The sequence below is a fragment of the Pelodiscus sinensis genome, unplaced genomic scaffold, assembly GCF_049634645.1.
Source record: "Pelodiscus sinensis isolate JC-2024 unplaced genomic scaffold, ASM4963464v1 ctg50, whole genome shotgun sequence".
NCBI classification, from domain to species: Eukaryota; Metazoa; Chordata; order Testudines; family Trionychidae; genus Pelodiscus; species Pelodiscus sinensis.
Window position 1 is genome coordinate 359,857 of NW_027465948.1, and position 70,251 is coordinate 430,107.

Here is a 70,251-nt window from a genome sequence, read left to right on the forward strand (position 1 = left end):
CTTTTTAAGCCCCAACGCCACAATGGGAGCTCCTGTTCTGCTGATTACCCACCATGACCTCTACATCTCTTTTCCCCGCCCTGCAAGTCTGGCCCACAGAACCATGGGAAGTGGCATAGGCTAGCCTGGGCCAGGGCAAAGGAACACGTGGGCCTTTCTCTTCTCCATCTCTCCCTCTGCATTGCACAGCAGGGCGCAGGAGTGCCAGGGGGCTCTGTGGACGCTGTTTGGCTTAATGCCAGCGAAAGCAGGGTCTACAGGAGTACTCACGGGCTCCTAGTGTTAAGAGCTGTGATGTGGTTGCCTCAGCAGCGTGGCTCAGTGCTTCTGTTCTTGGAGCTCTGGTGTTATCAGTGGTCAGTGCAGGTAACGCAGCCTGCTCCTGCTGCAGATCTCGCTGTTATGCACAAAGACCGACCACAGGCACCGTCTGATGACAGAGGCACTTGGCCAGGTTTATAGCCGTGTAGTCACAGATCTAGTGCCCTAGATTTGCGGTTACGCGTGCACCAACTCATGAGTGCCCCAGGACGAGGAGCAATTCAGTCAGTAAGTCTCTGTTGTCCCTTCGGCCATGCAAAGGGGGTAAGGCCAGGCACCCCAATATTTATAGCCTAAAATAAACTTGTCTGGTTTCGGACATTTGTTTGCTCCCTCCCCTTGTACCTAGTACCTTGAACCGAAAAATATTAGCGGAGACACTGTTGAGCATCCACTGAGGATGCGCTCGGTGAGGCTAATCTTCGTGTTTTACCTCATTCCTGTTGCAGGGTTCCAGACCAAGGAGGATATCTACTGCCTCGCTTTAGCGAAGGCCCTGTACACTGTGCCCACGCCAGTGACTGCTGGGTTTTATGCACCATGGGGACATTGCAAAAACCTGCTCTTACACAAAATCAAGGGTGAGTACTGCCCCGGGGAACGTAAGACGGGGAAGGAACCTTGTGGGGATGGGGATTAGTGGATGACAACTATCTCCAAAGAGCCAGAGCCACCCGTACTCATTTGCCGATTATGCAATCGCATAGGGGACCTGAAAATTTGGAGCAGCACTGGGTTTTCATGTCCACTCCACCCACCTGCCTCTTCCTATCCATGGTCTGTGGCTCTGCTTCCTCCAGCAGCAGAAGTTCTAGAAGATCTAGTTAATTTACAAGTGACAAAGTCTGCTCGAGCTACTAGCAGAACATCGACGACATGGTAATGAAGCCATTTAACAGGCATTTGCCAACCTCTGCTAAATGTTTGCTGAATTTACTGTGAGAGTCGACAGGACCTTAGTTTAAAATGTGTTTGTTTATTAGTGTGTGGATGAGGATTATAAAATCACATCGCTAAAAATTCAACATCCATCTGGGCTGCTGTTGGGCAGATGGGCACCAGTTTAATAGTACGGCGTAGGATCCCATCAATCCTAAGGATGGCTTTGCCAAGAGCTACCCATTCTTGATTGCTTCCCAGAAGGGAGGGATTGTGAAGCTGGAAGACCCTTCAGGAGGAGAGATTTAAGGCACTGCCAGGTACCTAACATATCTTCCTCTTTTATCTCAGAGAACATGGAAAACGAATCGAAGAAGAAAGACCAGGAGGAATTTCAGCGGACGCAGAAGATGCAGCGTGACAACACTGGCCGGGATCTACTCAAGCTCCTGTTACTCATGATCTTCTACCGGCCGGTCCTGACGGAGCAGCAGAAGTGGAGAAGGAACGTGAAACACGTCTTCATCCATTTCAGCGCCTGGGAGTACGCGGGCTGCGACCAGCTCTGGGCAGGCCTCATTACCACACTGTGCGACGGCATCGAAAGCCACTTTGGTCTCCTACCCATGAGCATTTACAGGACCATAGACAGGAAATGTAGCATCATCGAAAGACCAGGGGATCAGGAATGGGTTAGCAAGAAGTTCCTCTTCCTCCCGCTGTGGGTGGCTGTGATCCTTTTGATCATGGTAGCTATTGGGGTGGGTGGTCTCCTCCTAGTGTTTGGGATCCCCATCGGGGATGCCTCGGGAGACGCCATAGCTGTCGTGGAAGGCATTGGGGTGATGGCTGTCAGCGTCTCTGCAGCAGCTGCCATACGGCTCACTATCACAGTGGTACGAAACATTATCGTCACCCAGAAGAGCCAGCTGGAGAGACAGATGAACCAGACGGCTCTCAGCGCACAGCTGGGCTTCATGAGCTGCGTGAAAAGCGAAGTCAGGACAATCACTGGGTTCCTGCAGTACATGGAGATCTTCCAGCGGCGGAAGCTGCGGGTGGTGCTGGAGATCACCCACTTGGATACATGCAGCCCTGACAGGGTGGTGGGCGTCCTTGATGCCATGAACATTCTCCTCTCAGACGATGACGCCCCTTTCATCTCCATCCTGGCTGTTGACTCCAGCATCATTGTCGACTGCGTGGAAAGCTCCAAGTATATGAGAGGTATGGCCAACAACGGCTACGAGTTCTTAAACCGCATCGTCACCCTGCCCTTCTCTGTCCCTCGGATGGACTGCGACACCAAGTGGAGGCTGATCAGGAATATCATCGCGCGCAAGGAGCAGCTAGAGGCAGAGGTCGGCTTCCGGCAGGATGGCAAGATGGAAGCCAGCTCTGACTTCCTCAACATCTCTCGCTACCATTCGGCCAACCACGATGCCCAGAATCCAGTTGCAGAGGACAGCCAGATACCTCTCATGGTTGGAACCCCAGCGCTGGGAACCGGCAGCTGCGGGAAAGGTATCCGAGCCAAAGACCTCATTCCAGATGCTTTCGACTACCTCCTGGATGACGCCTTGAAGGAATTCATGACAGACAACGTGGTGCAGATGCGGCGCATCGTGAACACCGTCACCATCACCATCAGGCTGCTGGCGAGTAACATCCCCAAGGATGAAGTGTGTCCGAAGAAGGTGGTGGAATGGGTGCTCCTTGCCAACCAGTGGCCGTGCCGTCTGAGCTGGCTCTTGCAGTGCATGGAGGATAAGGAGCAGAGGAGCCGAATGGGCAGCTGCCATGGAAGCCCGCTCCGCCCCGACATGTCTCTGTGGGAGGTCTACGAGAAGTACATGGAAGAGCTGGATATGCTGAAAGGCCAGATGGAAAAGCTGCTGGAACTGGACCAGGATCCCGAGCTGTTCCACACTTTCCTGTGCGGCAGGTTTCGGGTGGAGGAGGCCCTCTTCTACCTCCCCTTCACGGTTAATTTGGACCCATCCCTGAAAAGACAGATGGAGCTGCAACGTGGCAGCCACAGACTGAAACGGACAAAGAAATTCGACAAGCTCAGCGCCTGCACTCTGCTGGGTATGACGGTGGAGGATGTCTGCCGAGAGGTGGGTCACCCTTGGGTTTCCTTCCTTCGAGCAGGGCCAGCTGTCGATAGAATGTCCATGCCTCTTCATCGCAAGAAGCATGTCATTCATGTGACAGCAGCTGCCCACAGATGACGGCTACAGGCAGAGCCATCTTTGCAAATCGTGGGGCCCTGAATAATTGAGGGCCCTTCTGCAGGATTGCCTGGGCCTTTTCCCCTCATGCAGCTTCTGCTGGAGGTCTGGTCGTTCCTACTACCTCCCTACCCCAAGCAGGGCTCAGGAACTAGAGCAGAGTTGCAGATCCTCTCTGCTTGCTAGCTTGCTGCTGCTGCTGATTTGAACCCCGTAGCAGATTTGAACCTAGGCCCTCTAGGAGTGTGTCTAAACTACATGGCTCCGTCGACAGAGCCATGAAGATGAAGCTGATCGGCAGAGGGAAATGAAGCTGCGATTTAAATAATCGTGGCTTCATTTAAATTTAAATGGCTGCCGCACTCTGCCGACCAGCTGATGATCAGCTGTTTGTCGGCAGATCGGGGCAGTCTGGACGCTTCCCCGTCGACGTGAAAGCCCTTTGTCGACCTCCCCGGTAAACCTCATCCCACGAGGCATCAGGGGGAGGTCGACAAAGGGCTTTCATGTCGACGGGAGCGTCCACACTGCCCCGATCTGCCGACAAACAGCTGATCATCAGCTGGTCGGCAGAGCGCGGCAGCCATTTAAATTTAAATGAAGCCGCGATTATTTAAATCGCGGCTTCATTTCCCTCTGCCGATCAGCCTCATCTACATGGCTCCATCGATGGAGCCATGTAGTTTAGACACACCCCTAGAGGCCTCGACAGCTGGAGCCATGAAGGCAGCTGGCTCCCAGCTTAGGATGTAGAGCTCCCTTGTTCTTATCTCTGGCTGTAAGAGGTCCAATTGCCACACGAAGGGACAGTGAACCACACACACTAGGTGTGTGGATTACACTGCCAGCTGAGAGGAGCACGTGGGGGAGGGCGAAGGGAAAAGCCCTGCAGCAGACAGGACAGAGCGTCCCCAGAGACGAACCGGCAGAGGCATATCCTCAGACATACAAGAACACATGGCTGCTGCATTGGGGAACTCAAAAATTTGGTGCCCAAATTTTCCGGTGCCCTATGCAGCTACATATTTCCCATGGGCCTAGGGACAGCCCTGACTATGGGCCCCAGAGCTGGGAGAAAACTGTCCCACATAACTGGTGCATAACTGGAGGGAGAGGAGCGAGAACTAGTGGGGGTAGGATGTTGAGGGGAACAGGCGGTGTGGGATGGGGGCTTTCGGGGAAGGCACAGTGTGGGTTTGAGGCCTCAGGAGTAGGGGGGGCACATGAGGGGGAATGGGCAGAGTGAGGATGAGGGGGAAAGGGTGATGTAGGGGGCCGGGCCACAGTCCGGGCTCTGCTAGTTCCCCCACTTTCTGCTGCTCCTGACTCTTGGTTTGCACAAAACATTTCTTCTTGGAACAACTCGGTTCCTTGGAGCTCTTTCCTCCAACCCCGAAGCCATTGGCTGGCTCTCCCCGGGTTCATCCTTTACGCTCTGAAGTGACTTGGGTCGGTTTTAAGACTGGGAGACCCGTAGCTGTCTGTTATGCACTCCAGAGAGAAGAGAGGCAAAAACATAAATACTCTTGCTGGAGGCCTGCAGCGTAATACCCCTTATCCAGAATAACACACAAGAACCCTGAGGCTATGTCTACACTGCTAGCTTTTGCCTGCAGAGAGCATGCTAATGAGTGCCAAGAAGTTGCTAACGAGTGCTTCATTAGCATACTCTCTGCCTGCAAAGGCCCGCAGTGTAGATATAGCCTTAGGTCGAGAGGCCCAACTCCACCCCCGTCAGGCTGACTGCATGCTTCCCTCCAGCCTACAAGCAGGGTCAGGAAACCTTCCCTCTTCATTTCAACACACCCCTCCAGTGGTCCCTGCATTGCTAGCTTTTGCCTGCAGAGAGCATGCTATTTCCCCTGCCGTGCCAACTTGCTCAGCGGTGCCCCTAGCAGAATCCAAGCACACGGCAGTGGGGTGTGCCGGGTACCATACCTGGCCCCACAGCCGGCCGGCCCGCCTTGTTTGCTAGAATCTGAGCAAGCCCAGACAGGTTCCTCTCGGGAGCTATAGCGGACCCTTCCTAAAAACGTGTTTGGCGACATGTTCAGTAGATGCACGGCACTAACGGGTGCTCCCACTTCTCTTCCAGATGGACACAATCGGCTTGAAGGAGGAAAACGTCCCGCTGTACAAACAGAGGCTCAGGGACCATAATCTCAACGGGCGCGCGCTGGTCTACAGTGACAACACTGAAATCAAAGAGGCCCTGCACATGAGTCTTGGCGAATGGACCCTCTTTAGCATCCATTTCCTTGGAGTGTTTCCCCCGGCGAATTTGGCCTCTTCTGTGGTGTCCCCCGTCCCGTTCCACGTCAGGCCAGAGGCTCTGAAGAACATGGTTGCCTTAAGAGAGACTGTGGCGAGAGGGAGCAAGCTCTCTCTGAACAGCTCCAGGGAAGATCTTTGGGAAAAGAGATAACTCTGAATCCTGAACACAGAGGTGAAAGTGCCCTGGTGCGCAGCTCCAGCAAGAACTGCAAAGACCTGGGCTGCAACAGGACAGTACCTGTGAGAAACTGTAAAGTTACTTTCACGGCCGCCTGTACAAAACCAGAAGCAAGATCGGGGCTTTCGCCCACAATGTACCTCCCTGCGTCTCCAGTGACATCGCACGGATGAATCATAGAATCCTAGAGTTGGAAAAGACCTCAGGAGTCATCAAGTCCAGCCCCCTGCCCAAGGCAGGACCAATCCCAACTCAATCATCCCAGCCAGGGCTTTGTCAAACGGAGACTTAAAAACCTCTAGGGATGGAGATTCCACCACCTCCCTAGGGAACCCAGCCCAGTGCTTCACCACCCTCCTAGGGAAATAGTTTTTCTTAATATCCAACCTAGACCTCCCCCGCTGTAACCTGAGACCACTGTTCCGTGTTCTGCCATCCCTCACTACTGAGATCAGCCTCTCTCCATCCTCTTTGGAACCTCCCTTCAGGAAGTTGAAGGCTGCTATCAAATCCCCCCTCACTCTTTGCTTCTGCAGGCTAAACAAACCCAAATCCCCCAGTTTCTCCTCATAGGTCATGTGCTCCATACCCCGAATCATTTTGGTCAAGCTCCCCTGGACCCCCTCCAATGCGTCCCCATCCTTCCTGTAGTTGGGGGCCCAGAACTGGACACAATACTCCAGATGTGGCCTCACCAGAGCCGAATAAAGGGGAATAATCACTTCTCTAGACCTGCTGGCAATGCTCCTCCTAATGCACCCTAATATGCCATTAACCTTCTTGGCTACAAGGCCACCCTGTTGACTCATCTCCGGCTTCTCATCCACTGTAATCCCCAGGTCCTTTTCTGCTGAACTGCTGCTTAGCCAGTCGGTCCCCAGCCTGTAACACTGCTTGAAGCAATCAGATGACAAGAGAAGAATTAAGGATCCGGGGGGGGAGGAGGGGGGGACTGTACTGGGTCTGAGGGATTTGGGGCACATTCATGTCAACGGGGCTGGTGACAGACGTTGTCGGGCCCTGGGTAATGTATGGGAGGGGGTCGGCTCTAGACCCCCTCAAAGGGGCAAAGCTAAAGGTAGGAGGGGCAAGGCGAGGGCCAATCAGGCCTTAGCGCCACCCACCCTGCACCAGACAGAGCTCTAGGATTGATTTCATTTGCCCGGGTCTCTGGCAGTGGCGGCTGCCATAATAGTCGATACAGTGACCCAGAGGCCTGGACCCTTTTAAATCATCAGCTCCCGAGACAACTGCCCCCTTTGCCTCTCCCCCTCCCCATCCGTGGCCCCTGTCTGTGGGGCTTCAGACCCTGGTGGTCAAAGTATTTTGGTCTGGTTAGTACAGCAGGGGACAGGGAGTTGGGACATCCGAGTCCTATTCCTAGCGCTGCCACTGGCTTGCTGTGTTTTTGAACAAGCTGCTCCTCCTTTTTGGGACTCAGTTGCCTCTGTAGTAAGTTGCGGGTTGGTAACATAAAATCAGCAGGCCCGAATAAAGGCCGGTAACATAAAAACAGCAACAGGCCTGAAATCTAGGAAGCAAGACTTTGGCTCAGTGGAACCGCAGGCAGGAAAGAGAAATAGTATAAGCCAGATCAAGCATAAAGGTCCAGGCACAGGTACCAAGCACATTTATAGAATCCTAGGGCTGGAAGAGACCTCAGGAGTCAACAAAAAATCCTCATTAAAAAAAAAAATTGTTTGGTGTTCCTCGGTCTTAAAAAGTTTAAGAAACACTCGTCTAGACAGTACTGGGTCCTGCCATGAGGGCAGGGGACTGGACTCGACCTCTCGAGGTCCCTTCCTGCCAGCTACATGTGGCAATGAAACGGTAACTCGAACTAAGTCCTTAGTTCGAATTAACTGTTACATCTCATTCTATAGCTGCGCGGCTAGTGGAATTTCAAAATGGCGACCGGACGGGAACATGCAAATAAAGCCTGGGCTATTTAAATCCCGGGCTTCATTTACAACTCCGGTTGCCTGCTTTGCCTACCTAGCTCAAATTAACGAGCTAATGTAGACATACCCTTATTGACTAATTGAGTAGTCGATGGAAATTCCACCAACTACTGGATTAGCTGATTAAGCGCAATTTAACATCCCTCGGTTGAGCTACCACATATGTTTTAGAAAGACATCCAATCTTTATGGCTTGTGTGTAGTTCAACGCATTAAATTCCAAGCAGGTTGCTGAAGTTTCTTTTTTTCATCATGATTGGCAATTTGACCAGCCTTATACAGTAATGGATCTTTACCATTCCTCTGATTTCTTTTGTTCCCGATATATTTAAACATTTCCTAATTATCCTTTATGTTACTGGTTATAGATTTTTTCCCCCAATTTTAGCTTCTCCTATCAACTGTTTGCTTTTTCATAACTCGCATCCTCCCTTTTTTCCCATTTGCTTTATATTTTTTTCTTGTGGTGTTTATGACAAAAACTAAAACATAGGACATAAATTTTGAGTCCTATTTATAGTACTTTAGGTTGGTTTAATGGAAAAATGGGTTGATACAGAGTAAATTGGAGTTCAAAATAACCCTTTCTCGGGCAATTTTTCTCTCGAAAGCCTCACCTTTTTCAGCCTCCTTCCACTAACTTCTGATTTTAAATGTCTGGATTGTTAGACATGTGCTCAGGAAACCTTACCTGTCACTAAACATAGATTTTGTTTGTGTTAATTATAGATATGAATGGAGCTAGTTAATCCCTGTTGTAAGATTCCAGTGGAGCCAAAGAAAGTAAACAAGTAACTAATTTGGGTCAATCTTTCTACTTGACAGTCCCTAGGAATCTACCGTTTCAACATTTCCCGGGAACAGAAACACAAGTTAGAACAGTGATAGAAATGTAGCCGTGTTAGTCTGGTGTAGCTGAAACGAAATACAGGACTATGTAGCACTTTAAAGACTAACAAGATGGTTTATTAGATGATGAGCTTTCGTGGGCCAGACCCACTTCCTCAGATCAAATAGTGGATCTGAGGAAGTGGGTCTGGCCCACGAAAGCTCATCATCTAATAAATCATCTTGTTAGTCTTTAAAGTGCTACACAGTCCTGTATTTTGTTACAAGTTAAAACACTCATTAATTTTGGCTTCATTCAGCTTTCCCTTCGAACAAATTAAAAACATAGTTGATAAGTGGCAAAGTTGGTGCATGGGAGTGAAGGACACGTTAGCTCATTATGCCTACACAGGGGGATGTCACACTGGTCTGACCAGTTCCAAGGACAGTTGGGCTGCCATAGAAAGGGATGCAGAGCTGCTCTTCAGGAGCTCCATGGATTAGACCTATACTGCTGTTGAAGGAATTGGGGCTCTCAAATAAAAGAAGTCCCTTGCCTTAGAATCATAGAATCCCAGGGCTGGAAGAGACCTCAGGAGTCATCGAGTGCAGCCCCCTGCCCAAAAGCAGGACCAATCCCAACTCAATCATCCCAACCAGGTCTGTGTCAAACCAGGACTTAAAAACCTCTAGGGATGGAGATTCCACCATCTCCCTAGTTAGCCCATTCCAGTGCTTCCCCATTCTCTTAGGGAAAGAGTTTTTCCTAATATCCAACCTACACCTCCCCCACTGCACCTTGAGACCATCACTCCTCGTTCTGCCATCGTCACCACTGTGAACAGCCTCTCTCCATCCTCTTTGGAACCTCCCTTCAGATAGTTAAAGGCTGCTATCAAATCCCCCGTCATTCTTCTGCAGACTAAACAAGCCCAACTCCCTCAGCCTCTCCTAAGTCATGTGCTCCAGCCTCCTAATAATTTTTGTTGCCCTCCACTGGACCCTCTCCAATGCGTCCACATCCTTCCTCTAGTGGGGGGCCCAGAACTGGACACAATACTCCAGACGTGGCCTCACCACATCCCAATAAAGGGGAATAATCACTTCCCTAGATCTGCTGGCAATGTTCCTCCTAATGCACCCTAATATGCCATTAGCCTTCTTGGCTACAAGGGCACACTGTTGACTCATATCCAGCTTCTCATCCACTGTAACCCCCAGGTCCTTTTCTGCAGAACTGCTACTTAGCCAGTCGGTCCCAGCCTATAACAATTCTTGGGATTCTTCCATTCAAGTGCAGGACTCTGCACTTGTCCTTGTTGAACCTCATCAGATTTCTTTTGGCCCAATCCTCCAATATGTCTTGGACACTCTGCACCATATACCCTACCGTCCAATGTATCTACCTTTCCCCCTAGCTTAGTGACATAGGCAAACTTGCTGAGGGTGCAATCCATCCCCTCATCCAGTCATTAATAAAGATGTTGAACAAAACCGACCGTAGAACCGGTCTTTGAGGTACTCTGCTTGAAACTGACCGCCAGTCCGACATCGAGCTGTTGATCACTACCCATTGAGCCCAACAGTCTAGCCCGATTTCTATCCATCTTACAGTCCATTAATCCAATCCATACTTCCTTAACTTGCTGGCAAGAATAAGTCCAGGTATATCACATCCACTGAATTCCCCATGTCCACAGAGCCAGTTACCTCGTCATAGAAAGCAATCAGGTTCGTCAAGCATGACTTGCCCTTGGTGAATCCATGCTGACTGCTCCTGATCCCTTTCCTTATTCTAAGTGCTTCAAAATGGATTCCTTGAGGATCCCCTCCATGATTTTTCCGGGGAGTGAGGTAAGGCTGACCGGTCTGTAGTTCTGTGGATTGTCCTAAGGAACATCTTGGTACCATTTACCTCCCACAAATAAAGTACATACCGACCTATGTTCAGGACCAGGTCAAAGTTGACAGCATAACAGATAGTAAGTTGACAGTATGAAGACTAGGAAGTAAGCCCCCTTCTGCAAGGTAAGGGACGGTAACCAGGTAACAGGGGGTAGCAACCTGATACATCAGGAATGTATAAAAGTTCACCTCAAATGGTGTTCACCAGCTGACTGTGTGGGGGCACTGGATGGTGCTCAGTGGGTGTTAGGACATTGCCACGGCTTCCATAAAGTGTAGCGGCGCAGCGCTGAGTCTGTTCGCTGGCAACTATTATTGCATGTTGTTACGCAAAAAATCTGCTTGGGCGATTTCGAATCTTATCTGGTTTGTGGTCTCTGGGGACTCTGGGCACGGAGACCACATCCAGCGATAGTGACTCGGCTCTGCAACTTTAGCGAAGAGCCAGGTGGCTTGTACCTCATGCAGTAGAGAAGGCTCCAGACTTACAAACCAGGTAACAGAACTTTTGCGTTCTCCTCCAGCAGCAGGCGCTCCGACACAGCTGGACTGAGTACAACACCTGCAAATAACCCAGTTAGTTAATGCAAGCATAAAGAGAGGCAGCCTGGCCAGATGCAACCATTCATTAACTTCCAGGCCAGAGAGGGCCATTGTGATCTTCAGTCTAGCCTGGCATCCTATGAGGTGCACACAGGCCCTTCTCTTCCACTTGTTTAAACAGAGGCACCCTGGGGCACCTTAAAGACTAACACGTGTATTTGGGCATCCGCTTCCAGGGGTAAAAAACACTTGGACCTGCTTTTCCTCCGCAACAGCTGATGCCCAAATAAATCTTCAAGGTGCCACAGGACTCCTTGTTAGTAATGACTGTTGGGGTTGCCCCTCTAAGGCTATGTCTACACTGCAGGCTTTTTGCACAAGAACAGCTGTTCTTGCGCAAAAACTTGCAGAGTGTCTACACTGCGTGCGTGTTTTTGCACAAGTATTACAGTACAGCATCAGCAAACAGGGCTTCTTCCGGAAGAGTTATTCCTCTCCCCACGAGGAATAAGCCCTCTTGCACAGGAGCTCTTCCAGAAGGCGGCAGTGTAGACAGGCAACATGAATTTCTTGCGCAAAAAACCCCTACGGCTAAAATGGCCATCAGAGCTTTCTTGTGCAAGAGAGTGTCGACACTGCCATGGATGCTCTTGCGCAAAAGCACATCTCTTCCGCAAAAGCACATGGCAGTGTGGACACGCTCGTATGGAAGACCTTTTGCACAAGAACTCTTCTGCAAAACAGTTCTTGTGCAAGAAGCCTGCAGTGTAGACAGAGCCCACGAGTTTCAGAGGGGTAGCTGAGGGTATGTCTACACTAGAAAGTTAGTTCGAACTAACGGACGTTAGTTCGAACTAACTTTCCTATGCGCTACACTAGCGCTCCGTTAGTTCGAACTTAATTCGAACTAACGGAGCGCTTAGTTCGAACTAGGTAAACCTCATTTTACGAGGACTAACGCCTAGTTCGAACTAGCTAGTTCGAACTAAGGGCTGTGTAGCCCTTTAGTTCGAACTAGTGGGAGGCTAAGGCTTCCCAGGTTTCCCTGGTGGCCACTCTGGCCAACACCAGGGAAACTCTATTGCCCCCCTCCCGGCCCCGGAGCCCTTAAAGGGCCACGGGCTGGCTACTCACTTTGTGCCAGTTGCAAGGCTGCAAGCACCCGTGCCTGCACAGCCTGCACCTGCCACAGGATGAGCCAGCCATCCGAGGGCTCCCAGCCCTCCACTGCTCCCCACGACCAGCCTGGCGGCTCCCGGGAGCCTGCCCGGGGGCGCAAAAGGCGGGCGCCCGCCTGGTCAAGTGCGGAGATCGTGGACCTCATCGAGGTTTGGGGGGAAGCCTCAAATGTCCACGATCTCCGCACTAGCCACCGGAACGCGGCCGTCTACGGACGCATGGCTGCCAGCCTGGCCGCCAGGGGCCACCAGCGCAGCCGGGAGCAGGTGCGCTGCAAGATTAAAGACTTGCGGCAGTCCTACTCCCGGGCCTGCCTGCCAGAGGCTGACCCGGAGGCCTGCCCCCACTTCCATGCCCTGGACCGCATCCTGGGGCCTCATGCCGTCCCTGCCCCCCGGGACGTGATTGACCCCGGGGCAGAGGGACCGCTCCTGGACACCGAGGAGGAGGAAGAGGGCTCTGAGAGCCAGGAGCCTGCCGCCAGCCTTCCCAGGACCCGGGACCCCCGAGGCACCCCACAGAGCCGCTCGCCTGCATCATCAGAGGCCGGGGAGGCGTCCACCTGTGAGTACCCTCGTGTTCCCCTTATGTGTACGTGGGGCTGGGGTGAGAGGGAGCCCCGGGACCGTGCGCCTGGGCCTTGCCCACTACGGAGCAGCAGCTGGGGATCCTGCAGGGGCCCTGGCCTTGCAGAGGGGAGCTGGGTTTCACACACCTGGGCCCCTGGGGTCATTGACCGCTGGTCTTCTTGCACCACAGCTGCAGCACCGGGGACTGCAGGGCGCACCACACCGCCTGCAGCAGCCGCCCGCGCCCGGGCAAGCAGGACAGCCAGGAACCAGGAGGACTACCAGAGGCGGCATCTCCGGTTCCTGGACCGACAGCTCCGTCTCCAGGACCACTGGGTCCAGGAGGACCTCAGGCTGCGCCAGAGGAGTCTGGAGGCCCTGGAGGAGCAGGGCCGTGCCCTGCGAGGCCACCTCCAGAGCCTGCTAGACCGCTTTCCATTTCCTCCTCCCCCTGCTCCCCCTCTTGCTCCCCCTCTTGCTCCCCCTACTCCCCCTCTTGCTCCCCCTCTTGCTCCCCCTGCTCCCCCTCTTGCTCCCCCTCTTGCTCCCCCTGCTCCCCCTGCTCCTCCTGCTCCTCCTGCTTCCGCTCCTGCTTCCGCTCCTGCTTCCTCCACACCCCCTGTCCTCTGTGCCCCCCCCTCCACAACCATTCCCCACCGACGCCCCCGGACCCGCAGTGTGGCGAGACGGGAGAGGCAGCCGGACTCCCACCCCTGAGCTTTCCTTTCCCTTCCTCCCTTCCCTCCCCTCCCCTTCCAGCTCCCTCGTCCCAGGTTTCCCCCTCCCTTCTCCCACCTTCATTCCTCCCTCCCCCACCCCAGTTCTCTGAAATAAACAGACGTTTTTGTTTGAAAAACAGGTGTCTTTATTGTACAGTAGATAGGGAGGGGAAAGGGGAAGGGGGCGGGTAGGGTGGAAGAAGGCCCCGGTGGGGCATGCAGGGAGAGGTCAGTCCTCCTCCTCCTCCACCTGGAAGCTCTCCCGCAGGGCTTCCCGGATCCGGATGGCCCCCCGCTGGGCTTCCCGGACGGCGGCGGTGCGGGGCTGACCGTAGTGTCCAGCCATGCGGTCAGCCTCAGCCATCCAGGCTGGCAGGAAAGCCTCCCCCTTCCGCTCACACAAATTGTGGAGCACACAACATGCCGCCACCACGGGAGGGATGTTGTGCTCGGCCAGGTCCAGACGGGTGAGGAGGCATCGAAAGCGGGCTTTCAGTCGCCCGAAGGCCCCCTCCACCACGATGCGGGCCCTGCTCAGCCTGTTATTGAAGGCCTGGCGGGAGGGATTGAGGTGCCCCGTGTAGGGCTTCATGAGCCACGGCTGCAGTGGGTAGGCGACATCCCCCACCAGGCAGACGGGCATGTCCACGTCCCCGACCCTGATGTGGCGGTCGGGGAAGAAGGTCCCGTCCTGCAGCCGCTGGCACACGGAGGAGTTCCGGTACACCCGGGCGTCGTGTGCTTTGCCGGACCAGCCCACATTTATGTCCGTGAACTGTCCCCGGTGGTCACACACGGCCTGCAGGATGACGGAGAAGTACCCCTTGCGGTTCACGTACCGGGACGCCTGGTGTTCCGGGGCACGGATGGGGATGTGCGTCCCGTCGATGGCCCCCCCGCAGTTGGGGAAGCCGAGGGCGCCGAATCCCCGGATGACGGCATCCGGGTCGGCGAGGCGGACCACCCTGCGGAGCAGCACCCGGTTGATGGCCTTGACCACCTGCGGAGAGAGACACAGCAAAGCGCCAATCAGTGGGGCGCCCGGGTGGCTGGGAGCATTCATGCCCTGGCAGTGCCCCGCGCCCCACTCCCGGAAGCAACCCCCCTGGCGGCGTGTAGTACGGCCGGGACAGCCCGACCCCTCCGGTGCGGGGCGCTTTCGCCTCCTCCCGCCCCCCCTTTGTCCCTGGGGCGGCCCATCCCCTCCTCGCAGCCCCCCTCCCCCCCGGCTCGGTGGCTGACGAGCGCCGTACCTGCATGAGCACCGCTCCGACAGTGGATCTCCCCACGCCGAACTGGTTCCCGACGGATCGGTAGCTGTCCGGCGTGGAGAGCTTCCAGAGGGCGATGGCCACCCGCTTCTGGAGGGGGATGGCGGGCCTCATGCGAGTGTCCCTTCTTTGCAGGGCAGGGGCGAGCCACTCGCAGAGCTCCAGGAAGGTGTCCCTCCTCATCCTAAAGTTCTGGGTCCACTGTCGGTCGTCCCAGCGCTCCAGGACGATGCGGTCCCACCAGTCGCTGCTGGTGTCCAGACGCCAGATGCGGCGGGGCACGCCGGTGCCGGGGCGCCGCCGTGGCTCCTCCACGGCCCCCAGGGCGGCCAGGCGGAGAGGCATGGGGCTGACGTTCCCCAGGTGGTGCCAGGCAGCCTCGAGCCATTGCTGGCAGGCTTGCAGTAGCAAGTCCAGAACGTGCACCAGAAGGTGCAGGGCGAGCCGTGGCTCCATGTTGCCACCTGCGGCAGTCCCCCCCGAAGGGAAGCACCGACACAGACGGGCACAGAGACCGACGCTTTGCTGTCCCTCGGCGAGGTTGGCAAGCAAGCAGGAAAAGCTGAGAACCGGCTGTCCAGGGGGGGTCCCTTTAAGCACGAGCCTCAGATAGCCTCAGACAGCAGCCACACAAAGCAACTGCTGACCTGATGCCCTGCCAGAACCGGTTTCAGCTGCCCTTAAATGCCCCCCTGCGTCCAATCAGTGTGGACGCGCTAGTTCGAACTAGCAAAACGCTAGTTCGAACTAGTTTTTAGTTCTAGATGCGCTAGTTCGAACTAGCTTAGTTCGAATTAACTAATTCGAACTAAGTTAGTTCGAACTAGCGCTGTAGCGTAGACGTACCCTGAGTGAGTCTGTAACAGGAAAAACTTAAAACACAACATATAGTCACCTTAAAGATTAACAAACCGTGTCGATGGGATCATGAGCTTTCCTGGGCATAGCCCACTTCTTCAGACAACTGGAGTGTTGTATGTCCAGAACCAAAATGAATAGGGGAGGAAAAAATGGGAGGGGGGGGAAAGGAGGCAGGGGGTATGTAAATATCAAAGGGAAAACCCAGCTGGTATGTAACAGGCACCACTGATAAGAGTTGTTTGGAATTTCCCAGGAACCGATCGGGGTTTCTTAGGAACAAGTTTAAAAAGGGGTGAGAATCGGGGTGAACTGGGTGGATGCCTGGGTGAGGGTTGGGTCGAACAACGCAGGGAGGGAAAAGCAGGAGCGTGGGGCGTGAGGGCAGGTGAGCGCTGCGGTGAAAGCCACGTGCGCAGGCCGGGCCGGGCCCCTCTCTCCTCCAGCTGACTTGCAACTTCCACTGCCGGCCCACGTGGCCCTCGGAGGGCGGAGCTTCCCCTTCCCTGCGCCCGCCCGTGGGGCCCTCCAGCCAATGGGAAGCGAGGGCTAATGTTGCTGGTGTTTCAACATTCGGAGCCGGCTGGCACAGCTGCTGCCGCGGGCCCGGGGGCTGCGAGCAGGCAGGAGGCGGAGGTGAGGGGCGGGGGGCGGTGACTCCTGGCCCCGCAGCACAGGGGGGGTCCGGGTCCGTCCGGGGTTACCAGGCCGCGCACTCCCCTCGCTCTTGGAGGCGACGCTGGTGCCAGTGTCTGCTTCAATGCGACCCTACAATAACAAGCCCCAATCGGCCGAGTCGCTGCTTGTTTCACCTCGTGTCCCCCTGCGCTGCAGAAATCCTGCCTGTGCTGGGCCAGCCCCGAGACACGGGGTTGCCCCTGGATTGTAAGCAAGCTGCCCCCTTCTCTCCCATGCTCCCGTTCCCTGAGTATCAGTCCTGCCCCCGCAGCCTGCACAAATCTTCATCCTTTAGGACCAAATAGGAAGGGGAGGGGGCAAGGGGATTATTTTCTTTATTCCCACCCCCCCTAATGGAAGGAGCTGTTCTCTGTGTCTGTGTTTACAAACCAAGGAACGTGTTTCTCCCTGCTTTGGGTTGGGGTTTTTTTTGCCTGTTTCTTGACAAGATTGATTGAAATGTTGGTCTGACTAGAGTAGTCCCCAAGTTTAGCGCCCTGCCCTGAAGCAGGACGAAGTCAACCAAGACCTACGGGTTTGTCTAACCCTGTCTAATTCTTTCTTCCCACCCATGCTTCCCCAGAAGGGATCAGACAGGCTGTACACAGCGGGTGTTTAAGTCTCAGCTTGACAAAGCCCTGGCCGGGTTGATTTAGTTGGGATTGGTCCTGCCTAGAGCAGGGGGCTGGATTGGATGACCTTCTGAGGTCTCTTCCAGCTCTATGATTCTATGATTCCCTCCCCTTTCCTTCACCATCATTAATATCCTTTTGCAGTGAGTTCCAGAGGTTGATTATACACTTCAAAATACGTCCGTTTTAACTAGAGCTGGAAGGAAGTTTTCTGAGGGGGTGTTTTTCCATTGGAAAACGCTGATTTTAGTGACCTTTTGTTTGGAAGGGGAAAACTCCACCATTTCAGAACATTAAAATGTAGTTTTCCATTCCTGAAATGACTCTTTGTTTGGTCTCTTTAAAGTTTATCTTCCGTAATCCACCGTACTACATTTAAAAAAAGTCAAAATCTAAACAAAACGTGAATTTATTTGCAGAACTGTGTGTGATCAGGAAAAAAAAGTCAAAATCCTGGAATTTCTAGTCCCAGTTCAACCCTACTTTTAGCCACCTTGGTGCCAGGGATGTAAAATCTCATTTAATTAGCTAACCAGTTAAACAATACGTTGAACCAGTTAACCGATTAAATGGGACACGTAGGACGTGTTAAAGACGGGCTTGGAGCAGCCCACACACCTACCCCCGTGGCACACTGCTGTGACTGCTGAGCAACCCTACCCGTGGCGTGCCAGAGTGCCCTCTGCCTATGGCTGGTGGAGGGCTGCTCCAGCCCCCTCTGGTTAACCATAACCGGCTTACTGGTTAACCATTCACTTCCGAACTTGGTGTTCCCACTGCTAACATTAGGACAGTGGTCCCCAACACGGTGCCCGCATTTGTATGCGCCCGCCAAGTGCTCAGGGCTGGCCTGGCCCCGGGCACGTGGCGCATGTGCGGTGCCGGAGCTGGCCCCGGGCGCATGGTGCACGGTGAGCGCCGGCCCCGGGGGCGCCGCGGATTGGCTGCCCGCGCTATGGCCACGTAGTGCATGGGGGGAGCGCAGGCTCCGGGCGTGCGGCACTTGCAGGGTGCGCCAGCCCTGGGCGCACAGCGCTTGGAGAGCGCCGGCCCCGGGCGCGCGGTGCTTCGGGGGGGAGAGTGCCAGTGCTAGCTCCGGTCCCGGGCGCGTGGCGCTTGCAGGGTGCGCCGGCCCCGGGCACACGGTGCTTGGGGGGAGAGCGCCGGTCCCGGGCGTGCGGTGCTTGGCGGGGGGCCCGGCCCTGGGTGTGCGGTGCTTGTGGGGGGGGGGGCGGCCCTGGGAATGTGGCTATGGGGGGTCCCCGCCCCCAGGTGCACAATGGGGGTCCCCGCGCCAGGGCGCCCTGCGGGCAAACGGCCACGCCCCTTGGCGCCCGGCAACCTCAAATGGTTGGGGACCACTGAATTAGGAGAAGCCGTTGGCTGCCTCCCCTGCCCCGCCCCATTCCTTCTTTGACATTCCCCTGCTCCCATGGGGGTCACGCTGCCCCCCTTTGAGAGCTGATGCTGAAAAGTGCTGGGAAAGCTCGGGGCGATTATCTGCCTGACCCCGGTGAATAGGAGCTGCCAAAGGCCCTGAAGTGTGACAGACCCTGGAGCTGTGACCGGCCCTTTCACCCAGCAGGATGTGCCGAATGCCCCAGAGGACCAAGGGATGGTGGGCGTGGCACTTTAAGCACACCTTGATTTTCTTCTGTCAGGGCTGGGGCATCGGACCGTCCAGGCTGGGTTCCTGTGATTTCCCGCGCGTGCTGGGTGGGACCTCTGCATATAAACGCTGGGTAAGTCCTGGTGGGTTTTTAATGGGCACTGCCATGTGGTTTGGTAACTCAGGGTGCCCCTGTATAAAACTATGGGACACCAACATCTTGAATACTGTGTACAGATGTGGTCTCCTCACCTCAAAACAGATATTTTGGCCTTGGAAAGGGTTCAGAAAAGGGCAACTAACATGATTAGGGGTTTGAAACGGGTCCCATATGAAGAGAGGTTAAAGCGATGGGACTTTTCAGTTTAGAAAAGAGGAGATTGAGGGGGGATATGATAGAGGTCTATAAAAACATGAGTGGTATGGAGAGGGTGAATCAAGAAAAGTGATTTATTAGTTCCCATAATAGAAGAACTAGAGGACACCAAATGAAGTTAATGGGTAGCAGGTTTAAAACTAATAAAAGAAAGTTCTTCTTCACGCAGGGTGTAGTCAACCTGTGGAACTCCTTGCCAGAGGAGACTGTGAAGGCTAGAACTATAACAGGATTTAAAGAGAAGCTAGATAATTTCACGGAGGTTAGGTCCATAAAAGGCCATTAGCCAGGAGATAGAAATAGTGTCCCTGGCCTCTGTTTGTGGAAGGCTGGAGAAGGATGGCAGGAGACAAATCGCTTGATCATTGTCTTTGGTCAACCCTCTTTGGGGCACCTGGTGCTGGCCACTGTCAGCAGACAGGCTACCCAGTACTGCCGTTCTTATGTTAGGGTTCTTGGTTGGGGCACAGGGCAGAGCCCATCGGTTCAGAGCTGCTAAGAGCAGAGTTATTTGCACTTACATCCCAGCCAGACTCCCTCGTATCCCCTAACACAGGGCTGGGGGGATCCTTTTTTGGGTCGGGGGCCACAGAGAAATCCGTCGGGCCTTGTAGGAGTTGGGCGGCAGGAGTGGAGCTTAGTGCCTTCGGGGCCAAGGGAAACAGAGAGGGCACCATGTCCACAGGGCCGGGGTGCCATTTTCCCTAGGGCCTCCGGAGGGGTAGGGGGGGGAGTGTGTCTATGGTCTAGGAGCCAGGGCCCACCAAAGATGAATCCGACCCAGGCTCTGGTACATCTCTGCAGCACTGCCGGCCGGTTCCCCCACCTCTTGGTCCTCAACCCAACTAGACCCGCTTCCCGACGGCTGGTTGCCCCCCGGCCAGCCCCGCTCCCTCCAGCCCCCTCCCAGCCAGCCCTGCTTCCCGGCGGCCGGTTCCCCCCCACCCCCTCTCTTCCAGCCAGTCCCGCCCCCTCCCTCCCCCCTGCCCCTGCTGTTCGGTATTTTTTTTAAACCATCTGGTAACCCTAGCAGGTGGGGGTGAAAAGTGCATGGAAATGCCCGCACAGGCGCGTCTGGGAATGAGATGCTGCTCTAACATCTCCGCCTCTGTTCACTTCCAGCCCCTGCCTCGTGGCGCTGGCCCCCCGTGGCCTGGGAGGGCTCCCCAGGCGCACCATGGCCCGGCATAGCAAGCTGCAGAAGCACGTCCTGAGCCTATACAGGCAGTTCCTGCGCACCGGCCGGGAGAAGCCGGGATTCCTGCCTCGCATCCAGGCCGAGTTCCGGAAGAACGCCAGCATCCCCCGGGCCGACGTGATGCACATCGAGTATCTGCTCCGCCGTGGCCAGAGGCAGCTGGCGCAGCTCCGAGACGCAAACAGCAAACAGATGGGCACCTTTGTCCAAGCCAAACCGGAGGAGCAGTGACCCCTGCTGGTTGGCGCAAGCGTCTGTCTTGTACTGGGACGGTTGGGGGTGTATTTACCGATCAGCCTTCCTGGTTCTCACATCCCTGTGCACCCCTCGTGTCCAAACACAGGTGCCTGGCTTGGCATTTGCTGAGCTAAGGTGTCTTTATTGGCAGCCAAGCTTTTAAACAGTTCAGGTGTGGATGGGTGATCTGGAGGAGATGCTCTTGTTTCCAGGACCTGGTACACAATTCATTCTACCCCTGCTGGCTCCTCTCTTCGGGTATGTCTACACTACAGCGCTAGTTCGAACTAAGCTAATTCGAACTAACGCGTCTAGAACTAAAAACTAGTTTTGCTAATTCGAACTAGCAAGTCCACATTGAGTGGACTCTGAACAGGGCTTAAGGATGGCCGGAAGCAGTGCCAGCAGGGCATCAGAGGAGGACTTAGAGCGTGGAGATGCAGTCTCAGGCTAGCCGAGGGCTGCGCTTAAAGGGTCCCGACCCCCACCCCGGACAGACAGTTCTAAGGGGTGCCCCGCTTGAAAACCAGTCCTGGCTTGGAGTGCCCGGAGTACCCACACTGGGCACATCACACCACTCAGCCATCAGCCCGGCTGCACTTGCCACAGGCTGCCATCTGGGGAGAGGGGGCAATCGGGGGGCTGCAGGAGAGCTTCCACCCCCAGAAGCCTGCAGAGCCAGCCCAGTCCTCCCCATCGGGGGCTCGTACCCCATTCCTCCCTCACCTCCTTCCACTTACCCTTCCCTAGCCCCCCTTCTTATTGATGTACAAAATAAAGATAACGTTTCTTCCAACATTGACTCTGTCTTTATTGAACAAAACTGGGGGAGACTGGGAAAAGGAGGTGGGAGAGGGGAAGATTAAGGCTGGGAGAGGGGAGGGCAACTAACATGATCAGGGGTTGGGAACAGGTCCCAGATGAAGAGAGGCTACAGAGACTGGGACTGTTCAGCTTAGAAAAGAGGAGACGGAGGGGGGACAGGCTAGAGGTCTCTAAAAGCAGGGGTTGGGTGGAGAGGGTGCATTGAGAAAAGTTCTTCATGAGTTCCCATAAAGAAGGACTAGAGGACACCAAAGGAAAGGACTGGGTAGCAGGCTTGAAACTAGTAAGAGAAAGTTGTTCTTCTTGACAAAGCAAATAGTTAACCGGTGGAACTCCTTGCTGCAGGAGGCTGTGAAGGCTACAACTAGAACAGAGTTTAAAGGGAAGTGAGATCAAGTCATGGAGGTTGGGTCCATGGAGTAGTCTTAGCCAGGGGGTAGGAGTGGTGTCCCTGCCCAAAGTTTGTGCAAGGCTGGAGAGGGATGGCACGAGACAAATGGCTTGGTCACTGTCTTTGGTCCATCCCCTCCACGGTCCCTAGGGTTGGCCGCTGTCGGCAGACAGGCTACTGGGCTAGATGGACCTTTGGTCTGACCCAGGACGGCCATTGTAAGCTCAGGGCTCAGGGTCGGGGGTCTCAGTGGACCCCCTTGATTTTCATGCAAACCTGCTCCTGGGTGGCCAGGCTGGCAGCTCTCCTGCCCTAGACAGCCACTGTCCTGTGCCTAGTGCGGAGATCGTGGACGAGGTCCACGATGTCCGCACTAGCCCAGGAATGTACCCGCCTCTTGCGGTCCCGGGCAAGCTTCCGGGAGCCGCCAGCCTGGTCCCGGGAAGAGGGGGTGGGCTGGGGGACATCGGGTGGGTGGCTCTGTGCCGTGCCAGGTGCAGGGTCTGCTGGCTGGGTGCTAGCAGGCTTGCACCTGGCACGGGCACCGTAGCCAGCCCGTGCCCCTTTAAGGGGTCCGGGGCTGGGAGGGGGGCATAGAGTTTCCCTGGTGTTGGCCAGAGTGGCCACCAGGGAAACCTGGGGAGGGCTAGCCTCCCACTCGTTCGAATTAAGGGGCTACACAGCCCTTAATTCGAACTAGTAAATTCGAACTAGGCTTAAGCCTCGTAAAATGAGGTTTTCCTAGTTCGAACTAAGCGCTCCGCTAGTTCGATTCAAATTCGAACTAGCGGAGCGCTAGTGTAGCGGCTATGAATGTTAGTTCGAACTAACGTCCGTTAGTTCGAACTAACATTGTCGTGTAGACATACCCTTCCATCCTTAGCCAAAGAGGAACAAGCCAGTTAGCCCAGGGAAATAAAAGAAAGGGAGAGCGGTGACGGAAAACCCTGTGTCTGTCATTTTTTCAAATGATCTATCTTGCCTAAAAGCCTGTCAGGGATTGGGCTCTGTTGCAGGAGGTGCTGGCGAAACACTCCGTGGATTTGGGTGCTACAATTCCTGAGTGTCGTCCGCCTTCCTGCCCCCTCCCCCCACCGAAGCGCTTTGGAAGGCTCACAAAGGACAGAGACCTGCCTTTTGAAAATCCGACTCCCCACCGGTGTCTCAAGACAGGCGGCTCTCTCTCGCCAAAAACGGAGGCAGCAGCGTGGGATGACAGGCAGCCAGGTCGCAAGGGGAGGTGCTTTTTAGACCAGTTCCCTCCTGGCACTCCGTACTGCTGCCTCTGTATCAGAGGCAGCAGCACAAGCTGGCAGCAGCCCTTGCCTGGGGGCTGGGTCTGAGCTTCTGGACCTGGTGCAAACTGGAACTGAGCCGGGCTGCCTGCCTGCCTGGCTCCTAACACACTGTAAATGCAGAGCCGCAGAGGGGGTAGGTCCCGGACCCAGCGCGAGCCAGGACTGAGACAGCTGGCCCCTGGGGACTATCGAAAAGTCAAGTAACCGATAAGAAATCATGAGGTTAATTGACTACTCAGTGAATATCTAACGTCCCTAATCCCTTTTCATAGTTCCCCTCTGGACTCTCTCTCCTAAAGCATGGCCCTGAGATCTGGACACAGTGCTCCAGCTGAGGCCTCCTCCGTGCCAAATAGCTAGGAGAGTGACCTCCCATGTCTGCCGTACGTCTCCTACCACGCCCCAGGGCTATGCCCTCTTACTGAAGGGCTTTGTGTCTGAGATCGCTTCTCTCCTAGGCTACGTCTACACAACGAGTTTTTTTGGCAACAAATATGCTAACGAGGGACTCTATGACACGCAATGTCATTTGCATATTTTCTGCCGATCCGTTTTTGTGCTCGGGGTTTGTGCGCAAAACCAAGCCGTGTGGATGTTTACTTTTTGTGCAAAAAACCCCCTTTTCCCACAAGATCCCTATTTCTGCAAAAAGGCCGACCGATCTTGTGCAAAAAGGGGCTTTTGCCTAAAAAGAAAACATCCACATGGCTTGTTTTTGTGTGTTCTTGCGAAAAAACTTGTGGCGCGTCTACACTCTACGTGTGTTCTTGCAGAAGTAAATTTGCAGTAAAGCATCAGAGAACAGGGCTTCTTGCACAGGAGTTATTCCTCTCCCGACGATGACTAAGCCCCCTTTGTGCAAGAGCTGTTGTGCAAGAAGGCAGCGTGGACGGGCACCAGGGGCTTCTTGAGCAAGACACTTTTATGGCTAAAATGACCATCAGAGCTTTCTTGCACAAGAGAGCGTTCACACTGCCATGGACGCTCTTGTGCAAAAGCCCATGGCAGGGTGGAGGCACTCTTGCACGAGACCTTTTGCGCAAGAACTCCGGCGTGAAACAGCTCTCGTGCAAGAAGCCTGCAGTGTAGGGCAGGGAGCAGCCTATGAGGGAGGGGGAGGGACCCCTAGTAATGGCTCAAACTTCCCAGGGGGGTGGCCAGAGGCAGGACATTTGCCTGGCAGGGTGAGGGGGGGGGCGGTGACCTCACAGGGGCTTTGGGCAGCCCTCAGCATATAAGGCAAAGGGCAGGTGGGGAGGTGGTGACCTCACAGAGGGACCCACATCTCAGGCTGATAAAAGCGGGGGGCGGGCCCAGGGGACTTTGGAGACCCCCGGTTGCTTTAGCTCTGGTGCGTCTCCTCCTCACGGTTCCTTCGCGTTCTGTGAGTTCCACATCCCGACACCTTTGTGACGAAGGTAAGAGCCCCCAGGGGTTGGATCCCGCCCGGGGCCGGCTGGGTTCCAGGCAGGCCCAGCCCTCGGTCAAGGGCCAGAAGGTGATTCCTCACCTGGGCTGCGTCCTTAGCGCCACTGGAGCTTTCTCCTGGTTGGTTTCCCTTTTCCTCCATCCCCCCACATTTCTGCTCTGTTCTTGCCTCCTCTGTGACCTTCCCTTGCTGCCTCCCCCAGCTTGGGACCCAACAGACTAGCTGAAGGACGGGGGGGTGGTTTGCAGGAGCCGTGGGGTGGGGGATGCAGCCCCCATTGTGGGGACTGGGGAGGTGGGGCTGGAACAAGTCTATGCCGGTGTCTTTGGGGAGAACGCTCCACCCCCCACACCTTAGATTCTCCCCTGATTGGCCAAGAAGGGGCTGTTGATGGGCAGGAGACTCGTGGAATGAGGAGTAACGGTAGTTTGAACTAGGAAGCCTAGTTCGAACTACCTAGTTCGTGCCCCGTGTAGCCGCGCTGCACGGGGTTCGAACGAGCGGGGTTTTAAAAATGGCGGCTCCCCGCTTATGCAAATGAAGCCCGGGAAATTCAAATCCCGGGCTTCATTTGCAAGTGCGGTATGCCTACATTACCCTCCTAGTTCGAACTAGCGGGGTAGTGTAGACATACCCTCAGGTCCTTGCAGTGCCTGTGCAAGACCGAACCGATAAGCAAGGGGCCATTTGGGGGCTGGGGGCAGTCGCTCTGGGGAGCTGGAACCCCTGGATTTCGTTCATCAGGCTGCGCCCCAAGCTCCCCTTTGCTCCCCTCATTTCCAGCATGGCCAAACGTTTTCGGCTGTGGTTCAAGAAAGCCCTGAAGATGGCCCCAGGGCCGGTTGGGAGCAGCTTCTCCGTCCCCGCGGGCGGGGAAGCTGGATCCCACCAGCTCGGGGCGACTCGCCCACCGGCCAGGCCCCCCCGGACCTGGCTCCAGAGGCTGCTGGGCAGGCGGGACCCAGCCCAGCGGGGGAGCCGGGTAGGGTGGCTCCGGGGCCTCCTCTGTGGAGAGAAACACCTGCCCCGGGAGCCCAGCCCCCATTACCACCAGGGGGCATCGCCCTGCCCGGCCCCCGGGGACCTGCCAGTCTCCGGGAGCCCCCAGCCCGTCGCTCCCCGCACCAGCCCCTGCAGCTGTGGGTCCAGGTCCGTCAGCAGCAGCGCCTGGGCCTCCAGCTGCAGCCGGGCCACCTCCTGCAGCCGCTCAGACCCAGGTGAGGGGCCGTGAACACGCTGGGCCCAGGGGCTCACCCAGTACCCCGGGGGGGCAGCCCCAGTGTCAGCCCCGCAGCCAGGGCAATGGATGGGGGGGGGGGGCTGCTTGGCTCTCTTGTTCCTGGTGGGGGCTCTGCTGAGGGCGTTGGCAGATGTGAGGGTGGCAGGGGGATGGGTCCCTGCGAGGGGCGTGTGGGGCCCAACCTGCCCTGGGTCCCTGACATGGGGGCGCGTGACCCCTGCTGGCCGCTGGAGTCACCCTGGTCCCTTCCCTCCCGCACAGAGCCCCCCTGCGCCTCGGCGGAGCTCTGCCAGGAGCGGGTGGACTCCCGGGTGGAGGAAGGGGCCATCTACGACATCGAAGAGCAGCTCCACACCCGGGACACGGTAGGAACCTTCTCCACACGGGGGGGACCCGAGATTGTCCGGCCCCTTCCCAGCACATCCCCCCCCCTCCGGGAGGGGCTTGTCCCTGGGGATCCCCCTGGGGCCCCTTCTCCTGCATGACCTGGACCCCCCAAGCTGGGGGCTCTTGTCATGCACCAGCTGGGCCCCCACAAGCCTGAGGCAGCAGTTGGGGGGGGAGTGTGAGTGCTTGGACAACCAGCAGCTCCCACCTCCACTCCTGGGAGACCTGAGCCCTGCAGCTGTCCGTGGGGGGCAGGCAGGCCCCAGGCTCACAGACTCTCTCTGGGGTGCAGAGCCCAGCCGCCCTGCAGCGGTTCCTCTTGGCCATCCCCCTCGCCTGCCTCGCCGCCCTCCAAAGGGGCGAGGACACCCTGGCGCCGCGCTGCTGCAAGGACACCATGATGGCCAGGATCGTTGTAAGCGAGTCGCGGCAGCCGGGAGGAGGGAAGGGGATACGTGGGGTGGACGCGGGTCTGCCTGGGCCATGGCGGCGGGTGGGGGTGCTGGAAACGGGATGGGTGGAGCCAGGAGGGCTGGAGGTGGACATGGGGAGGGTGGGTGGGGATGCTGGAGGAGGGAGGGACACAGAAATGGGGCAGGTCTGGGGTGCCGGACAGGAAGGGGGATTCGGGACAGGGAGGGGTCTCCCCGGGCCATGGGGGGCTGGAAGGGAGCCGAGCGGGCTGCTGGGGATGCGCCTGGGGAGCAGGGATGAGGAGGTTCAGAGGCTGGTCACCAGGGCAGGGAGGGGCAGGAGACGGCCTGGGGACAAGGATTGAGCTGGTCCCGGTTTGGGAGGGGGGTGCTGGGAGGGGCCCTGTGCCGGGCAGGGGGGCTACAGGGCAGCGGGAGGCAGTGGGGTTGGATCCGGCTGGGTGGGGGCGCTGGCCGTGTGAGCGTCTCTTGGGGGCCCAGCCTCACACGCCCCTTTGTCTCCTTGGGTCTCCCAGGAGATCATGGAGGACTCGCCCCCCCCGCTGGTCTTGGCCGACTGCCTCAACGCCGCCTGCAGCCTCAGGTACCGACCCCCCCGCCGACTCCCCCCAGAGCAGATCCCCTGGCCAGGGAGTGGGAAAGTCTCTGTCTCCTGGTGCTCAATTAACAGTCTCTGCCCCTCTCTCCTGCCAGCACCTTGCAGCCTCCCCTGCGGGCCCAGCTCCTGAGCCCCCTGCTGACGGCGGCCGTGGGACAGACTGTGTCTGGGGACTGGCAGCAGGAGCCCATCCACACACAGGTACGTCCCTCTGGGCCCTGCTCCCGGGCTGGGCTGGAGCTCCAGAGAGGGGGGGGGGGCAGAGGGAGGGAAGAAGCTGCAGGTTTGGATCCTTCCCTCCAGGGTTCCCGTTGCTCTCCCGGGGGGCCCGTCCCTTCCATGCCCAGCCTGGGCTCCTCCCTGCTCTGTGAGGCGGCTCAGACCCTGCTCTAGGCTGGACCCCGGAGCCAGCGGGTGGCCTGGATCCCCCAACCCCCCTCTGACCCAGGGCTCCCCCTTGTCTTGCAGCAGTTCATCCGGGCCCTTCCCTACGACCTCCAGGCCCTACTGGCGAGCCTCCTCGCCGAGTCCCCAGACACCGCCCGGCTGCAGCTCATAATGGAGGTGAGCCCCGTGGGGGGGACGGGGCCATTGTCCCTGCTTCTTCGGGGGGGGGGGGCGAGAGAGGAGCAGTGTCAGTGGCTGGGGGGGGCACAGTCCGAGAGGAGCCCCAGGCTCTGCCCAGAACCGGCACCTCCCTACGGGTCCTGACCTGCCTCTTTCCCCCCCAGCACCTGAGCCCGTGGCTGGAGTCCCGCCTGCCCCAGGAGCGAGCCAGGGCCCTTGGCAGCACCACGGCCCTGCTGGGAGTCGCCACCACCCTCCCGGGGTTTGACGTAAGTGACCTCGGAGCCGGGGGGCCTGGGGCTGCAGGGCGCGGGGCTGGGAGCGTCCCCGGGAGGCAGAGGCAGGGCCGGGAATGGGCCGGGAATGGGCCGCGTTCTCCTTTCCCCGGGGAGGGGCGACCCTGGGCCCTTCAGGGGGGCTCTTGAGGGACTGGGCCCCAGACTGGGGAGTGGCCGTCAGTGGATCCCCTTGTTCCACCCCCGGAGTGACCCTTCAGTCGGGGCCATTGCTCAGGGTTGTCTCCTCGCAAGGCCGGCCCCGCCCCGCCCCGGGAGGTGTCTCTGTCCGTCCCCCGAGCTCAGACCCGCCTCGGCGGCCGTTTGCATGGGACGTGCAGCCCCAGGATGCTGAGGGACCCCCCCTCTTCTCTCCCCTCAGAACTCCGCCGACTGGCCGAGGATGGGTCACCACGTGGCCCAGCTGGGCCTTTTTATTTCGGACCCATCCGAAGACGTCAGCCGGCTGGCCCGGGAGGGGGTGCACAGCCTGTATCAACTCCTCCTGCACCACAGGGGTAAGGAACCCAGCCGGGACCTGGGCCCCAGGGACACCCTGAGGGTGCCGGCGGCGGGGGGAGGGGACCCAGCCCTTTTCCCCCAGACTGGCCCAAGGGGGGATGCGTCCCTCTGTGTTCCCCTTCTGCCCCCTGTGCCCCTCCATTTGCCCAGGGATGCCTGCAGGGACCCGTGGGAGGGGAAGGGCTCAGACCTGCCAGCAGAATGACCCTGTTGTGTCTCTTGCAGGCCTCAACATCCACCAGGCAGAGGACCTGTGGTGCAGACACTACTACAAAGAAAGATGGGTCCTGGCTCACAGCAACAGCGTGAGGGTGGGAGAGGTAAGGACGCGCTGCCAGGGCAGGGCAGGGCTCGGGGGTGGGGCTGGCTGGGGCCCTCGTGGGGGTAGGAGGGTCTTGGGGGCAGGAGGAAGCTGTGACCTGGGGCAGGGGTTGGGGTGCCGGGTGAGGAGAGCGTCTGGGTGCAGGGTCTGGAAGGGAGTTTGGGGGAGGAGGAAGCTGTTTTAGCCCCAGGAGTTGGGGCCGGGCTCTGGGCCGTCAGCTGAAACCTCCTGTGCTCTTGATTCCAGGTCTTTGGGCAGTTCTTCACAGCAGAGCAGGAGAACTGCTTTTTGGACAAGGCTCTGCTCGCTGCCCGCTCCCCCCTGCGGCGCCCCAGCCAGGCCGGGCTGGTCCTGGCCCACGCCCTGCATGGGCAGGCCCATCAGCTCCTGGAATACATGGTGAGCAGCCGGAGCAGATCAGGAGAGTGGGGCAGGGCCAGGGTCTCCTTCCCATCCCCTCAGGGAGTCCCCCGCCCCTTTCCTCAGGCTGCCCCCACCCCACGTCCCTGCTGGCAGAATCCCTCCTGCCCCTGCGAGTGTCCCTGGGGGTGGGGGAGGCTCTGAACACAGAAACTGTCCTAGGAGGCGGGAGGGGGCCGAGGTGTCAGGAGCTCGGGGGGGGGGGGTCAGGAGCTCACCCTGCGGGCCTGACGGGGGGTGACCAGAGAGCAGGGGGGAGGAGGGTGGAAATGCTGGGGGGCCAGTTCCCCTGAGTCCCCAGGGATGAATGTGACGGATTCTGCTTCCCTTGCAGCAGGAAGACACCCAGTGAGAGCAGCAAGAGCTGAGGAGCCAGCAGCTGCGTCCCCCTCCCCCCAACCCTCCCAATTGTATTGAATTGTATTTACATTCTCATTAAACAATGTTTCAAAAAACATTTGGATCAGGCTTGGTCAATAATTTGTAATGGGGGGGCCATTTTGGCAACTGATCAAGGGCCACATTTCTACCGAGGGCTTTGGGGTCTGGGACGGGGTGGTTGGGTGCAGAAGGGAGCTTAGGGGTGGAGCCTGGGTGCAGGGGGGGGGTATGATCTGGGGCGGTGGATAGGGGTGCAGGGTCCAGGAGGGGGTATGGGCGCAGGAGAGGACTCTGGCCTGGGGGAGGGGCTCTAGAGGGGTGCAGGGTCAGGGAGGGAGCTGTGACCTGGGTGGAGGGGGAGCAGAAGGTTTGGGGGAGGGGGTGCGGGTGCCAGAGAGGAGTCTGGCCTGGGGGAGGGGTGTCGGGGGGGTGCAGGGTCAGGGAGGGAGCTGTGACCTGGGTGAAGGGGGAGCAGAGGGTTTGGGGGAGGGGGTGCGGGTGCCAGAGAGGAGTCTGGCCTGGGGGAGGGGTGTCGGGGGGTGCAGGGTCAGGGAGGGAGCTGTGATCTGAGGGAATGGGGGACGCAGGTTCAGGTGGTCGCCTGGGACAGGCAGTCGGGGAGGGGACGTGGGCGCCAGGGGCAGTCTCTGGCTGCGGAGGTGCCTACCTAGGCAGCTGCGTATGGGGGAGCCCGACTGTCACCTGAGGGGATGGGGGAGCTCAATTTTCAACTGTGGGGAATGGAGGAAATACTGTGGAGTGGAGGGAGCGAGATGGGGGGGGCTGAATTGTTCCCGGAGGGGAGATCTCCCTGGCTTGGGGGGGGGGCGTTTCCAGCAAAGCCCTCACATAAGAGGGGGACAGACGGGGGGAGGGAGAGGACGGGAATTGGCAGGGCAGGTGGAAATGGGGAGGGGCAGGAGAAGGAAAGGGGGAGGAGATGGAGGAGAGCAGGGGATAGGAGTGGGGGCGGGGATGAGGAGCAGGACAGAGGCAGGGCAGTGGTGGTGATGGCTGAGCGATGAGAACAGCTCGCAGGGAGCTTAAAGCCAGCAGATGCTTTTCGGCAGAGTTGCCATTTGCCCTGGCGGCTTTGCCAGAATAGCTGTGCCAGCGGGGGGGGGAGGGCGGGGGGGGGGGGCTTTTGCCACACACCCAAGCCAAGCCAGCTGTGGCGGCAAAGCCTTGTGATGTAACCTAAGCCCTTGGCAAGGTCGGGATCAACCTGCTCTGACAATTTCTCGGACCGGCGGGATGAGAAACAAGGATCGTGCAGGGAGATGGGGATGACTAGGAAGCGAATCCAGGTGTGGGGGGAATATCCTGGGTTGGAGGGTCAGTCGATACCCCCGCCTGCCACTGTCTGCCGGGGCTCTGCCCGCAAGATGGAACCAACAGCTGAGTTTGCTTTTCTGCCCCGTCGTGGGCACAAAAGGCCCAGAGCAGCCTCCTGCTATCTTGGAGGAAAGGGGCCAAAGTTCAGGAAGCAGGTGCCAGGCTGGGCTGGAATCCGCGAGCTCCGCTTTTGCTTTGCCCTTCCTGGAAGCTGGGCTGCAGGTGAGTGGCGGTTTCATCTCTGCTCTTGGGGTGTTTCTTGTGGGTTCCGAGTGTGGATCTGAGAGGGGCTGCGCAGGGGCAGTGTCATGAACGAGCTGTAAGCGTTACAGCCCCTTCTGCGCAGGCTGGCTCCAGCCTCCCGTCTGTCTCCAAGCCCTGGGGGAGAGGCGGGAGGCCAGCAGCATGGCCTAGTGGAGGGGGCAGGGGGTTGGGTGTAAGAACTCCCGGGTTCTAATCTAATGCCACCTAGTGACTAAGGCACAGAGTTGTGTGTTAGACCCTTGCTCCTCAATTCTGCGCTCACTCTCGCGCTGGTGACCTTGGAGAGGCCTTTCAGGTCTCCCTTTCCCTGTCCATCAAAGGCAGGCAAGTGCGATGTAATGCCCTGGAGCAAGTGCTTTGGGACGTGTCGCACAAGTGTGCCTGGCTCACAAGCGTGTCAGCACAGGTGTGTAAAAGCGTGACGAAGGCTTTGAGATCGATGCCGAAGGCTTGTGAGGCTGTGGCTGGCCAAGTGACAGGGAAATGAAAGGTCAGAGTTTGGTCAGTTAGATTTTATGGTAATACACTGAGACGAAGCACTTTGGGCGTATATACGATAATGTCTTTCCAAGTGCGTTAGTTCAAGCCGTGTCCTAGGAGCCAAGAGGTGAGACAAACATGCTTGGTCCTGTCTCGGTGCAGGGGTGGACTAGATCAGTGCTTCTCGACCAGTGGTACGAGTCCCCTTAAAGGTACTCAAGAGATGTCTGGGGGACACGTCAACACAACTGAAATTTGGAGAAAACTGAATTTTAGTTTTCAGTTTGACAGCGCTTTATTCTTTTTGTACCTTTTACACCCAAAAATGCCATCGCCCGCCCGGCTACGATGCAGTTGTTTAAACAAATGTGTTGCAACGGTAGAAAAAAATTGTGTGTGTCTGAAAACTGTAGGTACTGGGGGTACTTACAAATTTTTTTTTAAAGGGGGTACATTATAAAAAAAGTTTGCGAAACACTGGACCTATCATGGTCCCTTCCACTCAGACTTTTCTATGATTCTGTGACAGGGCTGGGCGATAATTTTCATAAGGGGGCCACTTAATGGATTTTGGTATGGGTGTGACGTAGTGGGGGGTACCTGGCTGGTTTCTATGCTGCTGGCTCTGGGGGAACCCCCACTGGCTGCTGTGGGTACCACGACCCAGCAAAACAGGATGAGTCACTATGCAAACCAGTGGCCAGACACCCCCCATGGAGAGGAACAAAGGAAGGTGGAATGCTGCCTTGGCTGGGGGGCAGGGCTGGAAGTGGGTGAGTTGGTTGGTGGCTGTCTGTGAGGATGGATGAGACAGCTTAGGGAGAGGAGCTGGAGTTTAGGGGCCCAGTCTCCCCCCTCTCAAGGGGGCCTGAGGCATCCTAGCCCAGTTCCTGTAACCAGATTACATCTGTGCTGCGCTGTGCTGGAGGAGCAATAAACCACCCTCAATTCCACTGGCTGGTACAGTCTGTTTGTGCCATTTCGGGGTGCAGGAGACGGGGAACCCCCAACGTGCCGTCACACTGGTGTCAGAAGTGGGATGCACTGCACCCCGTGGATGAAGCTCCCAGCGGCGAGCGACAAGGCGCAGTAGAAGCAAGAGCCCTGGAGCCAGGCGTGCTGGAGACAGAGCGAAGCGGTTCCTGGGAATCGTGGGGTGCTGCAGCACTAGACTGGTAAGTCTGCACCAAGGGGACCAGCGGGCAGATGGCCTACGCCCAACTCTTGAAGGCAGAGCTGGTGGGGCTGTGCAGAGAGAGGGGCTTGCCTGTGCGGAAAGCAACCAAGGCCCAGCTGATTACCCAGCTGGAAGAGAATGACCAGCCACAGGGCCAGGATCTTGTCCCCAGGGGAAGCAGCCAGACCCCCCCTGAGAGTGTGTCAGGCTCAGAGAGGGGGAGGAGCGCTGGAACCCACCGGAGAGATGAGACAGCGTCTCCCGGGAGGCCTGCAAGCCGTAGCCCATCTAGGGCAGGGGCCAGCCCAGCGGAGCTGCGGCGGCTGGAGATCCAGCTGCGGATCAGGGAATTGGAAGTACAGGACCGAGAGAAGGACCGCCAGGACCGAGAGAGGGAGCGCCAAGATCGAGAGAAGGAGCGCCAAGATCGAGAGAGGCAGCGACAGCATGAGCTGGCCATGACAGAGCGGAGAACCGGCGGGGCACCGGCCGCGCCAAGTGCGGATGGGCCCCAGGGTCCCAGGACTGCCAGACGCTTGGAGAGGCTCGTGGTGGCCCAACTGAAGGACATGGGTGACATAGACGGGTTCCTCAGTGCCTTTGAGAGGGCCTGTGGACTGCAACGGGTCCCCCCAGCTGACTGGCTGCAGGAGCTCATCCCCGCACTGAACCAGGAGGTGGCCGGAGTGCTCAGTCAGCTGGAGGACCTACAGCCAGGGGATTACAACCGAGTCAAGGAGGCCCTGCTGCACAAGTTCGGGCTGACCCCCGAGATGTACAGGAAGAAGTTCCGGGGGGTACAGAAAGGGCCACGGGAGACCTATGTGGACCTGGCCTCCCGCCTGTCGCAATACTGCCGCAAGTGGGTGTCTGGAGTCGGAGCCCAGACCGCAGAGGAGCTGCTCAAGCTGGTCATGATGGAGCAGTTCTATGAAGCGTGCCCACCCAAACTGAGGCTGTGGCTCAAGGACCGGAGACCAGAGAACCCCCAGGAGGCCGGGAGACTGGCGGATGAGTTCACGGAGAGCCGGTCCGGGTGTGAACGGGAGTCCCGGAGAGAGAGGGAACCGCGCAGAGACCGGATCTCGGCTGAGCGACGGAGGGAGTCAACTACGGGGCGAGACCAAGGAACAGGTCGTCTGCGCCCCAGAGAACCAGCCAGGGCCTGGACAGAGACAGCCCAAAGCCTAACTTGCCATCGCTGTGGGCAAAAAGGCCACAAGAGGGCTCAGTGCACCAGGTCCCAGGACCGGGGACTTTCCAGGGTTAACTGGCTGGGGCGGGAGGAAGGGCAGGCTGCCCCAGAGGCAGGGGCTGGCAGGCAAACCTCAGCTCAGAGAGAGGGGAAGGAGGCTCAGTGCACCTCCCCTGGGAGGTCTGATTCTCAGGAGGCGGATTTCTCCGTGTACCGGGTGGGGGCAGGACGGCCCCTGCGGAGCGAGTGCCTCATACCCCTGGAGGTGGATGGTAGGAAGGTGACGGGCTTCTGGGACACGGGGGCGGAGGTGACTCTGGCCCGATCCGACATAGTGGCCCCGGAGCGGATACTGCCCCACGCGCAGCTGACCCTGAAGGGCATAGACGGGTCCCCGTTTAAGGTGCCTGTAGCCAGGGTGCATCTGAAATGGGGGGCCAAGGAGGGCCTCAAGGAAGTGGGGGTGCACCCGCACTTGCCCACCGAGGTGCTGATGGGGAATGACCTAGAGGAGTGGCCCCATGAATCCCAGCGGGCTCTAGTCACTACCCGGAGCCAGAGCCAGCGGGGGGCTGACAACGTGGGTCCAGGGAAGGACTCCGGGCAGCATCCTCAGGGTCCCATCCCAGTGGACACAGGGTCCAGCCAGGCTGGGACTCCGGACCTAGGCAAAGGTGGGGAACAGGTCCCGATCCCTGCCTCAGCAGCTGAATTCCAGGCTGAGGTGCAGGCAGACCCCTCCTTGCAGAGGCTGAGGGACCAGGCTGGCCTCCGTGCAGCTCAGCCCCGGGGGAGAGGTGGCCAGGAGAGATTCCTGCGGGAGCGTGGGCTCCTGTTCCGTGAGTGGCTCCCCCCCAGGAAGGCGAGGGCATGGGGTGTCCAGCGGCAGCTGGTCGTACCCCGAAAGTATCGCCTCAAGCTGCTGTATTTGGCCCACGATGTCCCCGTTGGGGGCCACCGGGGGATCCGGAGCACCTGGCTGAAGCTGCTCCAGCACTTCTATTGGCCGGGAATCTTTACAGCCGTGCAGCGGTACTGCCGGTCCTGTGACTCCTGCCAGAGGGGCGGGAAGGCCCAAGACAGGAGGAAAGCGGCTTGGGGGTCTCTACCCCAGATAGACCCTCTGGGCTGGCTGAGAGAGTTATGGGAGGGGAAGACCTCCCTGGATGGAGCTTCGGGGGTGGAAGCCGCCCTGGTTGTCCAGAGAAGGCTCGCTGGGCTCATGGCCCCGGCCCGAGAGACCCTGGCCAGAGATCAAGGCCAGTGGAAGGGTGGGTGTGACCCCCGAGGACAGGCCTGCGCCAGTCGCCCTGGAGCGGGGCGGCGAGTGGACAGAGGGAAGCCAATTCATGTGGGGCCTCGCCACGGCCGGCCCGAGTCAAGGGGAGCACCCATGTCCCCAGGGCGGGTTACCACGCAGAGGACCCGAACTTCCCTAGGTCACGAGCGGAGTGACCCTGCTCAGTTCGCTCTCGGAGGGGGGAGAACTGTGACGTAGTGGGGGTACCTGGCTGGTTTCTATGCTGCTGGCTCTGGGGGAACCCCCACTGGCTGCCGTGGGTACCACGACCCAGCAAAACAGGATGAGTCACTATGCAAACCAGTGGCCAGACACCCCCCATGGAGAGGAACAAAGGAAGGTGGAATGCTGCCTTGGCTGGGGGGCAGGGCTGGAAGTGGGTGAGTTGGTTGGTGGCTGTCTGTGAGGATGGATGAGACAGCTTAGGGAGAGGAGCTGGAGTTTAGGGGCCCAGTCTCCCCCCTCTCAAGGGGGCCTGAGGCATCCTAGCCCAGTTCCTGTAACCAGATTACATCTGTGCTGCGCTGTGCTGGAGGAGCAATAAACCACCCTCAATTCCACTGGCTGGTACAGTCTGTTTGTGCCATTTCGGGGTGCAGGAGACGGGGAACCCCCAACGTGCCGTCACAATGGGGTCATAGGCCGGCTCCACCCACAGAAGGGGCGGAGCCTGAGGCAGAAGGGGCGGTGTTGTGGACTAGCCCACCCTCAGAGTTCTCCGTGGCTGAGGCTTTCAATTAAAAGCACAGAAAAGAGCTCACAGCTTTGCCACTACTGGCAGCTGTCCAGCGTGGCTACAGCTTTTTAAAGGGCTCGTGGCTCCTGCCCCTGCTGTAACCATGAGCCGTGAATCATTTAAAATTGGATCCTGCTGCCTGAGTCCCCACTTAGAATTCGGCGGCATGGGCAGCAGGATCTAAACAGAAAGTGGCCAGATCACAGTGTTTGGTAGGTTGCATCTTACCCAGCCCTGTTCTCTGAGCTGGTTTCGAAACCTCCGTGTCCTCCTTATGGTCTGACAGCTGCAGATTTACTGCCTGTCTCTCCTCTCGTGGCCCAGCCTAGCCGCAGCTAATGGACTAACTCAGGTTAGCATCACCTGCCCTGTCTTGGTGACTCTTCACAGCTGAACGGCCTATAAGGCATCGTGCTGGTCTTCTGATCTCTTGGTGACTCCTCTGCCTTCTGTTTATTTCTTTCTCCCTAGCTGGCCGATCAAGTCAAGCCCTGTCAGTGCGTGAAGGCCCCAGGAATTACGAGTGCCATGGTTTCCCATGCCCAAGGTAATCGGCTGGCTAGTAATGGATGGACTGCTTGGTTATCAGGTTAGGCTGCACAAGCCAGGTCTATGGGACCCTATGGCCAGCTGGCACCTGGTTCACAGCTGTACTAATCTGAAAATGGCTGGAAGACACCACCATCATTAGGCTCCAGAGTCAACAGCACTTGCTCCTCTTGGAGCTACTTGTCCGTGGCAGGCAGCACAGCTTAGCAGCTCATTGGGACGTCTCCTTTCTGTTGTGAGATCTGGGCACTTTAGAATGGCTGTAGCTATTGAAAGCAAAGGCGCACAGCTATAGGCATGGGGGTTTCCAGCTTTATTCACCTAGGTGGCTGATTCCAGGAAGCAAGGGTGTGTGTGTGGGGGGGGGGGAAGTCCTGTACAGAGGGTTCCCTGGCCCCTCTGCTTCCATGGCTGTGCAACTGCCACCAGGTGGATTAGAACCTGGGACTTTTGGAGCTTAGGGCAGGAGCTGCTACAGCTTGAGTTATAAGTCAGTTGCCTCTCAGCATAGGCTGAAGAGCTCCCTTGTAATAATTGCTTGCTGGAAGTGGTCTCAGTGCCACTCCATAGGATAGTGACCCACATCAGGTGGGTGGGTTACAGCTGCAGGCCTGCTCCCAGCATGCGGATCTGCTCTCTGGGCGGCGTCTATAACTCTGTGGCTGCAGCCCTGCTCCCAGCATGCGGATCTGCTTTCTGGGTGGCATCTACAACTCTGTGGCTGCAGCCCTGCTCCCAGGACTGGATCTGCTCTCTGCCCATTGGCGTGCGCAGCACATTTCATTAGGGTGTGCACCCAAAGAATGTTTTTAAATGTACTCTTTGACCCCCATTAGCCACGCCTCTGGAGGTAACACTTTCAGGGCAATATGGACACATGACCAGAAATAAAAGGTGTCATGTGACCTCCCCCCCCCCCCCCCCAAGGACTTTTCCCACCATCCACTTACCAATAGGGATTAGTTTGGCCCTCACCAAACCCCCCTCATGCAACGATCCTGCAATTGCATTAACCCAATGTGTGTGACATTAACTTGGGGGGTGGGGAGGCTGGGGGAAGTGTTCCCTCTAAGAGTTTCCTCCCATGAGCACAATACATTTTGTGTTGTGCACCAGTACTGAGTGTGGCTTGTTTGGATGTGCCATGGTGGCACCCAAGTTATTCATAAATATCTTATGAACCACTTACCTTTCCCCTCTGCTGCCCTGTCTCCTTCCCTTCCTCCATCAGCTCCCCTGGTGCCTACTGCCCCCCCAACCCCTCACCCACCTCTGCTGTCCTGACTCCTGCCCTTCTCACTGCCCTCGGCCTTCCCGAGACCTGCCCCCTCCAGCAGCCTTTCTCTCTCCCCCTGTGCCCACTCCTCCAGTAGCCCCACTCTGACCATGTGAGCTACCCCTCCTCATCCCCTCTTCTAACACCTCCCTCTACACACCTGTCCTGCCTCTCTCCTCTGGTGCTGGTCCCTCCCCTGCAGGTGTCTGCCCTTCTGCTTCACCCCCCGGACTCCCTGGCACCTGCACCTTCCCTTGCCCTTGCACCCTCTTGGTGCCTCCCCCTTCCCTCACTGCCCCTACCCACTTTGCCCACTCCCTCACCACCCTCTGCCCCCGTTCCCCTCATGCCCCTGTGCCTTTACACGTGCCTTGCTCCATCTCCGCCTTCCTCATGCCCACCCCTTCTTTCAAGCCTTCTCCCAGCACCTCCCCTTCTCCCCTCTAGCCCCCAAAGCCCTTCCCCTCTCCTCTCCTAGCATCATCCTGTCCCCCCCCCCCACTGACACCTCCCCTCCTGTCCTTTTCCTCATTGTCTCCACTTGGCCCCCTGGCATTTGTCTGTCTCCTACACCCTGTCCCTTAGTGCCTTCCCCTTTCATCTCCTGACCTGCCACAAACCCCCACCCCGCAGACTCAGGTTCCCAAAGTTCCGGCAGTCCCCATCACTTGGTGCCTGCGCCGGGTCTGACTCGTAGGGTTGCGAGGTAGACCCTCCCCCCAAAAAACGGACACACTTGATCCTGGGCAGGGGGGAGGGAGGAAGAGGGACTGGCTGGGGGGGGGGGGGCAGGAACTGGCTGGAAGGAAGAGGGGATGGGAAGCAGCTCTGGGGGGGAAGGGCCAGATCCTGACCCTGGCCCCCCCTTCTCCCTCCCCGAGGCCAGTCATGCTGCCCCTGACCCCCCCTTCCTCCCTGAGGCCAGTCGCACTGCCCCCGATCCTGACCCCGGCCTCCCCTTCTCCCTCCCCGAGGCCAGTCATGCTGCCTCTGACCCCCTTCCTCCCTGAGGCCAGTCGCACTGCCCCCGATCCTGACCCCGGCCTCCCCTTCTCCCTCCCCGAGGCCAGCCCTGCTCCCCAGCTCAGTGCGGGCCCCTGCTCTCTCCTTAGCTCAGTCCCACTCTGCCGACCCTGGCTCCCTCCTGGCTCCCTGCTCTGCCAGTCAGGCTGAACTGGGACTTTAGCCTCTCCCCGTTGTTCCTGGGGACTGTCAGTCTCAGGATCTTGATCTCTCATTTCCCCTGCCTTTCACTGAGTTTCAGTAAGGAGCTAGCGGCAATAATGCCTCTACTTTTTCCCCCACTCCTGTGCGGAATACATTTTGTTATGTGCACCAAGGCATGCACGGATGTGCACTGTTACGTCACGTGGAGTTTCACAGCATGGGAAGAAATCAGTGGAAATACAGAGACCTTGAGTAGTTGCAAGTGTCCATTTTATTGCATAGCACGGAGCTAGCTAGAAAAAACCCAAACCAGCTGGGCTGACCCCCAGTGACCTAACGCAGTTACTATAACAACAAGATCTATGTCTACACCCAGTACACCACATGCACCACCACTAGAAACACATGCTACCGGCTAGCAAACTGGGCAGCATTTGAATGTCTCCTGGCTGGCCGCCCAAGAGCTCAGCTTGCAGGGAACACTGGCTAACCGTCCCCTTCCACCTGGAGAAGGAAGAGACAGGAAAGCAGCAACAGAGCATCTGCCTGGGGGAAGCCCGAATCCCATGCAGGAGTGGAGCCCTGTTCCTTGTTCCAGGCCCTTGTTAGAGTCCCCTCCCGTAGCTGCAGCTATGGCCGGCAGTTTTAAAAGCGGACTTACGCTGGCCCTGCAACCCGAGCGACTCTGTCAGTGGGTGCTTATCACTCCATCACCTCGAGCTGTTTAAGCAGCTTGTTTAACCAAGGAGGGAGGGAAAGGGAAACCTTTGGCCATTTGAGGGTTGCGTGCCAATGGAGGGAAAGGGGATGGATAAAAAGGGGCTGAGCACACGGTACTGCCTCTTTTTAAACCCAGGCCCAAAGATGTCCTGGAATTCTGGGCCACTGGCCTGAAGGAGATGGTCAAACTGCCTGGCAGCTGGACTTTTGGAGTCTTGTTATTCCTGGGCTCCTGGTAGCGATGGCTCCCATTCCAGGGGATTCCTGCCAGGTAGTTTACCTCAGACAGCAGCTTTTATTCCCCCGTGTCACTTCTCCCGGTATCTGAGACTTTGGTCATGGGGATCAAGCATTTAACATGATTCCAAGAGGAACCGGATGGTTCATCTAGCGAGCCAGGCTCACCGATATTTGAGTAGTTAATAAAAATCCCTAGTTGCTGTGTGTAGGTCTAAAAAGGGAAGGTTAGTATCATTAGTCTTATTTTACAGACAGGGAATAACCTCTCCAACCTGTGGGAGAGGCAGGAATACAACCCAGGTTTCCTGATACCACAGTCAGGGCTTTGTTACCAGGCTACATCCTGTACTAGAAAGGATGGGCCTGAAGTAAGGCCTGAGGCCTGAACCAAAGTAAGCAAGAGTTAGCTGAAGAGAAACAGGCAGGTCGTGTCAAAAGCAGACGGTTGCCTGAAAGTCTTGGGACTTAACCCTAACTGTCTTGCCTGGAAAGGTTGAAACCATAGACAAAAGGTCCTAGAAAGTCTCCAGGAATGCTAGAGAAGCAGGAAGCGAGTTGACAGGAGGCCAGGAAAGAAAATGGAAGCAGAATTTGGGGTTTTGAATTGGAAGCAGTGATGTGCCTGTTGTTGTGTGATCATGCCTGGAAGATGTGAATTAAGCCAGGAACCTGGGCAAGCAGAATCCAGCACCTTTCTTGGCTAGGGAAAGACTAAATCTTGGAACAAGAGAGATGTGAGTAGAACAGGGAATTTTTAGTCAGACGCTACTAGGTTATTTTCTTTATTTTTTTAGTTTGTTGGACTTCTTTTTGCTAAGCACATGTAAATATCCCCCTTTACCCTGGAACTCTTCAAACTGAATCCCAGGGAAGCGATTTTCTGTGTTTTAATCTTTCTTTTTTCAGTTTCTTTGTAACACCTAGCAACCAAGTAGATACGCTGGAGGGCAGTAGATATGCTGGAGGGCAGGGATAGGGTCCAGAGTGACCTAGACAGATTAGAGGATTGGGCCAAAAGAAATCTGATGAGGTTCAACAAGGACAAGTGCAGAGTCCTGCACTTGGGATGGAAGAATCCCGAGCATAGTTACAGGCTGGGGACCGACTGGCTAAGTAGCAGTTCAGCAGAAAAGGACCTGGGGGTTACAGTGGATGAGAAGCTGGATATGAGTCAACAGTGTGGCCTTTTAGCCAAGAAACCTAATGGCATATTAGGGTGCATTAGGAGGAGCATTGCCAGCAGATCTAGAGAAGTGATTATTCCCCTTCATTTGGCTCTGGTGAGGCCACATCTGGCGTATTGTGTCCAGTTCTGGGGCCCCCACTATAGAAAGGATGTGGACGCATTGGAGAGGGTCCAGCGGAGGGCGACCAAAATGATTAGGGGGCTGGAGCGCATGACCTATGAGGAGAGGCTGAGGGATCTGGGTTTGTTTAGTCTGCAGAAGAGAAGAGTGAGGGGGGTTTGATAGCAGCCTTCAACTTCCTGAAGGGAGGTTCCAAAGAGGATGGAGAGAGGCTGTTCACAGTAGTGACGGATGGCAGAACAAGGAGCAATGGTCTCAAGTTACAATGGGGAAGGTCTAGGTTGGATATTAGGAAAAACTATTTCACTAGGAGGGTAGGGAAACACTGAGATGGGTTCCCTAGGGAGGTGGTGGAATCTGCATCCCTAGAGGTTTTTAAGTCTTGGCTTGAGAAAGCCCTGGATGGATTGATTTAGTTGGGATAGGTCCTGCCTTGGGCAGGGGCTGGACTTGATGACTCCTGAGGTCTCTTCCAGCTCTATGGTTCTATGATTCTAAGTAATGTTTCACCAAGTGTATTTGTTTTGTTAATAGAAGTCACATTTTTAAAACCATGATCTGATTCCTGCATCCTAGAGGGCGGAAGGTTCTGTATGCACGTGCCTAAGACAGCAAGCCATACTTCTAGGAGAAATTACAGGTTTTCAAGCTCTCTCTGGAGGGAGTGTCAAGGACAAGGAAGGTACCCCACAGGAGGGAATTCTGAAATGCGCCTGTCTGGTTCTCAAAGGGGTTTGTGCATTTGGATGATGGCAGCAACACCAACACAAGCCTCCAGTGGCAGGGTATTTTAAAGTCTCTTGTGGGCCCCCACCTTCTGCACTTGGAGTGCCAGAGTGGGAAACAGCCTTGACATGACCCCTCTCCAATTTATCAACATCCATCTGGAATTCTGGTCACCAGAGCTGGGCACAGAACTCCAGCAGCAGAAGTTCAAGTGCCGAATAAAGAGGCTAAGTCGGTTCCCCACTCTGGCACTTGGAGTGCAGAAGGTGTGGGCCCAAAAGAGACCTTAAAATACCTTGTCTCTATGGGCTTCTGCTTCAAAACTCCCCAAGGTCACAGATTCCCTGAGCTTAGGAGGGTTGCTGCCTCCACGCAAGTGGAAAAAAACTTTTTCTTCTTGAACGCAGGAAGAAGTCACTTGGGAACGTATTCCAGAAGGGTACCCCAAACTCTTTTACACAAGAGCCAAAAGAAATCTGATGAGGTTCAACAAGGACAAGTGCAGAGTCCTGCACTTGGGACAGAAGAATCCCAAGCATTGTTACAGGCCTGGGACCAACCAGCTAAGTAGTAGTTCTGCAGAAAAGGACCTGGGGGTTACAGTGGATGAGAAGCTGGATATGAGTCAACAGTGTGCCCTTGTAGCCAAGAAGGCTAATGGCATATTAGGTTGCATTAGGAGGAGCATTGCCAGCAGATCCAGAGATGTCATTATTCCCTTTTATTTAGCACTTGGAAAGAAAAAAAGAAAAATGAAAACAAACTGTAATTTCTGATAGCTGTCCTCTTAGTCTTAGGCAGGTATACACAGACCTCCTATTACTTTCCAGGATACAAAAACAGATCATAGCCTTAAAATAGGTGATTATATTAAGAAAACAAAAAGGTATTCATTTGTAAAGCTGACTTGGCTGCTAGGAGTTATAGCGCAACTGAGAAAAGAACAGATTAAAACACAGACAATTGCATCCCTGGGATTCAGTTTAAAGTTATAGTGGGGAGAGGAGGGGATATGGATTTAGCACAGAGGAGTTTAACCAAACAACAAAACAAAAAAATAACCTGATCGCATCTAAATAAACATTCTCTATCTACTCAAGTATCCACACTTCCAAGGTCCAGTCCAATTCTAGGCCCAGGTATTCTTTTTTTTAGGCATGATGTCCCTGCCCAGTTCAATTCATCCCCCCCCCCCCCCCCCATCCCCTTCCGCAGCTCCAGGATTAAACTCACAAAGAAAAACAGCAGACAGATTCCCTTTTAATGCAGATCTTAACTCCCTGCCAACACTTTCTAGCTAGCTAGGTTTAACCCTTTAGTCACTGAAAACTGGGATGTTCATAAAAGAACAGTGGGCCTCCCATCCATCACAGAAGCGAGACAGCCTCTTTACTCCTGCTCAAGCGTTTCCTGTTTATACATCCCAGAATTACAATAGCTTTTTAAGCCCCAACGCCACAATGGGAGCTCATGTTCTGCTGATTACCCACCATGACCTCTACATCTCTTTTCCCCGCCCTGCAAGTCTGGCCCACAGAACCATGGGAAGTGGCATATGCTAGCCTGGGCCAGGGCAAAGGAACACGTGGGCCTGTCTCTTCTCCATCTCTCCCTCTGCATTGCACAGCAGGGCGCATTAGTGCCAGGGGGCTCTGTGGACGCTGTTTGGCTTAATGCCAGCGAAAGCAGGGTCTACAGGAGTACTTACGGGCTCCTAGTGTTAAGAGCTGTGATGTGGTTGCCTCAGCAGCGTGGCTCAGTGCTTCTGTTCTTGGAGCTCTGGTGTTATCAGTGGTCAGTGCAGGTAACGCAGCCTGCTCCTGCTGCAGATCTCGCTGTTATGCACAAAGACCGACCACAGGCACCGTCTGGTGACAGAGGCACTTGGCCAGGTTTATAGCTGTGTAGTCACAGATCTAGTGCCCTGGATTTGCGGTTACGCGTGCACCAACTCAAGTGCTCCAGGATGAGGAGCAATTCAGTCAGTAAGTCTCTGTTGTCCCTTCGGCCATGCAAAGGGGGTAAGGCCAGGCACCCCAATATTTATAGCCTAAAATAAACTTGTCTGGTTTCGGACATTTGTTTGCTCCCTCCCCTTGTACCTAGTACCTTGAACCGAAAAATATTAGCGGAGACACTGTTGAGCATCCACTGCGGATGCGCTCGGTGAGGTTAATCTTCGTGTTTTACCTCATGCCCGTTGCAGGGTTCCAGACCAAGGAGGATATCTACTGCCTCGCTTTAGCGAAGGCCCTGTACACTGTGCCCACGCCAGTGACTGCTGGGTTTTATGCACCATGGGGACATTGCAAAAACCTGCTCTTACACAAAATCAAGGGTGAGTACTGCCCCGGGGAACGTAAGACGGGGAAGGAACCTTGTGGGGATGGGGATTAGTGGATGACAACTATCTCCAAAGAGCCAGAGCCACCCGTACTCATTTGCCGATTATGCAATCGCATAGGGGACCTGAAAATTTGGAGCAGCACTGGGTTTTCATGTCCACTCCACCCACCTGCCTCTTCCTATCCATGGTCTGTGGCTCTGCTTCCTCCAGCAGCAGAAGTTCTAGAAGATCTAGTTAATTTACAAGTGAAAAAGTCTGCTCGAGCTACTGGCAGAACATCAACGACATGGTAATGAAGCCATTTAACAGGCATTTGCCAACCTCTGCTAAATGTTTGCTGAATTTACTGTGAGAGTCGACAGGACCTTAGTTTAAAATGTGTTTGTTTATTAGTGTGTGGATGAGGATTATAAAATCACATCGCTAAAAATTCAACATCCATCTGGGCTGCTGTTGGGCAGATGGGCACCAGTTTAATAGAACGGTGTAGGATCCCATCAATCCTAAGGATGGCTTTGCCAAGAGCTACCCATTCTTGATTGCTTCCCAGAAGGGAGGGATTGTGAAGCTGGAAGACCCTTCAGGAGGAGAGATTTAAGGCACTGCCAGGTACCTAACATATCTTCCTCTTTTATCTCAGAGAACATGGAAAACGAATCGAAGAAGAAAGACCAGGAGGAATTTCAGCGGACGCAGAAGATGCAGCGTGACAACACTGGCCGGGATCTACTCAAGCTCCTGTTACTCATGATCTTCTACCGGCCGGTCCTGACGGAGCAGCAGAAGTGGAGAAGGAACGTGAAACACGTCTTCATCCATTTCAGCGCCTGGGAGTACGCGGGCTGCGACCAGCTTTGGGCAGGCCTCATTACCACACTGTGCGACGGCATCGAAAGCCACTTTGGTCTCCTACCCATGAGCATTTACAGGACCATAGACAGGAAATGTAGCATCATCGAAAGACCAGGGGATCAGGAATGGGTTAGCAAGAAGTTCCTCTTCCTCCCGCTGTGGGTGGCTGTGATCCTTTTGATCATGGTAGCTATTGGGGTGGGTGGTCTCCTCCTAGTGTTTGGGATCCCCATCGGGGATGCCTCGGGAGACGCCATAGCTGTCGTGGAAGGCATTGGGGTGACGGCTGTCAGCGTCTCTGCAGCAGCTGCCATACGGCTCACTATCACAGTGGTACGAAACATTATCGTCACCCAGAAGAGCCAGCTGGAGAGACAGATGAACCAGACGGCTCTCAGTGCACAGCTGGGCTTCATGAGCTGCGTGAAAAGCGAAGTCAGGACAATCACTGGGTTCCTGCAGTACATGGAGATCTTCCAGCGGCGGAAGCTGCGGGTGGTGCTGGAGATCACCCACTTGGATACATGCAGCCCTGACAAGGTGGTGGGCGTCCTTGATGCCATGAACATCCTCCTCTCAGACGATGACGCCCCTTTCATCTCCATCCTGGCTGTTGACTCCAGCATCATTGTCGACTGCGTGGAAAGCTCCAAGTATATGAGAGGTATGGCCAACAACGGCTACGAGTTCTTAAACCGCATCGTCACCCTGCCCTTCTCTGTCCCTCGGATGGACTGCGACACCAAGCGGAGGCTGATCAGGAATATCATCGCGCGCAAGGAGCAGCTAGAGGCAGAGGTCGGCTTCCGGCAGGATGGCAAGATGGAAGCCAGCTCTGACTTCCTCAACATCTCTCGCTACCATTCGGCCAACCACGATGCCCAGAATCCAGTTGCAGAGGACAGCCAGATACCTCTCATGGTTGGAACCCCAGCGCTGGGAACCGGCAGCTGCGGGAAAGGTATCCGAGCCAAAGACCTCATTCAAGATGCTTTCGACTACCTCCTGGATGACGCCTTGAAGGAATTCATGACAGACAACGTGGTGCAGATGCGGCGCATCGTGAACACCGTCACCATCACCATCAGGCTGCTGGCGAGTAACATCCCCAAGGATGAAGTGTGTCCGAAGAAGGTGGTGGAATGGGTGCTCCTTGCCAACCAGTGGCCGTGCCGTCTGAGCTGGCTCTTGCAGTGCATCGAGGATGAGGAGCAGAGGAGTCGAATGGGCAGCTGCCATGGAAGCCCGCTCCGCCCCGACATGTCTCTGTGGGAGGTCTACGAGAAGTACATGGTAGAGCTGGACATGCTGAAAGGCCAGATGGAAAAGCTGCTGGAACTGGACCAGGATCCCGAGCTGTTCCACACTTTCCTGTACGGCAGGTTTCGGGTGGAGGAGGCCCTCTTCTACCTCCCCTTCACGGTCAATTTGGACCCATCCCTGAAAAGACAGATGGAGCTGCAACGTGGCAGCCACAGACTGAAACGGACAAAGAAATTCGACAAGCTCAGCACCTGCACTCTGCTGGGTATGACGGTGGAGGATGTCTGCCGAGAGGTGGGTCACCCTTGGGTTTCCTTCCTTCGAGCAGGGCCAGCTGTCGATAGAATGTCCATGCCTCTTCATCGCAAGAAGCATGTCATTCATGTGACAGCAGCTGCCCACAGATGATGGCTACAGGCAGAGCCATCTTTGCAAATCGTGGGGCCCTGAATAATTGAGGGCCCTTCTGCAGGATTGCCTGGGCCTTTTCCCCTCATGCAGCTTCTGCTGGAGGTCTGGTCGTTCCTACTACCTCCCTACCCCAAGCAGGGCTCAGGAACTAGAGCAGAGTTGCAGATCCTCTCTGCTTGCTAGCTTGCTGCTGCTGCTGATTTGAACCCCGTAGCAGATTTGAACCTAGGCCCTCTAGGAGTGTGTCTAAACTACATGGCTCCGTCGACGGAGCCATGTAGATGAGGCTGATCGGCAGAGGGAAATGAAGCCGCGATTTAAATAATCGTGGCTTCATTTAAATTTAAATGGCTGCCGCGCTCTGCCGACCAGCTGATGATCAGCTGTTTGTCGGCAGATCGGGGCAGTCTGGACGCTTCCCCGTCGACGTGAAAGCCCTTTGTCGACCTCCCCGGTAAACCTCATCCCACGAGGCATCAGGGGGAGGTCGACAAAGGGCTTTCATGTCGACGGGAGCGTCCACACTGCCCCGATCTGCCGACAAACAGCTGATCATCAGCTGGTAGGCAGAGCGCGGCAGCCATTTAAATTTAAATGAAGCCGCGATTTAAATAATTAAACATATTTCCCATGGGCCTAGGGACAGCCCTGACTACGGGCCCCAGAGCTGGGAGAAAACTGTCCCACATAACTGGTGCATAACTGGAGGGAGAGGAGCGAGAACTAGTGGGGGTAGGATGTTGAGGGGAACAGGCGGTGTGGGATGGGGGCTTTCGGGGAAGGCACAGTGTGGGTTTGAGGCCTCAGGAGTAGGGGGGCACATGAGAGGGAATGGGCAGAGTGAGGATGAGGGGGAAAGGGTGATGTAGGGGGCAAGGCCACAGTCCGGGCTCTGCTAGTTCCCCCACTTTCTGCTGCTCCTGACTCTTGGTTTGCACAAAACATTTCTTCTTGGAACAACTCGGTTCCTTGCAGCTCTTTCCTCCAACCCCGAAGCCATTGGCTGGCTCTCCCCGGGTTCATCCTTTACGCTCTGAAATGACTTTGGTCGGTTTTAAGACTGGGAGACCCGTAGCTGTCTGTTATGCACTCCAGAGAGAAGAGAGGCAAAAACATAAATACTCTTGCTGGAGGCCTGCAGCGTAATACCCCTTATCCAGAATAACACACAAGAACCCTGAGGCTATGTCTACACTGCTAGCTTTTGCCTGCAGAGAGCATGCTAGGGTGTGTCTAGACTACATGCCTCCGTCGACGGAGGCATGTAGATTAGACAGATCGGAAGAGGGAAATGAAGCCGCGATTAAAATAATCGCGGCTTCATTTAAATTTAAATGGCTGCCCTGCTCTGCCGATCAGCTGTTTGTCGGCAGATCGGGGCAGTCTGGACGTTCCCCTGTCGACAGAAAACCCTTTTGTCGACCGCCCCGTTATGCCTCGTGGGATGAGGTTTACCGGGGCGGTCGACAAAAGGGTTTTCTGTCGACAGGGGAACATCCAGACTGCCCCGATCTGCTGACAAACAGCTGATCGGCAGAGCAGGGCAGCCATTTAAATTTAAATGAAGCCGCGATTATTTTAATCGTGGCTTCATTTCCCTCTGCCGATCTGTCTAATCTACATGCCTCCGTCGACAGAGGCATGTAGTCCAGACACACCCCTAATGAAGCACAAGAAGTTGCTAACGAGTGCTTCATTAGCATACTCTCTGCCTGCAAAGGCCCGCAGTGTAGATATAGCCTTAGGTCGAGAGGCCCAACTCCACCCCCGTCAGGCTGACTGCATGCTTCCCTCCAGCCTACAAGCAGGGTCAGGAAACCTTCCCTCTTCATTTCAACACACCCCTCCAGTGGTCCCTGCATTGCTAGCTTTTGCCTGCAGAGAGCATGCTATTTCCCCTGCCGTGCCAACTTGCTCAGCGGTGCCCCTAGCAGAATCCAAGCACACGGCAGTGGGGTGTGCAGGGTACCATACCTGGCCCCACAGCCGGCCGGCCCGCCTTGTTTGCTAGAATCTGAGCAAGCCCAGACAGGTTCCTCTCGGGAGCTATAGCGGACCCTTCCTAAAAACGTGTTTGGCGACCTGTTCAGTAGATGCACGGCACTAACGGGTGCTCCCACTTCTCTTCCAGATGGACACAATCGGCTTGAAGGAGGAAAACGTCCCGCTGTACAAACAGAGGCTCAGGGACCATAATCTCAACGGGCGCGCGCTGGTCTATAGTGACAACACTGAAATCAAAGAGGCCCTGCACATGAGTCTTGGCGAATGGACCCTCTTTAGCATCCATTTCCTTGGAGTGTTTCCCCCGGCGAATTTGGCCTCTTCTGTGGTGTCCCCCGTCCCGTTCCACGTCAGGCCAGAGGCTCTGAAGAACATGGTTGCCTTAAGAGAGACTGTGGCGAGAGGGAGCAAGCTCTCTCTGAACAGCTCCAGGGAAGATCTTTGGGAAAAGAGATAACTCTGAATCCTGAACACAGAGGTGAAAGTGCCCTGGTGCGCAGCTCCAGCAAGAACTGCAAAGACCTGGGCTGCAATAGGACAGTACCTGTGAGAAACTGTAAAGTTACTTTCACGGCCGCCTGTACAAAACCAGAAGCAAGATCGGGGCTTTCGCCCACAGTGTACCTCCCTGAGACTCCAGTGACATCGCACGGATGAATCATAGAATCCTAGAGTTGGAAAAGACCTCAGGAGTCATCAAGTCCAGCCCCCTGCCCAAGGCAGGACCAATCCCAACTCAATCATCCCAGCCAGGGCTTTGTCAAACCGAGACTTAAAAACCTCTAGGGATGGAGATTCCACCACCTCCCTAGGGAACCCAGCCCAGTGCTTCCCCACCCTCCTAGGGAAATAGTTTTTCCTAATGTCCAACCTAGACCTCCCCCGCTGTAACCTGAGACCACTGTTCCGTGTTCTGCCATCCCTCACTACTGAGAACAGCCTCTCTCCATCCTCTTTGGAACCTCCCTTCAGGAAGTTGAAGGCTGCTATCAAATCCCCCCTCACTCTTTGCTTCTGCAGGCTAAACAAACCCAAATCCCCCAGTTTCTCCTCATAGGTCATGTGCTCCAGACCCCGAATCATTTTGGTCAAGCTCCCCTGGACCCCCTCCAATGCGTCCCCATCCTTCCTGTAGTTGGGGGCCCAGAACTGGACACAATACTCCAGATGTGGCCTCACCAGAGCCGAATAAAGGGGAATAATCACTTCTCTGGATCTGCAGGCAATGCTCCTCCTAATGCCCCCTAATATGCCATTAGCCTTCTTGGCTACAAGGCCACCCTGTTGACTCATCTCCGGCTTCTCATCCACTGGAATCCCCAGGTCCTTTTCTGCTGAACTGCTGCTTAGCCAGTCGGTCCCCAGCCTGTAACAATGCTTGAAGCAATCAGATGACAAGAGAAGAATTAAGGATCCGGGGGGGGAAGGGGGGGGGGGACTGTACTGGGTCTGAGGGATTTGGGGCACATTCATGTCAACGGGGCTGGTGACAGACGTTGTCGGGCCCTGGGTAATGTATGGGAGGGGGTCGGCTCAAGACCCCCTCAAAGGGGCAAGGCTCTAGACCCCCTCAAAGGGGCAAAGCTAAAGGTAGGAGGGGCAAGGCGAGGGCCAATCAGGCCTTAGCGCCACCCACCTTGCACCAGACAGAGCTCTAGGACTGATTTCATTTGCCCGGGTCTCTGGCAGTGGCGGCTGCCATAATAGTCGATACAGTGACCCAGAGGCCTGGACCCTTTTAAATCATCAGCTCCCGAGACAACTGCCCCCTTTGCCTCTCCCCCTCCCCATCCGTGGCCCCTGTCTGTGGGGCTTCAGACCCTGGTGGTCAAAGTTGTGAAAGTAGAAAGAATTATACTGTAAGAAAAAGATGAATTGTGCTGTAATAACTGAATAAGTTGAAGGAATTCTGTTTGTCTTTTTAAGAGAAAGAAGAAAAGTATGTTAATGTTGATTGTAGGTATGCAGATCAAGGTGCTAGCCAATTTGGGCCTGAGTTTAACAGGAAAAGGAACATTAGGTGTTAGACAGGAAACAATTCCAGATAATCAGGGAGATATAGCCAGGAGATTGCTGTGTGCTTAATATTGAAATGAAGATACTTAACCACACTAATAATGTGAAGTTTTGCCACACCCTTTGATCTTGTTAACTTGGCTTTCTTTTGACTGTATAAAATCAAGGGGTTTGAACCTTGTATGGTACTCACATTTTCTCCATGCATTTTAGCAAAGCTTTGCTGAAATAAACAGAGCAGTCTGCCAAATCTGTGAGTCCTGTCTGACTTTGACAATTTGGAGGTCCCACTGAGATGGCAACCGTCTTCGCTGAGGCTGTGTGATCCCTGACTGTCTGGCAGGATGACCGTGGTAGCCGGCACCTGGGCATTTGGCCCCAGCGGTCCTCCACCAGAACGGAAAGGTGCACAACCATAGCGAAGTCTACGCCATCGAACCTGTTGGTTCCTGCTCTGTTCTGGTAGGGATCCCGGGATCTAACATCAGGACTCTGGTCAGGTAATTATTTTGTCCGCACTGAGGACTGTCTTGTCTCTGTGTCTATCCGTCTTCCCTGTGGTGTGAGTGAGTCTGGGAGCCATCCCTGTCCAGGGACTGGCCGACCAAGGGGCTCCTGTCCCCACGGTCTGTGTGACTGGAATCTGCACAATCGCAGCCGCACCGCACCTTGGATAAAATCCTTGGAGTGAACGCAAGGGCGATTGAGGCAGTAGCCTGTGGGCTTCTTTTGTGTGTTGCACTGGGCACCGCTCTGACGAACCCGAATTTCCTCCTTGTGTGATTGGTGTATGAAGTCCTCCTGTATGGGTAACTAGACATCTAAGCAGGGATAGTTCCCTAAAGGGACCCTGGCTCAGTTTATATATTTTAGAAAGGGTCCGGACTCCTGTAAATTTCTGGAAAAATGATCTAGATTGACTCTGGGGGGATCCCAAAACTCAGTGGCCACTGTTAGGATCTTGGAACAAAGACCAAGTGGACGTCTTAAAAGACAAACTTGGCCTTCCCAAAACTAAATTGGCTAGAGGAGAGGTAGATTGCTTCATGCAGTGGTGGGACGAGGCAAATCTTAAATGAACTGAATCGAAGCTCGCCTCCCTTAAAAATTCTAATTATAAGAAAAAGCTTTATTGGAAACCTCCTCTCCCACCACCAGATCGAGCGCTTCCCTTTACCCCGTCCTCCAAGAAGACTCAGACCGGTCCTACTTGAAGCTATAAACCCTTGGCCCACACGGAGCTCCACTCGATTTTAAAAGGTTTTCCAAAGCCCCAGGAAAACCCTACCAAATTTGCAGAGAAATTTTGCTAGTGTGCAATGCCTATGAACCCTCTGAAGCAGACCTCCTGCAACTGTGTAAACTACTTATAACCCCGTAAACAGCAACAAAGAAAAAAAAAAAAACCCGGGCAACTATCACACAGACTGACTGATGGTTTTTTTTGTTTGTTTGGGTTTTTTTGGGGTTTTTTTGGGGTACAGCAACCAGGTAAAAATGGACAGGGCGCCCTGGCGCATGCGTTTGTTAATAGCCTCTTATCTGCTATTAGCAGTATGTTAAAGCAAATAAGTGTTGGATGGGAGGCCAAGACCATGGACAAATTGCAAGCAGTGGCAGAGCATTGCCACTGCACTCTAAAAGGAAAGAGAAGCAGTCCTCACAAAAGTTGATAGCTCTGCAAATACAGCATTATTCAGGGCAGGGCAGACAGTACTGGGAACGGGGAGGGTACCAAGAATGGGGATAAGGTCGGAGAAGGGGTTGTGGCACCGGGTTTTTGGGATTTAGAGGTTTCAGCTCCGGTCATATCCACCCTGTGGGAACAAGGCATTATTGTCCCCTGTTCCAGCCCCTGTAACACCCCTATCCTCCCAGTTCGAAAAGCTGATGGTAAATCATGGCGGTTTGTTCAGGATCTTCAAGCTATTAACTGCATTGTTGTACCCACCTTTCCTGTAATCCCTAACCCAGCAACCAATCTGGCTTCTATCCTGCCAGATGCAACTCATTTTACTGTTGTTGATTTGTGTTCTGCTTTCTTTTCTGTCCCGGTTCACCCTAAGTTCCAGTATCTTTTTGCCTTTTCTTACAAGGAGCAGCAGTATGCTTCCCAAGGGGTACACAGAAAGCCCGTCTTACTTTTCCCAAGCATTAGCCAAAGACCTTGTTAACCTGGTCTTCCCCTCTGGGTCCACATTGGTCCAATGTGTAAATGATCTACTCCTCTGTTCCCCTTCATTATCTGCCTCAGAAACTGACTCTTTAGTGCTTCTCACTGCCCACCCCCCCCCCCCCACCTTAGGGTTACCTGACTACTGTAAGCCTTTACCCTTTTCTGCCACGAGCAATCTGGTTGTGCACTTGGGGTTCTTACTCAGGAGCATGGTGGCAAAAATCGTCCAGTAGCTTATTTCTCTGCCACCTTGGATCCTGTTGCCCAAGGTCTACCCCCCTGTCTGCGTGCTGTGGCTGCCGCGGCACGCCTAATTGAAATGTCTGAGTCCCTTGTCCTCCGCTCTCCTGTTTCTCTCATGGTCCCTCACTCTATAGATACTCTCCTGCTACAATGTAATACAGCTCACCTTTCCTCCACCCGCCTCACTTTTACTGCTTTCGGCTTCGCATATCACCATAAAGTGCTGTTCTCAGTTGAACCCTGCCACTCTCCTTCCTCTGGCTAATGACGGTGAACCCCTCGACTGCCTTGCAAGTGTCTCTGCTGTCACCGTCTCATGCCCCGACCTTTCTGATGTCCCTCTCTCTAACTCCGACCTTGTGTTATTCACTGAAGGTTCCTGCTTTAGAGATAGCCAAGGTCGTCTCCTCGCAGGATACGCTGTGGTATCACTCTCTGAAACCCTAGGAGCTGCGCCTTTACCTTCTGTGACCTCAGCACAAGTCGCTGAACTAGTTGCCCTAACCCGCGCTTGCTTTCTGACTGAGGGACGCTCCGCCACCATTTATACTGATTCTCGATATGCTTTTGGGGTTGTACATGACTTTGGCACCCTCTGGCAAGCTCGGGGTTTCCTTACCTCTGCTGGTACCCCTATCAAGAATGGCCCCTACATTGCTGCTCTCCTGTATGCACTCCCATCTGCATTAGCTATTGTTAAGTGCCCTGGTCACTCCACAGCAGATACTGATGTTGCTAAGGGTAATGCTGCCATAGAACCTTCCCCAGGTGCGTTTCTCGGTTCCCTTTCTGTTTCTGTACCACCGCAGTCCCTTTCTAAAGTCACCCTGCTCCAAGACTCTGCCTCAGAAACAGAAAAAGACTCCTGGGTCACCCAGGGTTGCTCTCTACACCCTGATTCCCTTTGGCGCCCCCTTATTGGTGCCTTTGTGGCCCCCTTTTCGCTCTACCCAGCTCTGGCCGCCCTGCTACACGGCATTTCGCATGTCGGAAAGAAGGGTATGATCTCTGCTGTAACTAAGGCAGAATGGTGGGCCCCCCATTTCAGCTCTTTTGCAGCTCACCACTGTGCCGCCTGTACCACTTGCCAAAGCTACAATGTTGGCAAACCTGTAAAGGTAGCTCAAGGGTTCTGGGGCCTGCCCCAAGCACTGTTCTTGCATTGGCAGCTTGATTTTGTACAAATGCCTGTGTGTCAACTATATGAATTTATTTTGGTTATGGTATGCTTATTTTCGGGTTGGATTGAAGTCTTTCAAAGTCTTGTCGCAAAGCTGATTTGCTGTCTGTTGCCAAATGTTTGTTAAATCATATTATGCCTGCCAAAGAAACTCCTGCCACTCTGTCCAGTGACCGGGGTACACGTTTTACTGAACAACTTGTTCAGCACTGGATCGTGTGTTACATGTCACACACCTGCTGCACTGTCCCTACCATCCCAAAGACATAAATTAAGTCCTTTTGAAATTGTTTATGTGAACAATGGCTACCATTACTCCAGTCTCAGACTTGAACTTGACTCACAGTACACTCCTTCAGTACTGCAAGGGACTAATGCAAGCTGTAAGTCACTTCCATTCACAGGTTCGAGCCGCCTGGCTGACAGAACCCACCTCGGATGCCTGCCACACTCTCGAGACAGGTGATTGGGTCTACGTACGACACCACCAACGAAAACACGCCATGGAACCCCGGTGGAAGGGCCTGCATCAGGTGCTGCTCACTGCCCAGACGGCTGTTAAGTTATCCGGCATCGCAGCATGGATACAGGCTTCGCAGTGTAAGAAGGCACCATCCCCAGCGGACCAATCATCACCTCAGGACCATGCAGAGTCAATTTTGACTCCAGAAGAAGACGTAGAGGAACAGCCTGCAATACCTTACAACCTACGTTCGCGTAAGGATTGCCTGAAGCAGATGAGGACCAAAAGCAAGGCCCAAGAAGAAGCAGTAGTGAGCCTAGCGCCTGCTGCCTGGTGGACATAAAACCGTAACTGCGGGTCCCTCAGTGGAGGTTGTCAGAACCAAAAGGGTCTTGCCTCCAACATGTGCCTCTGGTGGGGCCTGTTCCTCGGCCACTGGTGTCTTAAGATCTGGGGAATCCACAATGACAATGACAATTCTTTTATCCACCAGCAAGTATGGATCGCTCAGACCCTTAATATCTCTAATTGCTGGGTCTGCAGCCACATTCCATCCCACTCACAAGCTGGTTCCTGTCTTGGCAATCCCACTTAATTCCCCAGGCCTCACCCGTTTAACAAGACATGGAACAGTAATGACACTTGGGAAGCAGTGGGAATAATTGTGGGAATAAATGTATCTAAACGGATAAGTGTGGAGGAGAAAAAAGGTCACTGGTGTTTGGTGTGTAATGGGACGGGGCTGAATCTGGGGAGGAGCAGTTGTCTCCAGCATATTGTAACATCAGTACAATCTTTAATGCCATGCAAATAACACCACTCCCCGTAAGGAGAATCACCGTGTGCCCTTCGGGGGATATTACTCCTCCTTTATAGACACCTATATGGCAAAGGGGTGCAACCGACCCTTCCCGGCTTTGATAGGGCATCATTGGGTCTGTGGAACAAAGGCCTATACCACATTACCAGTTAACTGGTCAGGTATCTGTTATCCCGCCCAACTCTTCCCACAATTCCGAGTGTTAGAGTCCTTCCCATGAGAACGCCTCCGTAATTTTAGGCGAAAAAGAAGGGACTTGTCGGATGCCCAATGGTATGTGAATCACATAAGCCCTTTAACTTGGGAAGAGGCTATTGGTGGTTCCTTTGACCCACTTGGGGGAGTAATACATCATGCAAAAAGGCTTCTGAGGTTACAAACAGTAGTTAAAATCATGGAAAATGAAACTGGAAAAAGTTTAAGGGCCCTGGCCAAAGAAACAGGAGCGATCAGACAAGTGGTCCTCTAAAACCGTCAGGCATTGGATATAGTGCTGGCAGCAAAAGGAGGGACCTGTGCTCTCATTGGCAAAGAATGTTGTGTATATATACCAGACAACACCAATGATATAATAGATCGCGCTAGCTACTTAAAAAAGATTGCATACCTTTCCAACGAAGAGCCAAGTTCCCTGTGAAAATGGCTAAGTAACTTGTCCAATTTCTCTGGCATAGGAAACTGGTTGTTTCAGGAAGCCCTGACTATCCTATTTGGAATCTTAATAATGTTTGTATGTTTTCAGTTAATCTCCTGTTGTATCCAAAACTGTGCAAGACATGTCACAGACATGTCCCCTCACCAGAGTGCTAATCTGATGCTTTTAAATATCACTAATGAACAAAAAGACAAAGAACGGTTAATGCAAGGAACCCAGTAATTGTTGGTCATAGGCGAGGCTTGACCAAAAGGAGGGATTGTGAAAGTAGAAAGAATTATACTGTAGGAGAAAGATGAATTGTACTGTAATAATTGAATAAGTTGAAGGAATTCTGTTTGTCTTTTAAGAGGAAGAAGAAAAGTATGTTAATGTTGATTGTAGGTATGCAGATCAAGGTGCTAGCCAATTTGGGCCTGAGTTTAACAGGAAGAGAAACATTAGGTGTTAGACAGAAAGCAATTCTAGATAATCAGGGAGATATAGCCAGGAGATTGCTGTGTGCTTGATATTGAAATGAAGATACTTAACCACACTAATAATGTGAAGTTTTGCCACACCCTTTGATCTTGTTAACTTGGCCTTTTGACTGTATAAAATCAAGGGGTTTGAACCTTGTATGGTACTCACATTTTCTGAATGCATTTTAGCAAAGCTTTGCTGAAATAAACAGAGCAGTCTGCCAAATCTGTGAGTCCTGTCTGACTTTGACACTTCCCAGGGTGCCCTGGTGGCCACTCCAGCCTCAACCAAGATCACTCCTCTCCTTCCTCCCTCCCCGGAGCCTTTAGGGGTTGACTCTGGCCACAGTGTCTGTGCCAGTTCCAAGCCTGCCAGGCCAGAGCCAGCAGTCACTACCCCTGATCCAGTGGCCCCCAAACATGAGCCAGCAAAGACTGGCAGCCAGCCCTCCACCACTCGCCAGGAGCAGTCTGCCAGCTCCCAGGAGCCTGACAGGGGCTGGAGAAGGCGGGCACCTTCCTGGTCCAGGGTGGAGATCATGGACCTTATTCAGGTTTGGGGGGATTGCCCCCAATGTCCATGATCTCTGCACTAGAGAGAGGAATGCGGCCGTCAATGGCAGGATAGCTGCCAGCGTGGCACTAAAGGCCACATGTGAACCCAGGAGCAAGTTTGCATGAAAATCAAGTTGGTCTGGAGAGCCCCCCAACCCTGAGCCTTGACCTTCCCCTCCCCTTTCTTCCCCTTGCTTCCTCCCCCCAAGTTTTCCCCCTTCCCTCTCCCCCCCCTCTCTTCTCCTCTCTCCCGCCTCCTTTCCCCAGTCTCACCAGAGTTTCATTCTCCCCCCTCTCCCCCGGGGTTTTGTTAAATAAAGATAGTTTGTGTTCATGAAAATACATGTATTTTATTTGACATCAGGAAGGGGGCTTAGGGAGAGGTAAGTGGAAGGACGTGAGGGAGGAATGAGGCACAAGCCCCCAGTGGGGCAGACCAGAGAGGCTCTGAGGGCTCCTCAGGATGGAAGCTCTCCCGCAGAGCCTCCTGGATACTGACAGCCCCCTGATGGACCTCTCAGATGGCAGCCTGCAGAAGGTTCAGACAGGCCCGCAGCAACGCGTCCACGAAAAGCACCAGAGTGCCCAGGGGCAGCTCTGGCTTCACGTTGCAGAGTGCTGTGATGTCCCGAGTGAAGGCAACCAGAGCACACAGAGACAAAATGGTTTCCTGTCCCTCATGGAGGTAGGCAAGCAAGCAGGGAAACCTGAGAACTGGCTGTCCAAGGGGGTGCCTTTAAGCACAGGCCTCAGACAGCCTCAGGCAGCAGCCACACAAAGTAACTCCTGACCTGATGCCCTGCCGGACCTGATTCTGTCCGGCCTTAAATGCGATTCACCGTCCACTCAGTGTGGACGCGCTATTTCGAAATAGCAAAACGCTATTTCAAAATGCATTTTGTGTGTAGACGCGCTATTTCGAAATAAGATATTTTGAAATAATGCTGTAGTGTAGACATACTCTGAAAGAAGAAATCAGGCCCCTGAGTAATTGAAACAGATACTTCAAAGAGTTTAATTGGAAACATGTGCACAGTAAATACAAACACTATATTATTTACAGGGGAGGGTTATTTACAGGTGACTGTTTGTGAGACACAGCATGGCCAGCACCTGAGAAATAAACTTAAAGAGTCATCAGCATTTGTACAATGCCCCTTAATAAATATAATAATATGGGTTGGGATTAAGCTGCTGGATATGGAATGGAAAACAATCTCCAAAACAGGAAACACCACAAGATTAGGGGAACTCCTATTACCTAATATAGTGAATGATCAGAAAGTGTCAATTCAACAGGGGAAAACACTGATCCCCTTCCCATATTCAGCCATCACAGGAAGATTCTCTCCCCATTGAGAACCACAGACAATGATATCCCAGACCCCCTCAGCCTTTTACCCTCCTTTGCTAACTGTTGTCTGGTGACTCCTCATAGGCCCAGAACCCAGGAGGGCAAGAGTAAAGTGCTGAGAGAGACTAGAAACCTAACTATTCAGGAAACTTTTTCTATGAGGTGGAGGATCATAGCCTCTAAATTTGGAGGACGAATGATATCTGCTGAGTACCTTCTTTGAAGGGCAGAGTGTTCTGAACTCCCAATATCATCAGAGGGAGTTTGAGGACACTCAGCAACTTATGAGACTGGACAATACAAGCACAGTTAAAGGCCCTGGATATCTAAAGGAAATCACCAAAATCCACAGTTAGATGCTTAAATGCCAATTAAAGCCACCCTTAGTGAATTCCCCCGGCATGTGGAATCCCCTAAGTAGTATAAGGGCCCTACCATCAATCAAACGTTAGCCCTGCCCCCTGATCCCGGAAGTCCCGCCCCCTGACCGCCAGAATTCCCTTCTCCCCTGTCACCAGAAGTCCGGCCACTGGATGGTAGTACATCCGGGTCAAGAGGGACAGCTGACCGGGTGTCATGTGACCCCCGTTAGGCCCGTCCCCTGTCACCGGAAGTCCTGCCTTTGGGGGTAATACATCCGGGGTCAAGAGGGGCAGGTGACCGGAAGTAAGGAGTGTCATGTGACCCCTCTAAGGACTCGCCCCGCCTCCCTCAACCAATCAGGAAGGGTTTTTCCCCTGTAGGACCGCCCCGCGAACCGCTTTAACCAAGCGGGGGGGCAGTTCTGGGACCGGATGACCCGCCCCGCAGTGGGTTGTGTGACCCCTCTAAGAACTTGCCCCGCCTCCCTCCACCAATCAGGAGGGGGTTTTTCCCTGTAGGACCGCCCCGCGAACCCCTTTGACCAATCGGGGGGCAGTTTTGGGACCGGATGACCCACCCAGCAGTGGGTTGTGTGACCCCTCTAAGAACTCGCCCTGCCTCCCTCTACCAATCAGGAGGGGTTTTTTCCCTGTAGGACCACCCCACAAATCGCTTTGACCAATCCGGGGAGTGCAGTTCCGGGACCCGTTGACCAGACCGAAGACGGGTCATGTGACCCCTCTAAGAGCTTCCCGTGACACCCTTTGCCAATCAGAGCATAGCACTTCCCCGTAAGTTCTAGCGCCACACAAAAGAGGCCATCTTGTTCCAAGAGCAAGTGTTTCAGAGAGCGTGCAAACGCTGAGCAGAAACATGGCTTCTTTCACCAACTTTGTTTTGGTGCCGAGAAGAAAGCGCTACATCAGCGACAGTTCCGAGGAGGAAGGAGAAGTTGAAGGGAGCCCTTTGACCCACCCGCTGATGGATACACCAATATCTGACACCGAAACCCAACCGCTCACGATGCAGCCAGACAAGCTAGATAGCCTGGAGGAAGAAGGTGCCCATGGCTCCCAGGAGTCAGACAAGACGCATGGAAAAGAAGCCAAATAGGTAAATGAAAGATCGAAGTTGGGGCATCATGGGGTTAGGAATCCGGGATTTTGTAAACTTTAAAAAAAAAATGACCAGAGCGTCTTACATTATTTCTTTCTGGCAATCTTTTGACAGCTTGACGATGCCTTTCTAGCTGACCGTCAGACCCAGGACAGCATTGCATCGGACGAGGAAGACGAACCGGGCCCACCTTGTTTTTGCTCAACACCGATACAAAGCATTGAAGAGAACGCCTAGGATGACGGCCATGAAGAATTCAGGAGGTGGCTGTGCATTGACCTAGTTGAGCCAGTGCCACATCATAAGCGTAAAAAAGTTATGCGCTCTATTGTACGCATTAGTGTTTATACCGTCCTTAGTCACTGTCTTAGGGAAAAGCTTTTTGAGGACTGTGAGGGTTGTGTCATAAATGCGCCAGCCCAGCGGTACCATGACTGTTTGACTTGGACTCCAGAGGGTATAAACTGCAAGCTCCAGGGCCTATGTGCTGAACTGTGTTTGGAAATCTTATTAAATACTGTTATTGCCGTAGGTCCGTGGTCCCCAACACGGTGCCCACGGGCGCTATGGCGCCCGCAGGGGCATTTGCATGCACCCGCCAGGTGCTCGGGGCTGACCTGGCCCTGGGCACATAGCGCGTGGCGCTTGCACGGGGGGGCGCGCCGGCCCCGGGCGCGCGGCGCTTGGCAGGGGGAGCGCCGGCCCCGGGCGCGCGGCGCTTAGCGGGGGGAGCGCCGGCCCCGGCCCCGGGCGCGTGGCGCTTGCGGGGGGAGCGCCGGCCCCGGGCGCGCGGTGCTTGGCGGAGATGAGCATTACTATGGGGTTCTGGATGTGAAAAAGTTGTTCGGAGCGAAAAATTATTGTGAGTTTTGCCACACAGTATACAGTCATGACCACTCTTGCAGGTATTGTTGCCGCCTCTGCTTGAGCGGAACGTGCTCAGACAGCGTGGGCGTGCCGCTGCGGTGTCCTAGCTGTATCTTGGAACAAGATGGCCTCTTTTGTGTGGCGCTAGAACTTATGGGGAAGTGCTATGCTCTGATTGACAGAGGGTGTCACGGGAAGCTCTTAGAGGGGTCACACGACCAGCTTCCGGTCTGGTCAACTGGTCCCAGAACTGCACCCCCCGAATGGTCAAAGCGATTTGTGGGGCGGTCCTACAGGGAAAAAAACCCTCCTGATTGGTAGAGGGAGGCAGGGTGAGTTCTTAGAGGGGTCACACGACCCACTTCTGGGCGGGTCATCCGTTCCCGGAACTGCCCCCCGATTGGTCAAAGCAGTTCAGGAGGCGGTCCTACAGGGAAAAAACTCCTCCTGATTGGTGGAGGGAGGCGGGTTGAGTTCTTAGAGGGGTCACACGACCCACTTCTGGGCGGGTCATCCGTTCCCGGAACTGCCCCCCGATTGGTCAAAGCGGTTCGCGGGGCGTTCCTACGGGGAAAGCCCTTCCTGATTGGTAGAGGGAGGAGGGGCAAGTCCTTAGAGGGGTCACATGACACCCCTTACTTCCGGTCACCTGCCCCTCTTGACCCCGGATGTATTACCCCCAAGGGCGGGACTTCCGGTGACAGGGGACGGGCCTAACCGGGGTCACATGACATCCTTTTTTACTTCCGGTCACCTGTCCCTCTCGACCCGGATGTACTACCCTCCAGGGGCGGGACTGCCAGTGACAAGGGAGAAGGGACTTCCGGGGAGTCGGGGGGGGACGGGACTTCCAGGGTCAGGTGGCGGGGCTAATGTTTGATTGATGGTAGGGCCCTTATACTACTCCCCTACCCCATAGACAGCTAGCAGATATAGCGTTCAGTCTAGCTTCCCACCCAAGTATATGATGTGCAAGCTGGAAACAGAAGCAGGAGCTCTTTCTTCTATTTGTCTGTGCTTCATTCCCCGAGCACTCATCCAGGTCAGATGTCTCTTAGGACCTGAGTTGCCACCAGCTGGACAATGGGACTTGGGTCATTCTGTAGGACCTGGAGAGCTGGAATTACAGAGAATATGACTCACTTTTCATATAGTCACCTATGCCTGCAGTAGCTGGAGATTTAGTACCAGTGAGTACCAAGCTCCAGAAGCTCTCTGTACAAACAAAGCTTTAGGTTCCTCCATTGGGATCCTTCCAAGCTCCAAACTGAGATGGAGGAGGGGGGAGAGGGGAGACCCTGACCCTACCAGAAACTCATCCAATTGGAAGGTGCTCCATTGACTCAATAGCTTCTGCTTTTAAGTTATTTTACATCTCCTGACAGAAATAAATCTGATGGTGTGGAGTTTGGGGTAGCAAAAAGTGGCTCCCAGGGAGCCGATGGAGCCCAAAGAGTGGATCACACAGGTTGGGAAGAGGCATTGCCAGGGTAGCCAGGAGATGCACTGACTTATATCACACTGGCTGCAGTTTCCTCCAGGTACGTCTACACCGCAAAGTTAATTCAAAATAACAGCTGTTCTTTTGAATTAACTTTAATAGCATCTATACATGCAAACCGCTATTTCGAAATTAATTCGAAATAGCAGAGCGCTTAATTCAAATTTGGTAAACCTCATTCTACGAGGAGTAACACCAAATTTGAAATAGCTATTTCAAATTAAGTGCTGTGTAGACAATTAATTCAAAATAGGGGGCCTCCAGCCCTTCCCAGGGAGCCCTGGTGGCCACTCTGGGCACAACCAGGAAAACTTCCTCTCCTCTCCCTCTGGCCCCAGAGCCATTAAAGGGATAGACCCTGGCCCGTGCCAGATCCAAGCCTACCAGCCAAGAGCCAGCAGTGGCCACCGGGGCCCCTGAGCCAGTAGCCACAAAACGTGAGCCAGCAAGGCACTGGCAGCCAACCCTCCACTGCTCCTCAGGAGCAGTCTGCCAGCACCCAGGAGCCTGACAGGGGCTGGAGAAGGCGGGTGCCTTCCTGGTCCAAGGTGGAGATCATGGACCTTATTCAGGTTTGGGAGGGATGCCCCAGCATCCATGATCTCCGCACTAGACAGAGGAACACGGCCGTCAATGGCAGGATAGCTGCCAGCCTGGCCACCAAAGGCCACATGCGAACCCAGGAGCAGGTTTGCATGACAATCAAGTTGGTGCGGTGAGACCCCCAACCTTGGGCCCTGATCTTCCCTTCCCCCTTCTTCCCTTTGCTTCTCCCTTCCAACTTCCTCCTCCCAGGTTTCACCCTCCCCTCTCCCACCCACTCTATTCCTCTCTCCCACCTCCTTTTCCCAGTCTCCCCAGAGGTTCACCCTGTTGTTCAATAAACCCAGTTTCTATTTTTGAACATACATGTCTTTTATTTGACATCAGGAAGGGAGGCTAGGGAGGAGTAAGTAGATGGACGTGAGGGAGGAATGGGGCACGAGCCCCCGGTGGGGAGGACCGGGGTGGCTCTGAGGGCTCCTCGGGGTGGACACTCTCCTGCAGGGCCTCCTGGATCCTGACAGCCCCCCGATGGACTCCCCGGACGGTAGCCTGCAGCAAGTGCAGCTGGGCTGATGGCAACAACCCTACGAGACGCACCGGTGTGCCCAGGGGCAGCTCTGGCTCCATGTGGCCGAGTGCTGTGGTGTCCCGAGTGCAGGCACTCAGGGCACTCCAAGACAGGACTGCTTTGCTCTCCCTCATCGGGGTAGACAAGCGAGCGGGGAACCCTGAGAACTGTCTGTTCGGGGTGGGGGTAGGGTCCCGTGAAGCACGGAGCTCAGTTAGCCTGAGGCAGCAGCCCCACACACTATGTCCTAACCTGATGCCCTGCCAGCACTGGTTCCGGCCAGCCTGAACTTCGGTTCAGGGTCCACTCAGTGTGGACGCGCTATTTCAAAAGAACAAAATGCTATTTTGAAATAGGTTTTGTGTATAGATGCATAATTCGAATTAGCTTAATTCAAATTAACTATTTCGAATTAAGTTAACTTGAATTAACGCTGTAGTGTAGACGTACCTCTTTCAGAGCAGACTAAAGCTGAATCTGTCCTTTGATGTGTGGCTGATGCACTTCACACCTGTGGTATCAGTTACTGCTTGCTTGTCAGCTAAATTTCTTTATAACTCACTAATGAATAGGATTTCACCTGTATTTGTTACTTACAGGTCAACAGATGTTCCATGTCCAGCCATTTCATATTCTTGGTGTCCGTATGTTCCAGGATGATGCCTAAATAAGCAGTGTAAAATAAACATCAATAAAAAACCTTCTCTTGTTAAGTGCAAGGTGATAACATTGGCCCTTTGGCTTCTATTGTGGGTCTAAGGTGAGCTGTAGGCAAGAAAATACTAGAAAAGTTTAGCGTCCACACTGAAGAGAAGAAGAGAAAAAAATTAAGAATGTTTACATAAAACCTCATTTGCTTTAAACAATCTATGTTCCTCTTGCCACTGCTGTCAGTTAGTGGAGATATACTAGGATAGTGTATTAATCTAGTGGTGTGAACAAAGGGCTGGGGCCAGGAATAAGTGCGTACTAAGCAAGGATCTCACATGGATAAATTAATTAGGCCACAATGCTTGCCTGGCTTGCATGGGTGTGCTAAGGAAAGGATGGCACAGGGCCAAAGGGGAGGAATCTAGTGCTTCCTGGGCAAGGCAATCAGGAACCTGCAACAGCAGGCACTGTGTGGCGGTGGCCTGCCTACCTCCCAGTGATGAAGCACCAGTAAGGAACAGTCAACAACACTGAGCTTAGGTCTATAGTTTGAGTCCACACTAACTCGGACTACTAAAAATAGAGTGCAGGTCAGATGACAGAAGCAGTCGGAGGAGCTAGCCACCTTGAGAACAGACTTTTGGGTTTGGATGGGATCATCCTTGGAATAGTTAACCCCTCCTGCTACTCCTGCCACAGCTACTCTATTTTTAGCACACTAGTTTGATCGGAGAATAAACATACCCTACGTGACAGTGTGCCAGCCTCTGCTACTAAATGACTGCGCCATCTCAAAGCATTCTATTGCAAATTACAAATTCCTCCTAACACCACACTGGAGAAGTAGGAGAACATTAACATCTCCATTTATGCATGAGAAGTCACAGCACGGAGAGATTAATAGTAGCTCAGTGCTGCACACAGGGACTTTTTCTGTCTACCTCAAAGGGAATACCAAAAGGGACACGGCACACTTTCTCTCACCAGCTAACTTGGCTGCAACTGCCCGGATCTCTTCCCAGCTGCTGCAGAAGTATGTGATGGTGCTTTTGTAAAAGTTCTCCAGTAGCTCAGCCTTCTCTTTGGCCTAGAGAAAATCAGGGACACATGAGCTCTCTCTGGCTAGAAATGCCCTTTGACTGCCAACACATGCCTTTACAAACCACAAGTAAACAGTCTGTGTTCCTCTTGCCACTGCTGTCAGTTATTGGACTCACTCAGACTTTTTTTTTAATTTAAACAAGTAAATAAAAGAAAGGACAGGAGGCTGTGTAGAAGTGGGGAAAGTGGGAATCTATGGCAGATTTACATTCCTCTCACCCTCAGTCCTGTATCCCACTCTAATAGGGTACGTCTACACTACAACGTTAATTCGAACTAACTTTGTTCGAATTACTTAATTCGAACTAAGCTAATTAAAACTAACGGATCTAGACTAAAAAACTAGTTCGAATTAGCGTTTTACTAATTCGAACTAGCATGTCCACATTAAGTGGACCCTGAACCGGGCTTAAGGATGGCCGGAAGCAGTGCCGGCAGGACATCAGAGGAGGACTTAGAGCGTGGAGATGCTGTCTCAGGCTAGCCGAGGGCTGTGCTTAAAGGGTCCCAACCCCCACCCCGGACAGACAGTTCTCAGGGGTGCCCCGCTTGCAAAGCAGTCCTGGCTTGGAGTGCCCGGAGTGCCCACACTGGGCACATCACAGCACTTGGCCATCAGACCGGATGCACTTTGCGCAGCCTGCCATCTGGGGAGATGGGGCAATTGGGGGGCTGCAGGAGAGCTTCCACCACTAAAGCCCGCAGAGCCAGCCCAGTCCTCCCCATCGGGGGCGCGTACCCCATTCCGCCCTCAACTCCTTCCACTTACCCTTCCCTAGCCCCTCTTCTTGATGTACAAAATAAAGGACAATTGTGTTCAAAAATGGAATCTGTCTTTATTGAACAAAACTGGGGGAGACTGGGAAAAGGGGGTGGGAGAGGGGAAGAGAGAGGGTGGCAGAGGGGAGGGCAACTAAAATGATCAGGGGTTGGGAACAGGTCTCATATGAAGAGAGGCTAAAGAGACTGGGACTTTTCAGCTTAGAAAAGAGGAGACGGAGGGGGGACAGGATAGAGGTCTCTAAAACCAGGAGTTGGGTGGAGAGGGTGCATACAGAAAAGTTCTTCATTAGTTCCCATAAAGAAGGACTAGAGGACACCAAAGGAAAGGAATGGGTAACAGGCTTCAAACTAGTACCAGTTTGAAGTGACCATGGCTTGGTCACTGTCTTCGGTCCATCCCCTCCAGGGTCCCTAGGGTTGGCCGCTGTCGGCAGACAGGCTACTGGGATAGATGAACCTTTGTTCTGACCCAGGATGGCCATTGTAAGCTCAGGGCTCAGGGTCGGGGGTCTCAGTGGACTACCTTGATTTTCATGCACTCCTGCTCCTGGGTGGCCAGGCTGGCAGCTCTCCTGCCCTAGCCGGCCACCTTCCTGTGCCTAGTGCGGAGATCGTGGACGAGGTCCACGATGTCCGCACTAGCCCAGGAGGGAGCCCACCTTTTGCGGTCCCAGGCCAGCTTCCAGGACCCGCCAGCCTGGTCCCGGGAAGAGGGGGAGGGCTGGGGGGCATCGGGTGGGTGGCTCGATCCGCACCAGGTGCAGGGTCTGCCTGCTGGGTGCTGGCAGGCTTGCACCTGGCATGGGCACCGTAGCCATCCCGTGCCCCTTTAAGGGGTCCGGGGCCGGGAGGGGGGCATACGAGTTTCCCTGGTGTTGGCCGGAGTGGCCACCAGGGAAACCTGGGGAGGGCTAGCCTCCCACTAGTTCGCATTAAGGGGCTACACAGCCCTTAATTCGAACTAGTAAGTTTGAACTAGGCTTAATCCTCGTGGAATGAGGATTACCTAGTTCGAACTAAGCGGTCCGTTAGTTCGAATTAAATTCAAACTAACGGAGCGCTAGTGTAGCGCCTATGAAAGTTAGTTCGAACTAACGTCCGTTAGTTCAAACTAACTTTGTAGCGTAGACATACCCATAGATACTTCCATTGCCCATCACACATTCCCCCTGCTTCTACACCACAAGCCTATGCTGTCAATAATCTCATATAATTCTATAGGTCACTCACAAGGTGTCTGCAGATATCCATCTGGAGCTCCTCAGGGTTCAGCTCGGTTCTCCAACTAAGATGCTCATTAAGTATAGTTTGGAGCCTCTTCAGTCCCAAAAATGGGGCACAGAGATGAAATGTAGCTCTGCACTCCTGAAAAAGAGGGTTGCACCATTGAATTGTTCCATAACACGTATTGTGCTCATTCAAATGGAACTCATGTCCTTGACTGCTCATCTACCCCAAGAATAAAAGGGATTCCCCTGAAGTAATAGACAGAAAATATGCCAGCATGACTTTAATAGGGGGAAAGGGATTCTACTTCTGGAGTATTGCATCCAATTCTGGGCACCCCATTACTTAAAAAATGTTGATACATTGGAGAAAGTCCAACGGAGGGCAACAAAAATGATTAGGAGGCTGGAACACATGATTTACAAGGAGAGGCTGAGGGATTTGGGATTATTTAGTCTTCAGAAGAGAAGAGTGAGGGGAGCTTTGATAGAAGGCTTTAACTACCTGAAGGGGGATTTCAAAGAGGATGGAGAGAGGCTGTTCTCAGTGGTACTAGATGACTGAATGAGGAGCAATGGTCTCAAGTTACAGTGGGGGAGGTCTAGGTTGGATAGTCGGAAAAACTATTTTACTAGGAAGGTGGTGAAGCACTGGAATGGGTTACCTAGGGAGGCAACGGAACCTCTAAATCTAGAGTTTTCAAGTCCTAGCTTGACAAAGCCCTGGCTGGGATTGTTTAGTTGAGGCTGGTCCTGTTTTGGGCAGGAGGTTGGACTCAGTGACCTCCTGAGGTCTCCTCCAAACCTATGGTTCTATGATTTTATAATACTGAAAACTGGAGATAGCAGCAATGTTTTTTCAGAACGGATGTAGCTATGAAAGCTGCTTCACTAGGCATAGCTGTGGCCTTTCCTCTGTTGTGGGGAGGCAGGAACGTGGGGTGCAGAGATAGGCAGGAATGAACTCTTGGGATCAGACCCATGACCTATCCTGAACTCCAGTGAGACAACCCTGGCTGCTAAGGACCAGCCTGTCTGGGATTAACTCAAAAGGAGGGCAATGAACTGAGGGAAGAATTTAGGTCTCCACTGCGGGAAGGAATAGCAGAGCTCCCCTGGCATCAGGAGGAAGATTCTTTTTGCTTAGTAATTAAGTCACTGTCATTCTTACCATTGAAACCTCAGGGCTTGGATCTTGCAGGTGCATAAGAAGCGTGACCCAGCTCTGTCTAACCTGCTTGGCAAAATAGTCCTTCCATTTTCTCTTTGCAGAGCCGGCCAGGATACCAAACAGGACAAAGGCCAATGCACGAAGAGTGTTGTCCTCCTATAGCCAAGAAAGCCACACAGGTTGGTAACGAAGAAATAACCACATCATGTATCTAGCACAGCTGTCTCTTCTACATTAGGGTAGAGTGATTCCAACGACAGAAGTTTAAAAGAACTGGAATTAATCAAGTTTGGGCCAAATGTGTTGATTCATCAAAATACTTTGAAGACAGTTCAATTTTGACAAAATTCTTCCAGAAGCCAAGTAGGGGTACTTGGTCAGCTTCTTGGTGACCCATCTAGCAGGCTGACTGGGATCTTGGGCTTCCTGGCCCTCACCTTCAGAACAGCCTGTCTGGCAGGCTGACAAGGAGCCAGGAAATGTGCACCCTGGCACCTCTAATTCCCAGTGTTTCCAGGTTCCCTGTCTCCAGCATAGTCTGCCAGTAGACTGCCCTCAGGCAAGGCTCCCAGTAGAGCTGGGTTGAGAATAGTATTACTGTTTCACAAAGAGTTTTGAAATTTGGGCTGGGGGGTGTGTCCCCCAAATAGGAACAAAACCAAAATTTGAAATCTCAAACTTCTCTGCAAAATGGAATAATTTCAACCATCTGACATAAAAATCGTATGGAGCAGGCCCAAAACAGTCTATTACACCCTGTATGCCCATTTTCCTTGTTATGCAGCTACCTAATCTAGTATTCATACTTCCTTTGCCATTCTCATTGGAAATAAAGATGAACAGAAGGGTGAGACTGAAGGAGCAGGGATGGCATCCTCATTTTCTTAATTCTCTGCTCCTCCATAAAACACATCTCTTCCCTAAGGCCTAAAATCACTTCATTCTGACATGAACAATGCCCAGTGAGGACACATCATGCATTGTAAATGGAGCCTCATCAATGTCAGCTGAACTGGGGTTGAAGGCTTCTGTTCACGTACATTATCGAAGTACTTCCGGATCTGTGTGGTGAGGTCTCTGAAGGAAGAACCTATGTCCTTCCCTTTCAGCTCCTTAAGGACTTTGGCCAGTGCCTTCATGCTTTCGACGACTTCAGAACTGAAAGTGTCTTCTAAAGTCCTGATCAGTGCCTCCAGAAGAAACTTCTTGTACTTTTTCACCTGTTCAGACGTATGACATTAAAAAACACTTTCCACTAACCACATTTCTAATATGTTTTTTTTAGCAATTATGAAGCAGTGGGAATTTCATCTGCCCCCCTAGTGACCTATAGCTATATTTTACATCAGGTACTAGCTACAATAAGCCAAACTCTGTGCCATATTACGCCTATGTAATCCTATTAGATTTCTAATTACTTAGATTTGAAGGCCAAAAGGGACCATTGTGATCATTCAGTCTGACCTCCTTCACAACACAGAACCTCCCCAAAATAATGTCTGTTTGACTAGAGCACCTCTTTTAGAAAAACAGCCCATCTTGTTTTTA

General features: G+C 54.3%; 2 protein-coding genes across 2 annotated transcripts; both read left to right on the top strand.

Annotated features, from left to right (window-relative positions):
- Positions 1–721: 721 nt before the first annotated feature.
- Positions 722–2,971, top strand: LOC142825317 (NTPase KAP family P-loop domain-containing protein 1-like). The gene is made up of 3 exons (XM_075917257.1): positions 722–902; positions 1,552–1,857; positions 2,958–2,971. The coding sequence occupies exons 1-3, from the start codon at positions 722–724 to the stop codon at positions 2,969–2,971; spliced, it is 501 nt and encodes a 166-aa protein (XP_075773372.1).
- Positions 2,972–44,167: 41,196 nt separating this feature from the next.
- LOC142825318 (NTPase KAP family P-loop domain-containing protein 1-like) lies at positions 44,168–54,925 on the top strand. The gene is made up of 3 exons (XM_075917258.1): positions 44,168–44,348; positions 44,998–45,700; positions 54,907–54,925. Exons 1-3 carry the CDS (start codon positions 44,168–44,170, stop codon positions 54,923–54,925), a joined length of 903 nt encoding a protein of 300 aa, XP_075773373.1.
- The last annotated feature ends 15,326 nt before the right edge of the window (positions 54,926–70,251 follow it).

Coding starts and splice junctions, on each gene's coding strand:
- LOC142825317 (XM_075917257.1), top strand. CDS start 722: ATGCGCTCGGTGAGGCTAATCTTCGTGTTTTACCTCATTCCTGTTGCA. Junction 903..1,551: donor GCTCTTACACAAAATCAAGG/GTGAGTACTGCC, acceptor CTTTTATCTCAG/AGAACATGGAAAACGAATCG.
- LOC142825318 (XM_075917258.1), top strand. CDS start 44,168: ATGCGCTCGGTGAGGTTAATCTTCGTGTTTTACCTCATGCCCGTTGCA. Junction 44,349..44,997: donor GCTCTTACACAAAATCAAGG/GTGAGTACTGCC, acceptor CTTTTATCTCAG/AGAACATGGAAAACGAATCG.